General features: G+C 31.5%; 3 protein-coding genes across 4 annotated transcripts; 1 reads left to right on the top strand and 2 right to left on the bottom strand.

Moving 5' to 3' along the window:
* Positions 1 to 1,844: 1,844 nt before the first annotated feature.
* Positions 1,845 to 15,830, top strand: LOC134721392 (orexin receptor type 2-like). Its single transcript, XM_063584364.1, has 2 exons — positions 1,845 to 2,147; positions 10,159 to 15,830. The coding sequence occupies exon 2, from the start codon at positions 10,539 to 10,541 to the stop codon at positions 11,718 to 11,720; it is 1,182 nt and encodes a 393-aa protein (XP_063440434.1). The 5' UTR covers positions 1,845 to 2,147; positions 10,159 to 10,538; the 3' UTR covers positions 11,721 to 15,830.
* Positions 15,831 to 30,341: 14,511 nt separating this feature from the next.
* On the bottom strand, positions 30,342 to 40,379 carry LOC134721393 (zinc finger protein 37-like). 2 transcript variants are annotated; one of them, XM_063584366.1, is made up of 3 exons: positions 40,269 to 40,379; positions 33,714 to 35,386; positions 30,342 to 31,317 (listed from the first exon to the last, which is right to left on the bottom strand). In XM_063584366.1, the coding sequence occupies exons 2-3, from the start codon at positions 35,354 to 35,356 to the stop codon at positions 30,372 to 30,374; spliced, it is 2,589 nt and encodes an 862-aa protein (XP_063440436.1). In that variant the 5' UTR covers positions 35,357 to 35,386; positions 40,269 to 40,379; the 3' UTR covers positions 30,342 to 30,371. The 2 variants fall into 2 exon arrangements, with proteins under 2 accessions (XP_063440436.1, XP_063440435.1); XM_063584365.1 differs by lacking the exon at positions 40,269 to 40,379 and adding an exon at positions 39,827 to 40,153.
* A 2,732-nt stretch (positions 40,380 to 43,111) lies between these two features.
* Positions 43,112 to 55,343, bottom strand: LOC134723436 (uncharacterized). The gene is made up of 7 exons (XM_063587049.1): positions 55,265 to 55,343; positions 54,426 to 54,444; positions 47,766 to 47,877; positions 46,387 to 46,543; positions 45,233 to 45,432; positions 44,736 to 44,884; positions 43,112 to 43,273 (listed from the first exon to the last, which is right to left on the bottom strand). The coding sequence occupies exons 1-7, from the start codon at positions 55,308 to 55,310 to the stop codon at positions 43,129 to 43,131; spliced, it is 828 nt and encodes a 275-aa protein (XP_063443119.1). The 5' UTR covers positions 55,311 to 55,343; the 3' UTR covers positions 43,112 to 43,128.
* Between the last annotated feature and the right edge of the window lie 8,194 nt (positions 55,344 to 63,537).

A 63,537-nucleotide genomic window follows, 5' to 3' on the forward strand; every position in this document is an offset into this window, starting at 1 on the left:
CTCATTGGTTTCATCTTGAGCTATAAGATGATATAATACTGGCTTGGAATATATGTTTCTGTGCAGGTCATCTTTCTTTCAACAAAACAAAAAGGATGGCAATGTTAGTTGTCTTACAGCAACACATTTTTAGTTACCGGTGCGGTTAAATAGAAACAGACAAATAATTTGAAATAAACAGCTGGTAATTGAAAAAAATTGAAAGTACGAAATAATGACTATCATATTAAGTTGGCCTTTTTTCTTATTACAGGAGTGACAGTGCAAATGTCGTCACATGAACAAATGTTGACGTTTGAAAGGAGAACCAAAAGCTAGCCAACTGTGTCAATACAAGTGAATATCTTAATATCAGATTAAAAAAAATGTCCATTTGAGATGTATGACATATATGTTCGTGTTTAGGTTTCTAATTTGTTGAACCATATCGACATACAGAGAAACTATTATAATCGATTTTTTATCAATTCTTTATTGTACTCATACCATAATTTATTTACTGTTTTATATGTATTAAATGTACTAGTAAATCATACAGTACGTTATTTTGTTAGTTTGTAAATTGAAGTACACTTCAACATTTTACACGTAAGTCATGTAAGTAGATTAAGTGCATAGTTTAAAAATATGTATCTATTTTTTAAATCGCCTTTTATTAATCGAAAGTCGTGCTTTCTCATATGTAACAATTCCACGAACTGAATAGGGAAGTTGATGAAGCCTTGTTAAATTAGGTTATCCAAAATAATGTTATACTGAAATGATATTTAAACAAGTTTACAGGCATTTTATTACGTTGTATTCTTACATCGAAGACATTTCAGAACCAATGTAAGTTCGTTAATCGTTGAAATCCAATACCCCCAGTGGAGTTTGATTATTTGATTGTTTTCCTACTGATCTTTTTTCGACTAGACGAGTGTTACGTGATGTCATCGGCGTCGGTTTGCAATGCGATCAGTTTAAATTGGACTACTGTGAGTAATAATTATTGTCTGAGTGATGGGAGTAAATATGCAGCTTTTTTATCACGTGAGCGTGTTCAATGTCAGTTGTCCGGTGTAATATACCATATTGATGACAAAACATTAAACATAAGACCATAATAAAGGCAACAGTATATACCGCTGTTAAAAACTCATAAATTCATGGACAAAAAACAAAATCGGGGTAACAAACTAAAACCGATGAAACGCATTAAATATAAGAGGAGAACAACGACATAACACCGAAACGGACCAAGCATCAGACAAAACACCACATAATCCGTTTTCAAATTTTAAATAAAAAAAAAAACATATATACAAGTTCAGTCTTTTCTTTTATAAATATTTATTCTATGGCAAATTATACTGATAGAATTATATTGTTTAAAGAATGCAACATTTTAACAGTAAACACTAATCTAGTCTAGTCATAATAAAGATCCGCACAAGCTAAAAAAAAGTAAATTGATTTACATTATCACAAAACTATAAGAATGTATTTTGTTGTTTTATTTTCTTTGTGAAGTCATCGCAGGTTTAATTACTTTTGCCTGCAGACAAATATTCAATAAACCTTTACATGAAGATACCATACATCTACATTCAATCTGATTTAAGGTAATAATTTTCAAGTATAATTATAGGCATGTTCTCGCACTGACCAGTTAATGGTTTTGATTTAAATGATTTTAAATCTGAGACGAAATTAGTCTCTGTTATGCCTGTTTAATGAAGTAAAAACAAAAATATTTGTACTACAGTGATGAAATCAAAATTTAATGTTCGCTATATTTGTTTCGTATCATATTTAATTTTTAAATGGCATTAAATGACTAAAGGACCACAATAAGGCGTAAAAACAGTTATTAATAACATAATTGGATCGCTTACTATATGTAATCATTGCCTACATAAATTCATTCAAATGCAGGGATGTAAAAAAAATGTTTGTTAAATTAGATAAAAATCGAACAAATAAATTAACACCGATGGGATACTTGTTACTCAGTCGATGATCATATAAAACACAGGATGTATCCATCAAAATCTTTCCGGATTGATTCATATTTCGTGGATTTACCCATTTAAAAGATCGATAAAGTACTTCATTGTATATCATTATAAAGTAACCTTTGATTGATAAAGGAAAAGTCGGTTGAGGTAAGTGAATATTCTTATCTCATTTCTATATCTTTGATAGTTTTATGTTTTGCTTAATCAGTTCGAGATTTGAACTAAATATCAATCACAGTGGAAATTTTACCAATTTTTTAATACTTAAATTCATTATTTACAAACACTAATTGACGTCGAAGTCACATCAGTGTCCTGTCTAGTCATTGTGACATATTCATTTTTTAACATTTCCATGGTACAATAGGTATACTAAGGAAATCAGTCTTTTTAATTTTCTGTATTAGGTTATGTTTACCGTTGTTTTGTCTTTTGGTCCTTTTGCGTTGTCAGTTTATTTTAGATTGTCAGTTAGATTTATAAGTTTGGATGTCACTTTGTGGTATCTTTTCTTTAAGGAAACAAAAGTAATGGTATATAAATTTATGACATAAAATTGCTATAAGATCTTAAGAAAACTGAAGCAAAAGAACAACACTTTTCCTGCATGTTGTTCTTTATCTCACAGTATATGTGTTTGTCATTGTTTATTTGTGTAGAGGTTTGTGCTGCTTTTGAATCCGGATCATTTATTTCACATTCCAATTTCTGATTTCCTTGTTGGATATATCTGATAATTGTGGTAAGCTGAAAAGGTAGATGTGAGTAATATTATCAAATATGTTCCTATATTTTAAACGTGTATAACACGTATCATTCTATGATGGAAAAAATAGTAAAATAACAACAATACCCAACTCCGAGCAAAATTCATATCGGAAAGTCATTTATCAAATGGCAAAATCTAAATCTAAAACACATCAAACGAAAGAAAAACTACTTTTATATGTCTGACTTTGTACAGACATTTCCCGGAAACGATCCAGGTAAATGTGTCTGTCATTATCGAAATGTTTCTGTACTATCAACTGAAGATTTTAAACTAAAAATTTACAGCACCTTTACTCTACATAAAATTATTTTAAGGTGGTCAACTGTATGGGTCAATGAAATGAAAACAAAATAAAACCAGAACAAGACATTTAAAAGGTCAACAAATTGTTTCCGTCGTATACAGCTGCCTACCCCACAACAAACTGGGTCACAAGATGTGAGTACATTTTACAGACATTATCACGTATTTGCAATGAAAAGAGTAATTCTTTAAGCACTAAAACACTATTATGGAAATTCTTATAACACAATTATGGATACAAAAGCAGTAACTGTAAACGTATCTGGCGTGTTGAGGGCTAATTAGTATTTCCTCCATGTCAATCATTAGAATTAAGTGAGTACATAGAAGAACGAGTAACTAAATAGGTTTACACACGTAACTTAAATCTATTTAATTTGAATTTATATTTCTCCCTTCGTGACGTTTACATTTTCTGACGTCAAACCCTAAAAGCAATGTGATTTTTTAAATTTGATAGATGCTTTTCTGCTTTTGTGTTAAATATTTTTTGTATAAAGATTTTGACACAGTGATGAATGCTGTACCCCTATCATTTTGGCATTTTGACCTATTATGTCTGTTTTGTTCCCGCATTGTTGTAAATAAAATATAATGGAATTTGATGCGATTGTCATACAAGTGAGAGGTCTAGCGCTATAAAACCAGGTTCAATCCACCATTTTCTACAATTGAAAATCCCTGTATATGACATTTGTTGTCTATTCGTTTGATGTGTTTTATCAATGGATTTTGCCATTTGATTAGGGACTTTCCATTTTTGAATTTTCCTCAGAGTTTAGTATTTTTCTGATTTTACTTTTCGCATAAGACACCAAACACCAATATTAAATTATACAAGTAACTGAAAGCAAGCTTAAGTCTGTACCAAACAAATAACATGTTTTACGTTGTTTTTTGCGATAATAGTTTTTCTTGTATTGTTGTGGTATAAATCAGGGCGTAGATTCCTACAAGAAAATGTTCACATGTTGACATCCAAGGATCTTCACAGCTCCCTATACGGTATTGGGTTTGCTCATTATTGACTTTCAAAAAGTAAAATCACAAAAATACTGCACTCCGAGGAAAATTCAAAACGGAAAGTCCCATCAAATGGCAAAATCAAATGATAAAACACATAAACCGAATGGACAACAACTTTCATTGTCATCAAACACATCAAACGAATTTATAAACAATTGTTTATATATTTGTGCTTCTCTCTTTAGTGATAGTTGTCTCATTGACAATTCTATCACATATCATTATTCTCATTTTAAATGACTTTTTCTGCTGTTGTAGATATTATGTAATTTTACAATCCAAAATATCAGTGTATGTAAAGTGCGGATCCTAAAATATCATTTTTACTGTATATGCCAGAAATTTTTGATGTAGAATGATAAATAAACAGACGATTTTTTTGTTTTAATTTTGAAGAAAATGAAGAAAATTAGTTGAAAAGTATATGTTAAGAAACACATAATACTAATAAAACAAAGTAAGAGATGCGAACGGGTTTTTTTGCGCCTAAATCCAAATAGCTGTGAAATATATACCAAAATAGGTGAATATTTAGTACATTTCACGAAGAGATCGTGCAGGTGTTTTATAACTAACAGGTAAGATGTTGTTGCAGAAAAAAATATTCATTTCAACACAATTATTAAAGTTGTATAACGTAGAATAGAATTTGTCATTCAGATTCTTTATATTGAACTGAATTCCACTTTGATGCTTTCTTTATGCGAGTCATGTTTACTGTCGAAAAATGATACTATTCTTTCATTTTCACTGTAGAGCGATTCATTATTATTGTAAATGCGGTGCATTTTCACTGTATTATATATTTATTATTTTATCTATTACAGCGTATTTTTTAAGCATGTAAAGCAAGACTTTAGTTAGCGTGCTTGCTTTTTTTTTTTACAATCATTATGATACCAACCAATTAAATTCAAATATAATAATTATATAAAAACAGGTTAAACTGTGCCGATACATATGGTTTAAAGATTTCAATCTTATTTACAAAGTTTGAATAAACAATTATACAAACTAAGCAAGCAAGTCAACCAAAGTTTTGCTTTACATGCATTAGGAAATTAGCTGTAAAGCCTTAATTTAGCCGACTTGCTAAAAAAAATAGATAAAGTAAGAGACGGATTTGATAAAATTTATCTTACGGAGGAAAGTTTGGTTTTAAAACAATAGAAATAACATTTATCTCAAATGTATTCCATTTAATTTCTTATAAATCGTATAGGGATCTTTATCCTTGTTTTTTTTATCCATTTCCATATCCTTCCTTGTTTTTTTTTTAATCCATTTCCATGACACTTCACCACTAATTACGTACATCTTGATATAGATTGAATCGTTGGTTTTCCAGTTTAAAAGTTTACACCATTATAACTTGCCGTTCTGTGTGAGCCAAGACTCCATGTTTAAGACCGTATTTTGACGTATAAAGGTATACTTTTATAAATTGTGACTCGGATGGAGAGCTGTCTCGTTGTCACATAAGACATCTTATATATCTGTGGCCCAAACCGAAACGAGACGGGATAAAAAGGGATATAAAACACACTTTTTTTAATATATTTATAATGGGATTAATATGAATCAGAAAAGAGTAGAATAGTGGGTCGCGTCGGGGTATAATCGTGACGCGGTGACACGTGAAAGTCAAATGATTGTGTCGTGAAAACGAGAAATAAAGTATAGCGGGGTACGGAAAATTTCAAAAACTGAGAACTGCATAGTATAAGCGGGATACGGGAATCTGACAAAGCAGTAAGTGGGATCAGGGATCAGACCCCCCCAATGAGATCCCAGAATAAGATATTTTTTTTATCTTCATCCTATTGTTACAGTCATGCCTTCAATAACAAATGTATCCCATGCATGCATTTTTATATTTTTGGTCCCTTTTTCAAGTTTGTGGTCTCCAAATGTATAGACAAAAGACCTTATGGATATTTGGGGTTCTTTGACATGCTGAATCTAACCTTGTATCCAGTTTGGGGATTTTTTACCAAGTTACCGAAATAGCCCGACAAAGTGGTCAAAATGGTCTAAGATAATCAAACATGAATTGTAGCATGCATGTCGTGTACAATTACTCAAATGTGCATTGTTTGACCTCTGTGGTAGTATCCATTAAGTCTCGCGGATCTAGAAATTTTGATAAGTAGGGGTCCAATGACTGCCTAAGAGGGGGCCCACTCCAGTGATTCCATATAATAGTAACCAAATGTTTTCCCAAAAAGGGGGCAACCCCCTGTCCCCATAAATCCTTCTCTGGTATCGAGCTGTCCATTACGGATATTTTTTTTTGTATCAAGGGTGCTCTACTTCACGAACCAATGCAAACAAAAAAGATCGCCCACACACCTTACATTTCATGTTTTAATGACTGTGGATAATTTATGTCACATACCGTTTCACCTTATACAGTAAAAAGCATGCAATCAACAATCGAGTCAAGAACATTTATTCTACCAAAACTGTCTTTTTCAGAATATGGAAATTGAAGCAGTTGAGGGTACAACTGGGAAAGTTAATCTTTTATAAGCTTTTCTGTTACCATTGTTTCAACTTTCAAGATATATTTATCTGTTCGCAAGTGTATTTATTGCGTTGAAGATAACGTCTTCAAATGTACTCGTCTCTATTTTACACAGACTGCACTTAAACTCCGCCATATCAATCTTTGACTTCAAAAAATACAGAAATATCTTTTAAATTTTTTTTAAATCAAGGAAAAACTTAATTTGAAGAATACAATATGACATTTTGAGAAGCGTTTTTGTTACTAGTTTGAAAAGCTATATATTTGATAAAGAATGAATGAGGAGTATTTCAATTTGAAAATACATTTATCATAAATTCTAGTCATCAACTAAGTTTTTTCATTTGTTTCAAGTGCATTTATCACATAATTCTACAATAAAAATTCCTCGCATCTTCGAAAATTCCACATCAGAAATGACTGCACTAACAGTGATAATTCATCGCATCTATAGTTAAAATGGATCGCTTTCAATAATCGATATGCTATATTATGCTGCTTTTATAACACTTATTTGAACTTTAATGCTATTTTTGTTCATAATAAAGACATATCACAATGAAAATATGTAAAAACTTTCCTTCAAATCAATTAATTTGGTATTTTCAAAACGTAAACAAATACAGTTTTCCCATGATCCTTTATTCTACAATAGACATACCCGCATATGACAGTAAAAATGAACTAGCTGGATTCGCAGGTCAATGTCCTTTACTATAGATAATTTAGCTGATCTGTAACAATAACATCTTCATGCCTTATATATCATGTACTGTAGTACGCCGCTAGATTAAAACTGACGTGGAAAGGTAACATATGGCCACCGAAAGCTCTTTTTTTTGAGAGCCCAGGTGGTCGTGTGGTCTAGCGGGACGGCTGCAGTGCAGGCGATTTGGTGTCACGATATTACAGTAGCATGGGTTCGAATCCCGGCGAGGGAAGAACCAAAAATTTGCGAAAGCAAATTTACAGATCTAACATTGTTGGGTTGATGTTTAGACGAGTTGTATATATATATATATATAACCACCTGGGCTCTCAAAAAAAGAGCTTCGGTGGGCATGTGTTACCTTTCCACGTCAGTTTTAATCTAGCGGCGTACTACAGTACATGATATATAAGGCATGAAGATGTTATTGTTACAGATCAGCTAAATTATCTATAGTAAAGGATCCTACAAATTAATGTAAGATACAGTCACAGAAAATAATTATATTTATAAGTACGTCTGAGTCAGTGACAACCCTACAACAGATGTATCCATCGGATCGCCATCAATGATGGTGATACATGGCTGTGTATATATATATATATAAGTACGTCTGAGTCAGTGACAACTCTACAACAGATGTATCCATCGGATCGCCATCAATGATGATGATACATGGCTGTGTACATAATGTATATACAACTCGTCTAAACATCAACCCAACAATGTTAGATCTGTAAATTTGCTTTCGCAAATTTTTGGTTCTTCCCTCGCCGGGATTCGAACCCATGCTACTGTGATATCGTGACACCAAATCGCCTGCACTGCAGCCGTCTCGCTAGACCACACGACCACCTGGGCTCTACAATAATAGAGCTTTCGCTGGCCGTGTGTTACCTTTCCTCGTCAGTTTTAATCTAGCGGCGTACTACAGTACATGATATATAAGGCATGAAGATGTTATTGTTACAGATCAGCTAAATTATCTATAGTAAAGGATCCTACAAATTAATGTAATATACAGTCACAGAAAATAATTATATTTATAAGTACGTCTGAGTCAGTGACAACTCTACAACAGATGTATCCATCGGATCGCCATCAATGATGATGATACATGGCTGTGTACATAATGTATATACAACTCGTCTAAACATCAACCCAACAATGTTAGATGTGTAAATTTGCTTTCGCAAATTTTTGGTTTTACCCTCGCCGGGATTCGAACCCATGCTACTGTGATATCGTGACACCAAATCGCCTGCACTGCAGCCGTCCCGCTAGACCACACGACCACCTGGGCTCTACAATAATAGAGCTTTCGCTGGCCGTGTGTAACCTTTCCTCGTCAGTTTTAATCTAGCGGCGTACTACAGTACATGATATATAAGCGGGACGGCTGCAGTGCAGGCGATTTGGTGTCACGATATCACAGTAGCATGGGTTCGAATCCCGGCGAGGAAAGAACCAAAAATTTGCGAAAGCAAATTTACAGATCTAACATTGTTGGGTTGATGTTTAGACGAGTTGTATATATATATATATATATGACAAAACAATAAAAGAAAAACAAATATGATAGACAGCTATCAACGACAACGTCCAGGAGTCGATTTAACAAAAAAACTTACGACTAAGATTGATCGTAAGTATACTGATTTGTTCAGGACTTAAGACCAATCTTATTTTTTTTTGGTAAAACCGACTCCTGACTCGGGACAGATCGATTATACAGATACAAATAATAATGATTGTAAGATTTTTTTTCCATATGGAAAGAGTTCTGATTACGTAACTTTTCAACATTGATACGTATTTTCAGACATCTGTTGTCTAAGTTTTTTTGACGATATAACGATTTCTGTTTTGTTTTACTCGTTTTTCGGATTGGTTCTTGTGATTCAGTTATTGTCGTTGACTACTGTTTATCATAATGCTTTTCCGTTTATTGTTTCTGGGATCAGGCCGTTGGTTTTCTCGCATGAATTGTTCTGCTGACTTCCACGCCATTTTAGAATCTGGTGAATATTTACATCTCATTGGCAATATTACCACACCAGTCCTATTGTTTTTGTATTCTAATTTTCTTTCTTGGTCACATGTTGAGATTAAAGAGGTTTCTTTGATCCCAAACGTAGATTGGAGATAATGATAACTATATAGTTATGTGTTTTTGTGTGGATTTTTTTTTTTCTTTTTTTTTTTTTTTTGCTTTTGTTCTTCGTATCCATCCAATCTTTTTTTCAATTGTTTTTATCTGTTTGTTCTGATGTTGTACCACCCATTCAGTTTCGAGGGTTGAGATTTTGTTAGTATTAATCACCTGTAATGGTATATAAATGTATTGCGTGTTTGATTGCTGTATAATAATGTTTTATTGTTATTATTTTTTTTTTTGTATAAAAAGAATATGTAGATTCATGACATATAGCATAGCCCAAAGAAAGTTCACAAACATGATTTCTCCCGATGTGGCCGTCACAAGTATTAACCCGTTATTATCGTTGGTTTTTGTAAGCATATTTGTTTTTCATTTATTGTTTTAAGAATATCGTTCGTTGGTTCTTTCTTTCCAACTTTTTCATGTTTGTTTATGCCTTTAATAGAATAAGGTACTATACTTTACGAGTTTTGTTCATTGTTGAAGAGGGTCCTACGATGACCTATGTTTGTTTACAATATCGTTGTTTAGTGTAGGGTGGATAGTTTTATCACAGCAAATCTCCTTGCTTTTATATTTCAATTTTATGTTTGAACTCACTGTATTGAAAAATATCTGACGTTGAGTATACTTATAATCCATTTTTTTATTTTCCAGATATTTTTTTTCCTGGTCGGAAAGTGAAAAATGACATGAAGATGGACATAGAAACAACAAATTATACACAAAGAAGGAAGCAAAACAATGAAAAATAAACGCCATGACTAATCAAAAAGTGCCACAGAGGAAATAAACTAATGTAAAATAAACTTTGTCATTGAGAGAAAATGACATCTTACAGATAATGAAGCTAGATGAGTAAAGTAAATTTCTCGATCTAAAGGAAACTCTGACACAAGTTAGTTATTCTGTAAACGACTAGACAGAGCAAATAATATGTATACACAATGGTTATGCATAGCATTATTTACATGTTGATATCTGTGCAAAACGTGGTTAAGGAATAGTCATAATTGATAAAAAGTACTATAAGTCAGATGGAGTTTTCTAGTCTGAATTGTACTGACTGGTTGGAAAAAGAGAATTCGAATCGAAGCTATTCAGTTGCTGATTTTAGTCGTCAGGTCAACAAAAGAAACGTAGCCGCTGTAGTATTTGTTGCCCTAATGATAGCCGTTGGTTTAGTTGGCAATATATTGGTGATCATAGTTTTTACCCTGAAATACAAAAAATCAACTTACCGTGTATACGTTTTATGTTTGGCATTTTTAGATACATTAAACTGTTGTTTTACGCTTCCATTTGTAGTGACGTATATTTTATTTTCTCAAAATTTTCCAAGCGGAGCGTTTTGCAAAATTGGGCATTTTGTTGGATTTTACATTGGTCTTGCGTCGCCGTTTACTTTGATTTTAATTGCATTTGATAGATACAGAAATATTTGTCAGCCATTATGCTTGCAAATGACTGAAAAGAAGGCAAAAGTTTACTGCGTTATTGTAAACATTGCATCGTTGGCGATGTCATGGCATGTTCCTGTTATATACGGAAATGCAGAATATCAAATTCCAAATACACATTTAATCGTTACGCGTTGTTACAAAGAGGATAATTACATAGCACAGAAGATAACTTGGTGGCAGTATATAATATTGACAGCTATTTTAGTAATTGTTGCAGTTCTTCTTGCTGTTATTTATTTCATTATAATGATTCGTGTCCAACATAAATCAAAATATTTTACACAATTACAGACCACCAAGGGACGTGCAAAGTCTTCAACCGGAAATGGGCGTGTTTCATCTAATACAAGCGGAAGCAGAAATTCAGATGTCAGCAGAACGTCTTCCAATTTTTCAAATGGAGATGGAACGGGGGCATACGTCAGTAAAATTATTCAAACAAGGAAAACGACTTTAACGTTCTTTATAATCACTACCGTGTATGTGCTTAGTTCCGTTATCCACCATGCATTAGCCATTGTACTGCACGTGGTTCCAAATTTAGAATGTAGAATGACATTTATTCAAGGTGCAGTATTCTGGACTTTCTTTTGGACAATTTTCATTAATAATATTGCAAACCCATTTATTTATGGTTTGTCTGACAATAGATTTCGTCAACATTTGAAAGCCTTTTTTCATAAGAAGAAAACAATCCCATTGGCATGGACAACACAACAACCGTTTCTCAAAACCAGAAATAGAGAAAAGAAATGAAAATCCTTGGAGAGAATATGAAACACTTGTTATATAATTTGAGGATTTTAAAATTATGTGAATTCGGCTTATTCCTAGATAAAATATAGGCCTAGGTTATTTTCAGGCTCCAAGTTCAGACAAGACGTAATCGCACAGCTAATTGGAATGGATAGTGATTTAAGAGACAATAACTTGCCTTTTTGATATGCTCGAAAATAAAACGTGGCCAAGAAGAGGCTGTTTGAATTTCTGCTGGCTGGCATGGGTAACATTGTTGTTTTACAATTTAAATGCTGAGTGTCGTGTAACGACAGACTTATATAAAGATTACAGTGTTGTTTGTGTATATTAAGCAACAATGGAAATGTAAGGTTTAATACATATAGTGTATGTTGTTAAGGAACTAAAAAGTGAACACTTGTCTTCAAATATAGAATAACAGACATTGTAAGATCTTTGCAAGTTTTGCAATAATTAATTCTTTATTTGCGAAACAAACAAAAACCAATTTTTGTCATGGCAAAAACATGGTCAAAACAAACATAATGAAAACTCGATAATAATAGAATACGTGTTAAAGTCATATGAAACGAGTGACTGGTGAACAATAATGTTTCTCCAATTCTTGAACCAATGCATGTATATATCATGAACGTAGTCTTCTGTGCACGATTTTATCATTTTTTACGCAAATATATCGTATAATCGTGATTTTTTTTTCTCTCTGTCTATTATGATTTAACAAATATGGCAGCTCATTAAATGCCGTGTTTTGACTCTGAAGTTTACTGATTGTCACCTTATAGTAAACAATCAACAAAAACATGGATACTGAGCACGTGTTTAACATGTAAAATCAGATAATAGTCTATTTCAGTGACAAGACAAGACAAGACAAAATATTTTATTTCCTCAGACACAAACGTGTACAAGAGGTCAAAACATAATAAAGTATACATTTAAATCGACAGCAGAGTAGTGTACGATAATAGCACGTGATTTTCGTGACAGATCCATGCGTATTGCGATCATCGGATTTTTACGAGAGGGTTCACGCTAAGGTCACATTGCATACGGAAAATATGTCAGCGAATTGCTTTCTGGAAGAAAGCAATTAAAAAAAAGTAAACTTCTTCTAAATGTGTACAAATTAAAGAATTTACTTCAGAAAAAAGAATATGTACATAAGTTTAATTTTTTTCAATTCAATTCAAAGTTTTATTGCCATATAAACTCTACAGTTTGTGACATGATAACAACAACAAAATCAGATAAAGACAACTAAGTAACTCAATATATATATACAAATTCAGGTAAATATTAAAGGGTCCCCTGTCCTCAGTTCAATTGACTTTTTTATAAGGATCCTAGTTTATTCACTTGTGTTGGTGTTGATGGGTTAATTATATATATAACTTTGTCATTGTCAGTGAGATTAGCAAATGAATTATTTTCTCTGTTAATGCAATTAAAATATGTTAATCTAATATTTGAATTGTGAGAACAATTTATTAAGAAATGTTTCTCATCATCTAGTACTTTGCATTTTTTGCAAAGTCTCTCTTCGCGAGGAATTTTAAAATGCTTTAATGATGAAAACTATCCATTTTGTAATTAAAAAAAAAACATATGCATCATTTTTTTTAATTTGAGGTTTCATATGACTTTAAAAACAGTTATTGGTCTCCATCAGTTCTAATGACTCTTTGATAAAAGAAACAACTGTTTTATATCATTTGGTGTTGATGGATTTAGTATGATCACGAGTTTATCAGTTATTGAAGTGTATCAAATTTGATATATTTTTGTATATAATATTTTAGAAAGATTTCTCTATTAATTTATCAATTCTACAGTTATTATATATCATTCTTGTTTTATTTGAATTTCTTTACATATTTATTGATATCCTTGTTTCTTGTCACGACCCTAGATAAAGACTAGTGTTTAATTGTAATACGATATTGTATATAATTCCGTTTTTAGATCAAATAATTTCGTGGATGTGGCATTCACACAAACAGACATTGTTGTAAATTAAAATGCGTACTTCGTAACATTGCGTATGTCTAGTTTTGTCGAAGGAAAAGTAAAATCCTGATTGATCAATAGAAAGTACTTGTAACACATTGTTTGGAATGTGTTTTATAAACGCATTAATGAATAATATAAATGCATTAAGAAATTATAATAAAAAAAAAATATTATTAAGAAAATATGTTTACACTTTTATCAATGAAAATTGACTCTGCAGTACGTTTAAATATAGACGCAAAACAGCAATGATCCAACGGTCAGGTTTAAATTAAACCCTATCAAGGACACTCTTCTTTGGGGTTTTAATATGCACAAAGCATACATCTCCAGATGAAATAGTCAATGTTTTAAACAGTGATATGCGTGGCTGCAGATCCTCATATAACTTATAAACTTAGTCCATATAACTTATAAACTTAGTCCATATAAGAATAAACAGTATGGTTTAGTTTCATCCAATAACTAGATGTTTTTTTAGTTTAAAACCAGAGCTAAACTAAAATACTTTTTTCTTATAATTGATAACATGTAAATTTTGTATAAAAATGTTGTGAAAGATAAGTTAATCTAGAGTTTACATGGTTACAGAATTGCAATTAATAACCTGGATTTCTCCCATTTAGCAGTAAATCCCATATATACTAAAGAGAGGGCGTACATTTGGCTGTGCGGGATTTATAAGTACTCAACAATTTCTTGTCTGCTCGAACATCATATTTTTCTCCTTTATTAAAATTGTCCCTAATTCATACAACCCATGAAATATTGTCTGTGGACGTTAAGCAAAGAATAATATGTCGAATTATGGATTATGATCGATTGCAATGAAAGTTATGTAATAAGGAAATATTCACAGAATACAACATTGTTCATTTCATATTCTTTGACGTCAAAATACTGAATTTTGTTTCTGTTGTTGTATAAACCTCTTTTAATTATAACATGTAGATAATGTTAGTGTCTTGTCATTAGCACCAAAACTGACGAAATGAAGGGTAGAACTTAATTTACTACACTTAGTCTTTAAGAACTGTTTAACATTGTGTTATATGTGGATATGAACTAATACTTTGTGCACTATTTGCAATGATAAAAACTATGTGTGGTGATTATGTACTGTTTCGATACGTGACTGAACTATGCTTTGTGTGGTGTACTGCCGTATCAAATTGAACTTTGCGTGAATTACTTCTGTATTGAGGGGTACTTTGCGTGAAGCACTGTGCTTTGTTGTAAATAACTGCTGTATTGAACGGTATTTTTGTGTGTGTGATCTCCTGCCGTATTGAACGGTGCCGTGAGTGAAATGTGAGTGGTGCTCAGTGTTTTGCTGTTTTGAATAGTTCTTTGCGTAAATTACTGTTGTATTGAGCGGTGCTTTATGTGATGTACTGCCTATTAACCGTTCCTATCAGAGGAGTATTGATGTCTTGAGTGTGCTTTACTTGAAGAACTGTTGTATTGAATGGTGTTTTATGGCTTTTATGTGATGTGCTGCTGTATTGAATGGGGATGCGAGTGATTTACTAATGTGTTGAATGTTTTTTGTGCGAACAGTTTTTTCCCGTAAAGTACTGCTGTATTGAACTGTGCTATGTGTAAATTACTGCTGTATTGAACGGGCTTGGTTTTTTAGTGATCTACTGTCGTATTGAATGGTGCCGTTAGTGAAGTTCTGCTATATTGAGCAGTTCATAAACTTCGGTGAAGTAATGCTGTATTGAATTTTGTTTGATATAATGATGTTCTGAAAGGTCCATTAGTGATGTTTTGTTAACTTGGACTGTGGTGTGTGTTAAGTGCAGTTTATTTTATTTGTATAAACTGAGTTTTTAAGATGTATTATGCTTAATGTGATTGAGGGCTTAAGCACGAATGAGTTTGTCTAATTTACACCAAGATATCATTGTCAATGCAGAATGATGGTTTTCAATAATCTAGGGGGGGGCGGCTTTCAGCGATTTGATCATATGTTTTTTACAAGCATGACAAATGCATTGTATCCAATTTTGTTTAACGACATATTGGTGTAAGTGCGGATGTAACCGTTCGTTGTTTTCTTACTTTAGCTTGTAGCTTAATTGATGTAATGTAATAAAATAAAATATGAAAATGTTTTTGTTTATCTAATCATTCACTTACTAGTTTATCTGCTAATTTATTTATCATGTCTTGAACATCTTTGGCCAGATCCATATGTAAGGAATTGTCTTTAAAGCATATAAATATAAAAGGGAATAGATGGAGGTTCCTTCTATTCAGTATTCTTAAATTTTTGAAGCCACTTTTCTCTATTCGTTAAAAATGTTGCTGTTGTTCTCTTTACTTTATATATTTTAGCACCCCATTATTCTCTTTTCTTTATCTATTTCACTTAAAAAAATCTCTATTTTTATTTGTTTAGCCCTGTGTTCTGCACATTTTACCCTTTTTTCTCTATTCTGTAAACTCAATCCAGACCCTCGTGAAATTGACAATCCAAACTTTGGACAGACTAAGTAGTTTTGGCATTTTGAGAATATTAATTGTTGAGGACAAATCGTTGATATAAAAAAAAAAAGATGTGGTATGATTGCCAATGAGACAACTCTCCACAAGAGACCAGAATGACACAGAAATTAGTCATTATTTAATCTATTTAAACTTTTGCAGATTCAGAACGATTTTCAAGTTGAGACAATGTATTGGTATCTGTCTACTAATTTTATTTCCGCCGATTGTATTCAACCGCATGATTTAAGTTGCATATTTGTAAGTTGTTTAGAAGATATGTGAGCGTACAATGTTACCTCATTGAGTAAACGGAGACTTGTGAAAATGCGAGATATATCGGTATCATTTTATTTCCTGTTATTGCGGTAATAAAATGTCATTGTGATCATTTTAAAATTTCATCATTAAAATTATTGGTTAATATTATGCTCTTTGTTTGTAATGATTCTTGATTATTTATTTAAGGTTTTGATTCACTCTTGTTATGTAACGAGAATATTGATTGATGATAAATTTGATTAAACTGATATTGATATGGAAAGATTTAGTAATTATGTCATATATTAGAAATTCTATATTTCAATGAAAGAGTTAAATTTTTAATATTCATTTCCTGGAATCTCTTTTATAAGGAATTTCATTATTGATATCAGCTAAATAGTTCTGTTAGGTAACGGTAATTCGAAGCGTCATTTAGTTTTTGGTACAGATAATTTATCCTTGCATAACATAAAAAAAAATCTGTATCCTGTTGAAATATGGTATCGTATGTGGCAATATTGATCATTTAATACAGAACACATTGACTGTAAAAGTGAGGCGAGACATTCAAACTTATAAGTCGAAAATAAACTGACGACACCATGGCAATAAAAGAAAAAGACAAACAGCAGATCACAAACCACAAAATAATTTAAAGACTGAGTGAGCAACGCGAACCACATCAAAACTGGGGTGTGCTCAGTTCTACGAAAGAGTAAGCAGATTTTGCTCCACGTCTGACACCCGTCGTGATCCGGTTTTAATAATTCGGTTAGTCACATTCGGGGTTAGGGGACGGAATTATTGTAACGATAATTGGAACAAAGCCGTCGGCATCTGGTCATCTGTGAAACAGATATTCCATATATCCAAGGGATGAATTCAACTTTACTCTTAGTTTAAAAACTTTCGTGTGAGTAGCATCTTCTGATAGAAATACTGTACAAGCCTAGAATATCGCATCATCTAGGAGGTATATACTCCGTATGCAGACGATGCTGGAATGTTGTAACTGTAGCTCGATCACATGATATAAACAATGACAATGTCTTACTTACTGTGGCGATAAGATCATAAAAGAAAAAAAACTATTCATAAAATATATTCCGCGCTTTTCTGAAGTATTTTAATTGATGGACATAGTCGGAGTTTTTGTACAATAAAATGTACTACATTGCAGAAAACTTTCTAGCAAATAATGAAATAAAGAACACTATTTAAAGTATTCCTACAAATGCTGAGACAATATTCCTCTCTCCCCGCACTGCAAACAACCCACATAACAACCATAATAGTTATTCAAATGTACCAAGCTTATAATTTGATACGCAAGACGCGCGTTCGTCTACATAAGACTCATTAGTGACGCCCAGATCACAATAGTTATAAAACCCAAACAAGTACAAAGTTGAAGAGCATTGACGACCAAAAACTCCAAAAAGTTGTGCCAAATATACGGCTATGGTAATCTATGCCTTGGAAAAGAAAATATTTAGTACTTCGAATAAGTCATACTTTTGCAACGATTGTCATATAAATAACCTTTAGTAAGACGAAATCTTTTGAGAGCTTCATGCATTAATCGATATAAAATTTTATTTGTTTACTTTTTGTAAACATATCTATACTTACCATCCCCATCCCATTTGTATTTCATGCAAAATGCGCACATTTCTATTTACATGATTCACTTTTCCGTCCCATATAAAATTCCAAAGTATATCGGAAATTTGATGAAAATATAATGATATCTTTTTTGTATGTAAATGTTCAAGTTTAAATGGTTTTAGATATGAACCAATCACCACAACTTTATCAGAAAATTATAAATACCTGGGCAAGTTTTATATAAATTACTGATACACCATTATTTTTTTTAAAGCGATATCACAACTATCAAGAACATTTGGAATTCAGAAACCACAGATTTTTTTTTAGCTGTAATGAACTTTATAGGAAGCTTATTGATTGTAGAAATTGTATTTCCGAATTTTCTAAAAATTAAACAGGCAATCCCTATAAAGATTTCGTGCATATTTTGAAATCTTGCGGAAACCAGAAGCCAGTGCATAATGAAATGAAATTAAAGATATCAAATTACCTTGAGATAATGAACCTTAACAACCAAACAATAAAACCATCAAAGTTGAAACACAAATATATTCGTACGTTATTAAATAAGGATGCATCTCCAAAATTTCAAGTTAAGTGGGAGAAATATTTGGAAACAATTTACTTTAGGAAAATATGTGGTCGGGATTAAAACAGTTAAAAAAAATGAAATAAAGTAAAAGATTTTCAAATTAATTCCGAAAATTAGGGACTCAATAAAATATAACAAAAAGCATAAACACCTCAAGAAAATTATAATATCTGTAGGAAACATCACTTAAAAAATAATCTTAAATGTGTTCTTCAATTGAAAGGCATTGACATCATCGAATAGACAAAATTGAAGTCGGTGATAATAAAAATTTAGACAACAAATATAGTATTAACTGGAGACAAAGTAAAATGAATATGGATTATTGTACAAGACTAGATTTTATGAATATATACATACATATAGAAACGATAAAATAAAAGTGTTCGCCTATCGTGTGTGTTATCGTAGTAAATGCACATTTTTGGTAGGATATCTTATTAATTACTAACTATGTTGAAATTAAGTTAAAGAACTGTTGGTTGCAGCCTATACTTCTAACATTATATTGATAAATTTATGAACTAATTGTAAATCCAAGGTAAAAAGTGAACTACATTTCTTTCCTTCGATTACCCCTGGCTACATGGTTCATTTTGTAAACAGGAACCCCATGCCTGTTATCTGGAAGACTAAGTTAGTTGTTTATAAAGAACTTTTAGGGAATAAAACTTTTTAATATGTATTAAAAAAGGTGTTTATATGGTTTGGGTTTGTGTAGTGTCGAAGACCGTTTACTAAATTTTATCATTGGTGTAAGGGCATCATTCGTAAATATAAATCAGCATAAAGACAACTTATTTTTATAAAGAATATAACCATAAAAGACACATTGCTGGCCTTCGGCTGTTTTTTACTCTTTGGTCGGGTTTTTGTCTCTTTGACACTTTCCCCATTTCCTTTCTCTATTTAATTGCTTATTTTGGACTCTTCTTGATAGTTCTCTCATTGGCTTCATATTCCTTTTTCTATCTTTCACTTGTGTCACAAATTACATAAGTGAAAATAAGTTCCTAGAGATATGCAAGAAGATGTGGTAGAGAGTGCCAATGTGACAACATTCTATCCAAGTCACAATTAAAGTAAATCATTATACTTTAGGTCAAAGTACGGCCTTCAACACGAAGCCTTGGTTCACACCGAATGACTAGCTACATATAAATGCGTTAAACTTATAAAATGATTTTCTGTTTAATTTAAAATTGATAGAATATATAAAAAAAGAAAAAGAAAAAAATAATGTGTCCCTAGTACACGGATGCCACATCCATACTATCTTTTTCATAGGGAACATGTGTAGTTAAGGGGGCTCGCGGGTATAAATCATTTTTTTTCTAATATAGGATTTCGCTATATTTTTCTATAAATGAACTTTATCATATACTTAATAGAAAAATGAAATAAAAAATGGGGTCACCGTTCAATTAAGCTCACAATCTGCCTTCGAAAGAAGCATACATTTTTGTTAATGTCCTTTTTTTTCTGTTGAACTATATGAGAAATAGAGGTAATATCGAAATAAAAAAAGAACTAAATTACAGAAATCGCTTAAATTTTACAATAATTTAGTTTATGTACAGCTTATTTGAAAACAGTAATAAAAAATATAGGTCACTGATGAGTTAAAAAAGATATTTCAATTTAATGCCAAAAAATGGCATTTTTGCACCAAAGGGAGATAATTTTGAGCTTTTTCAATGATATAAATATTTTAAAAATCATCTGAGGCCAAACCGAATAGATTTCTTTGGTTGATTTGTACCAAATCATAAAGTAATAACTAATAGTGTAATAAATAAAATTTGCAATGAAAAAACATGTTTATTTTTTTGCTAAAATTTTTGAACCCGCGAGCCTCCTTAAGTTTGAAGTTGATTGGACTTCAGCTTCACCAAAAACTACCTCGACCAAAAACTTTAACCTGAAGCGGGACAGATGGACGAACGAACGGATAGACGAACGGACGCACAGACCAGAAAACATAATGCCCATAAATGGGGCATAGAATTAAAGTGATGAACTGGCATTTATTTATATAGCTTGTGTGTTCTTAACTCTTTGCTTGCATTACTGTTATAAAGAAAAAGAAGATGAAAAAGAACTACTTGTTACACCTCGTAAAATCTGTGCTATCTCAGTAATGTGTTACTTATAGATTATCGTTAATCATTTCAACGAGATTGATTTTCTCGCTTGAGCCAGTACGGCAATCGAGTTGTGAGTGACCAATGATAATCTGCTTATCGCTATTTTACCTTTTACAGAAAACGTGTTGTTTACATCGAAATATGAATCCTTTTTTCTGTATTAATTGAAAACTCTGTCGATAATGAAATTATGTCGCCATATCTTATTTATTTACTTGTAAACAATTTTGAAACTATTTTGATATGACTCTAGACAGATTTATGTTCAGATTCGATTAAAAATTTTGTCTGAATTAAATTGTACAGAACTCGTCCGGTGATTAATTGTCAAAAATATAATTATATATATGTGGCTTCTATAGCTAGTTGCAAATCATGTTTTGAAAAATTGCTATTTTACATGATATAGATTTTATAAATACTTAATTTATCAATATTTATATATATACAAAGGTACGCTGCTATTGTAACTAGAAACTCAATTAAAGTGGGATGTTTAGTACTATAACCTTGAATGATAAACCTGGAATAAACAAGTATGCAGACATACTCCATAGAAAATGTTTGGAGTGTTGAACAATAGCGTCTGGATAACCATACAAGTACTTTGAAAATGCAATTTAACACTTTAATAATACATATACGTGTTATTAATCCTCACAATGAGACAAAAAAATCAAACGCGAAGAGTTAACAAATATTGTAGACCGAAGAATATGTCTCTTGTGTGGTTACATTTGTCATTTCATAATTGGTCTACTATTTACTCGAGTTTACCTGGGTTTATATCAAATAAATTCAAAAGCTGTGCGCAAACGTAATGATTTTTGCGCGCTAATGTAATGGTTACGCGCGCAAACATAATGCAGATTCAATAGTTTATTAAAGTCTCACCACTTGAATAACATTATACATTCCAATATACATATACACATTGCGTATAACATGAAATATTGGATAACATATATAAAACATATTGTATATTAAAACTAACAGTAAAATATTATTGGTTTCTAAATACTAAAACATATACAAGTGCCATTCTATTAAGAATTATGAGAGAATAATATTAAAGGATTAATTATATACAACATTTTACACAATTTTAAAACTATATATATCTAAAATTTAAAATACATCATCAACTCTATACAAATAAAAAATTTGTTCTTCTACATAAAATATTAAAGCAGGTTTTAGCAACTACCTGACATAGTTCTTCATTACTGAATAAAAATATAATTTTTTTGTCAAAAGACAAGTTATAAAATTGATCGTTATGTTTCACTGCTTCATTATACAATATATTTCGAAGGTCTGCATATAAAGGACATAACGTAATTACATGTTTCTCATCTTCAATTTCGTTATTACACATAAAACAACATCTTTCATTTATTGGCTTTTTCTCATATCGGCCTGTTTCTATTTTAAGTGGCGCAACGCCACATCTAAATTTTGCATAAGCACTTCTAAATTTAATAGACATTTTTTGTTTTAAATATAACTCTGTGCAATATTGTGACTTGTATAGCTTATAAGTACGAAGCTTGTTAGCGGTACTCTGTGACAAAATTTTCGTTTGCCATTCTACAATATATTTATTAAATAAAACATTTTCAATTTGTAGAACAATATTCTTATGCAGCACATTATCAATTGTAGTATACAAATCAAAGTTACAATCTTTAAATTTTTTCATGACTCTATTACACCAGTTTTTCTTATTATTTACAGCATTTTTATGTGACCATTTGAAAACTTTATAATTCATTCTGTCATTAGTCATAGAACTACATCTTGCCCAATGCCTGAAGACACATGTCCATTGTTTTACACTAGGAGGTCTCCAGCCCATGTCCCCGTTAATTGCATCATTTGGCGTATACTTGCCAACACCCATAAAAAACCTGATAGCTCTGTTCTGGACAGCGTTGACACAAGAAAAAGAACGAGTGCCCCAAATGGATGCACCGTAGCTTATTACTGGCCAGACCAGAGTATCAAATAATGTTGTAAAGGTACTGTGCTGGAAACCCACCATGTGCTTTATATTTAACAATCAATAAACTTAGAGCTCGACTTGCAGACCTTGACACAGCTTTAGCCATCTCGTTATAATCGAGATATTCTGTTAACAGTAGACCCAAATATTGGTAACAAGATACTATTTGTACTATATTATTATTTAACAAAAAACATTTAGATGTTTGTTGAACCGAAGGGTTCCTAAAATGAACAACATTAGTTTTATCTAAGTTCACATTCATGCAATTGGTAACACACCAATTACTTAATACATCTAATAGAGTTTGTAAATTATTTTCATTTTCAGCAATAAATACAATGTCATCAGCATATAAAAGTATACCAACTTTTTCACCATCAATGTCTACACCAATGTCTAGTGCTTTTATTACATCAATTAAACTATTAATAAAAATGTTGAACATAATAGGTGATAATACACATCCTTGTTTTAAACCTGAATTAACGCTAAACCAGTCTGTCATATTGCCATTAAGTTTAATACAACATTCTACATGTGAATATATAGCTTTCAATGTACATAAAAAATGTGTACTTATTCCTAAATCATCTAATTTTGTAAACAATAATTTTCTACTAACAGTATCATATGCTTTTTTAAAATCTATGAAAGCTGTAAATGTTGATAATTTTTTCAATTTTCTAGTTTCAATAATTGAAGTTAATGTATTAAGATGGTCAATGGTACTTCTACCTTTACGGAAGCCATTTTGCTCGTCATGAATAATATCTCTATCATCTAACCAATACACTAATCTATCATTCAGTATACTGCAATATAATTTATATGCACAAGGAGCTAAAGTTATCCCCCTATATGACAAAGGATCTCGTGGATCTGAAGTTGAAGACTTAGGAATTGGGGTTATAATACTTTTACCCCATACAGAAGGAATTTTTCCATACTTGAAACATATATTAAATAACTTATGCAAAATTAACATCAATGCATTATTTTTAAATAATTCTACTGACAATTGATCAATACCTGGCGACTTGCCATTTTTACTTTTAGCAATTGCATTTACTACTTCTTCAAACAATATTTCCCTATCTAAAAAATCATCAGAAATATTAATATTGCCATTAGTTTCAATAGTCTGATTATTACAATTTAATAATTTATCAAAACAGTTAATGCACCGATTAGAACTGAGGAAAGGAGTTGTTTTAACATATATATTATAATTGATGTGCTTTTCTTATGTTTGTTCTTTCTTTCTATTGCTATAACTAAAATTGTTATTTGTTTGTTTTGCAATTAAGAAGTATTATCATAACCAAAATACAAGGACTGCATTAAATTACGGCTTCTTACTTGGAATCTGATGATCAACCAAATATTTTGAGTAAGGACATTTTTACTTTTTCTCAGTATTCTAAATAAAAAAAACAAAATGAATATGCAGATAGATCCTCACATCGTGTAAGAAATGTTATTCACAACTTTTTGAACGACCATTACTCTTTGAAGGAGGTTATGGAATGCATCTATTTATTTATATTTTGAGGCACAACGCACAAATATTAAATTAAACTCTCTATTAGAAATATTTCTTTTGTTTTATCAAATGTTATTGCCATGGTATGGCTTACCAATATGAAGCTTAGCACAGAATATAACGACAAAATGTGATTGATATTTCTAATACATGTGCCAATGTAAAGTAAACACATTTATGTGGTTAATATGAGGGAAATAAGCGACAGATCTGTACATGTGTCACACGCTATATATATAGTACCTATATGAAGCTTGACACAAGATATCACAACAAAATGTGATGTTATTTCTGATACATGTGTTAATGTAAAGTACTTACATTTATGTGGTATAAAATATGAATGAGTAAAGTTACAGACCTGAACATGTGTAACACGGTATAAAGTACCGACTAGTATATGAAGTTTGGTATAGAATATCATAACAAAATGTGATTGTTATTTCTTACAAATTCTGTCAATGTAAAGTATACACATTTATGTGGTAAATATGAAAGAGATAAGTGACAGCTCTGAACATGTGTCATATGATATAGCTTACCAATATAAACCGTTATACAGAAAATCACAAAAATGTGATTGATATTTCCAATACATGTGCATTGTTTACCAATATTGGGCTAATCTAAAGAAGTTGTGACTGAAAGTTGTAATGGACAGAGATAGATATATACCAGCATTAAATTTTGAATGCTAGACACACAATTTGTCTACAAAAGATTGCCACTCACCAGTGTTGCTTGAATAAAATATAAAAAAGAAAGATGTGATATGATTGCGAATGAAACAACTCTCCTCATTATACCAAATGGCACAGAAACATTAACTGTTATCACAGAGATATTTTTTTGCTTTTTGGTAATTTTGATAATGCAAATGTTGAAATCAAAATAGCAACATTTTAACATGTATGTTTTTCAAATATTCAAAGTCAATGAACCATGACTGAAGGTCCATGGCTAAACAATCTCCATGGATATGAGATATGCCAATGATAATACAACTGCATACCAAATACCATCGACTTATCGTATGAAGTTCCCTTTAAACAAACCTAAACACAAACTAATCTCATATGTAAAGTGAGCAAAATTTCAAAGTCAATAAACCAAAACTGAGGGGACAGCGCCAAATAATCTTCATGGAAATGAGATCTGCCAATGCTTATACATCTGCATAGTAGTAGGTCCCCATAAACCGACCTAATCACAAACTAATACATGAAATCTAAGCAAAAGTATCGAAGTAAATAGACCATGACTGCGGGGCAGGGCCAAATAATCTCTTTGGAAATGAGACTTGCCAATGCTTATACAACTGATTAGTAGTAGGTCCCCATAAACCGACCTAATCACAAACTAATACATGAAAACTAAGCAAAAGTATCAAAGTAAATAGACCATGACTGCGGGGCAGGGCCAAATAATCTCTTTGGAAATGAGACTTGCCAATGCTTATACAACTGCATAGTAGTAGGTCCCCATAAACCGACCTAATCACAAACTAATACATGAAAACTAAGCAAAAGATTTAAAGTAAATAGACCATGACTGCAGGGCAGGGCCAAATAATCTCCTTGGAAATGAGATCTGCCAATTCTTATACAACTGCATACCAATTATTATTAACTTACCACTAGATATTCCTCATTAACTGACCATATCAAAAACTAATACATGAAAACTAAGTAAAAATTTCAAAGTCAATAGACCATAACTCAACAGCATACCTATGTCTCGCTTTTTGACTCCGTCAAGCGAGACAAAAACCAGTTTTCAAAACCAATGCCAAGTTCTGGGCCAAATTTTTTATAACATTTGACAACTGTAAACAGAAAAGGGAACTTAAGTGGTGGGCATTAGTGTTATTTTTCATGTCTTGTACTAGGTTAAAACTACTGATAATGTACTGATAGTTTCATAAAGTATCATTTTTAATCAGTTCAGTGAGGAGTCAGTGACTATGACTTAAAAATATCTTTCTTAAATTCACCTTCGATTATTTAGAAATTATTAAGAAACTAAGGTTACACCTGACTAAGGCAAAGCTGATCCTGGATAGATTTGGCACCATCTTATTTATACCAATTGTTCATATAAAAGAGGGGGCAAGGGGGGTCCCAATAACAGCAAAACAGCAAATTGATTTGGCTCATAACAGATAACAAGGAATTAAAATGGACAAAAACAAATAACAGTAAATGAAATATTAAAATAATTCGGTCTTTGACAAATCAGTATTTCTTATTACGGATATAATCCTTTGTAATGCATTCCATTTTCTATGATTATGTTTTTAGTATTAATTTATGTATCTAAAATGTGTTTAAATTACTACTCAATATATTATAATATTTTTTATACGCTCGTTTACGGAACGTATTATGGTATACTGTTGTCCGTCTGTTGTCAACATGTCGGACATTAACTCAAAAACTCTTTAACCAATTTGCATTAAACTTTGGGAAATTGTTTATATCTATTTTTGTTTTTTTTTTATAAATTTTAGATTTTAAGTTTCTGGGTAATGGGTTTTTATTCAATAAAATTGGTGTTTTTTTCAGTTTTCTGATTATATCTCAAAAATGCTTTCACAAAGCAAGGAATTTTTGGTGAATTGTTTATATCTATTATCATGAGGTCACTTTCAATTTTTATAAATTTTAGATTTTACGTTTCCGAGTTAACGGGTTTTATTAATTAAAAAGGGGGGATTTTCCAGTTTTCAGATATTTTAACACAAAAATGTTTTCAGCAGTTCTCATGAAACTTCGCTGAAATGTTTTTATCTATTGTTGTAAACTCCCTTTCGATTTTTATTAATTTTAGATTTTATGTTATTGAGTTAAGGAATTTTATTCATTAGAAAAAGGTGGTATTTTCTAGTTTTCAAAAATAACTCAAAAATGCTTTCAGCAGTTCTCATGAAACGTTGGTGTATTGTTTATATATATTGACTGAAGCTCCCTTTGTTGCTAATAAAAAAAATGACCTAAAAGAGTTTGAATATTCTGACTTTTTCTAAATGACCATTTAATGAGGTATGTGAATTTTTCTTAATAAGACTATGAGGCAAAGTGGTATATAGGGTAGAAAAATCAAAAGCACCAATTATAAGCATGCAATTTATCAAGTACTTCGAACGAATTTTGACATTCCAAAAGCAATGTATTCAAATATTTTCAAAGGCCTTATTTGAACAATTTTTTTATCAGGTTTTTGATTGTACCATGGAAGTAATATTTAAATATTACTTCCATGATTGTACCAAGTGTACTAGTAAGTAGAATACATAGTTTAGTAGGGAAACAATGGCTTGAAACGAAATAAATCTTTGTTTGTAATGAGTTATGTGCAGCTTCGGACCCAAGTACATGGTTGGAACTTTCATTGTACAATGCATTTGGTTCTGCTTTGAAAAGAATCACAGAGCTGAGTCTATGTACCATATAATATAAAAGGTTAAGTGGTTGTTATGACCTAGTCCTTAATTGAGATTCTTTTCAGATATTCCTGGCCATATGTTTTCCTTTTTGTCATATTAAGTATTGTTTTGATTTAATATGTTCGTAGGGGAAACAAGGAACATTATTCTCATACAAAAAATTAAGATAATTCTAAATACACATTTATAAAAAAAATGGAATTTATTACAAAGGATAATCATAAGATATACTTGAATTGTCCTGGACCCGCAGTCACTTCTGTGATGGGTATATGTGAATTGAATCCTTCTTTGAATACGGACAAACATATTAGTAGTGATAGACCCCAATGGTCAATGATCTTCAATTTATACCGAATATTGACTGTCAAAAAAAAATGCTAACATTCCAATTTTCAATAACAGTTAACAGCAAATACATTATCACAATAACAGATAACAAAAAAACTAAAAGCCCAATAACAGCTAACAAAGAATAAGACAATAACAGCTAACAGCAAATATATTTTAAAAATAACAGATAACAAAGAATTAAATTGCCCCATAACAGCAAAACAGTTAAATCCCTTGCCCCTTCATACAAGTAGCTTATCGCATATTTAAGTACTTATACATCCTTTGCTTTAAAATTTTCCTGTTTCAGCTTTTCTGAAGGTCAATCAGACTGAATCCAGAAAAAAACCTACAGACGCACCAAATTAATAAAATGTTATGTTCATTGTTTCGACACTTGGTTACTATATATAGGCAATGGTTTGGGGAGGGTTAAGCTCTCACAAACATGTTAAACACTGCACGTCATTCTTTTTGTGCCTGTTCCAAGTCAGGAGCATGTAGTTCACTGGTTGTCATTGTTTTATTCAATCATAAAATTGAGAATGTAAATGGGGAATGTATCAAAGAGTCAAACCGACTTTTAATAGAGCAATGGGTCTTCAATGTAGCGAGAAACGCCCGCACCCGGAGGTGTCCTTCAGCTGGTCCCTAAAAATATGTATACTAGTTCAGTGGTAATGGACGTCATACTAAACTCCGAATTATACACAAGAAACTAAAATTAAAAATCATACAAAACTAACAAAGGCCAGAGGCTCCTGACTTGGGACAGGCGCAAAATTGCGGCGGGGTTAAACATAATTTTTGAGATCTCAACCCTCCCCTATACATCTAGCAAATGGAGAAAAAAACAAACACGCAACAATACGCACAGTAAAACTCAGTTTAAGAGAAGTCCGAGTCCGATGTCAGAATATGAAACAAATGAAAAATAAACAAAATGACCCTGCAATAATACATAAATAACAACAGACTACTAGCAGTTACTGGCATGCCAGCTGCAACCCTCAATTAAACTGATTGAAAGAGTATGTCTTCCATCATATGAATATCTGGCACAATCCCTCCTGTTCGAGGTTTAGTATTATACTATCATGAAATATATGAGAAGAACATAACCCGTGTCATTCCAACAACTGGTTTTAGAATAAATGTGTTTAATTCCAATGGAAAGACCCTATATTAAGTGAATCAATATTAAAGCCAAAAATACAATCTTTGACGACTTGACAACAGCATCGTAACTATATCCCTTCTCAATAAGTCAGTTTAAAGGTTTTGTTAGCATACTTGTTTTTCATAAACTGTTTTGTTTTAAATAAGGCTTTTAGTTTTCTTAATTAAATCATTTTTCTCATTGTTGAAGACTATAATTGCTAACATCCACTTTATTTGAACTTTGGTGGATAGTTGTCTCATTGGAAATCATACCACATCTCCTTATTTTCATAGCAGTAGTTTACAAATGTTTAAATTTCATAAATCTATTAAACAAGTTTGGTAAAGACTTACTCCATAGAAATAGGTGAATTACTCTTAAATGATATTTCAGATAAGGGTTTAATGATACAACAAATAGGGAATATGTCCATGGGACACAGATGATGCCCTTGCTTGCATATCGTATAAAGTTATAGAGAGATATAACTGAAGAACAATACAAGTGAAGCTATCCAAATTTGTACTTGATCTGATTTTTGTGGTCATGACAATTGTGTATCAGTTTCATAACATGTGGTTAAGGCAAATTAAAGTTAGAGAACAGTAACATTTGTAAAGGGGCATAATTCTAGAATAGTTTAAGCGACACCACCAAAATTAAATTCAGATTTATTCTGTATTTTGTTGTTATTAGCATTTTGTATCAGTTTCATAACATTTGGTTGAGGCAAACTAAAGTAAGGGAACGAACGGAAACAAAATATTCAGCAATTTTTCCTTTGTAAAGGTGCATAACTCTAGAACAATAAAAATGACACCCAATAAATTCAAACTTGATCTGCATTTTGTGGTAATAAGCATTGTGTTTAAATTTCTTAGCATTTGGTTGTGGCAAACTTAAGTTAGAAAACGGAAACCAATTTGGGATGAACTTACAGATGGATGTACAAGGGTAAAACTACATGCCCTCTCAGCTTATAGCTGGGGCATAAAAAAAAATTGATAGACTTTCTTCATATTTATTTTCAATCTGGGTTAGGAAGCTGCTTCAGACAAAGAACCATTAGTTTCAAACACTATACCGTCTTTCACAATACAACTGATTTGAGCCAGGTCTTCAATAGTCGCAGTAGAAACTAAGTTGACAATTTCACCTTGTGACGTCATAATAACCTGTTGTTCATTGGCTTGAGTATTACCTTCCTCGTCTACAGATTCAGTCACATCATCAAATGACAAAGCCTGAACTGGTATCTCTGATATTTGATCAACTTGTTCCAAAACCACTTCACTGCCACTGCTGTGAAAATGATTTTGAACAGGAACATGGAATGATATTGAATGATTTGTAACCCCATCTTTAGGAGGTGCTGTTGTGACAGAGATTTGAATGCCATTTATTATCTGAATAGAAGAGCACTCAGTATCAGACGTGGTATTTTGTGCTATTGCATTCAGAGCATATGTGATTAGCTGACTGGATGAAATATTAGAAGAACCTAAGTCTTCATAACTTGAAATTTTAGCAAAATCCTCTGCACTGATTTGAGTTTCACCAGATTCCAAAGTTTGCACCTGCATTTGAAGATTTAGAGGTGTCCTATCTTGATCTAATTCGTTAGATTTTTGTTGTATTTCTATTATGTCCTGAAGTTGAATTCCATTTTCATTCATAATCTGCATGGTGCTCTGGTCATGAATAGTATTAGAGATATGTTCTTTTTCCTGAATTAACCCGTTTTCATGGTCTTTGATATGATTTAAAAAGAATTGTTCATTTACTGTTCTGTACGTGCATTCGTTACAACAGAAAACTCCTGCAGCATTTGGATGTTTGTTTTTCATGTGCATTTTGATTGAGATTGCTTGTATACACGTGTATGGGCAGTAATTACACCTGTAAGGTCTTTGTCCTGTGTGTCTCATAGAGTGTCGTCTGAGAGAATTATGGTCACCAGTGGCAAAAGAGCAGACTTCACACCTGAAAAAATACAATACAGTGAGTATATGAATATCAGTAAATATTTCAATATCAATAAAATATTAAAAATAACATGAATAATATCAGTACTTTCAAACAGTACAGTTGTCTATCGCTAGCATAATTTTTATTTGCAAAATATGCCCTTGCCCCAAAATATATTTTCTTGCCTGGTTTGGGCAAAATATTTCAATTTTTCTACAGAACTCCTCTATGTACAGAATTTGTTAAGGCCTTCATATATGGGCCCTGGAGGTGTACAGGTAAAGCCTTATCTAAAATGGTATTAAATAACTTAATTTTTAGGATGAAAAAATATAAAAAAATTCATCCTCAAATACATGTTTATATATAAATTTATATGAAACTAAAATATGTGATACATGTATGTGACATGTATAGTTTGAAGCGTAACAGCTGTTCTAATCTTTATTGTCATATTTTTTTTGTATACTAATGATATGCTGTAACAGACAGAACATGATTTATTTTTCAAGTATTTAGGTCAATAACTGCCCTAGTCCTATATAATTTTAAGATAAGCCACTACCCAAGATAAGTTGGTTCTCTCATCACTGAAATGGAAGAAAAACCTCAAAATTATAGTTTTAATTATAATCTAAGTACAAAAAATGTAGAGTTAAACTGTATACATGCATGTATCTACATTTACTACATGTATGTGCAAAAATGACCTTGTAAAATCATTTTGCCAGGTAATGTATTCCTGCAAGTACAGTGTGCTACCAATTTTTGATGATACTGCCCATGCAGCCTAGGAAAACCCAGACCAGAGTTCCTCCCAAGGAAATACCTACTTTTTTAACCTTGTATTCCTTAAGGCAGTACAGTGAACGTTGTCTCTTTCGAAATCATACCACATCGTTTTATTTTTTATAGTATTTTGAAAATAACAGACATATTAAGTGTCAATTTAAATTAATGTCCATGAAGTTTAGTTTTATGTAAAAAATACTAATTGAGACAAGCTTCAGTGAACTGCATGTACATGTATGAGTATTAAAGACAGATTTTATACATGTATCTGTATATATACATGTATAATAGCAATGTTCTTTTATATTCAAAAGGTAATAAATAAAAATATATGACTTATATATATACAATTTATATACATAACATTAAATAGATATTGGAAGATGTGGTATGAGTCCCAATGAGACAACTCTCCATCCAAGTAACAATTTATAAAAGTAAACCATATTATAGGTCAAGGTACTGCCTTCAACACCGAGCCTTGGCTCACACCACACGCTATAAAGGGCCAAAAAAAAAGTGTAAAACCAAGTATATTATATATATTTTTAAACTATACAAGTGTGGACACAGATGAGTGTGGATAGTATGTATGGATGTTTGACAGTGTCTTATGACAAAATGAGTTCTATGTTTTTTCTATATGGTGTTATTAACTATGTTGCACGATGACAACCAATCTGAGCATTATGAGTGTTATTTATTAAATTTTGTATGCCCCCACCTACAATAGTAGATGGGCATTATGTTTTCTGGTCTGTGGGTACGTTCGTTCGTTTGTCCCGCTTTAGGTTAAAGTTTTTGGTCAAGGTAGTTTTTGATGAAGCTGAAGTCCTATCAACTCGAAACTTAGTACACATGTTCATTATGATATGATCTTTATAATTTTAAAGCCAAATTAGACTTTTGACCCCAATTTCATGGTCCATTGAACATAGAAAATGAAAGTGGGAGTTTCAGGTTAAAGTTTTTGGTCAAAGTATTTTTTGATGAAGCTGAAGTCCAATCAACTTGAAACTTAGTACACTTGTTGCATATGATATGATCTTTCTAATTTCAAAACTCATAACTGCTCCAAAAGTAATCTGAGAGAATTTCAAGCATTTTAAGCCAATATTATCAACATCTACTAATGAGTCTTAATATGTCTACATATCTAAAAAGTCATAGTATTCAAAAGGTAATGCAAAATTATTCCTTTTCATTATTTTTGTTATATGGATACACATTTGAGTGATACATGTACCAATAAAATATTTGTTGTGGTATGAAAGTGCAGTAATTAGCATTTACTGTAACTATGTTAATTCACACAAATTGAAAAATAAACAAATGAATGGACCAGATGCTCCGCAGAGCCCAGCTTTATTAAACTATACTAAGAGAGATAACTCAACCACACAAATTAGTAACCTGTACAAATAATAGTAACAGAGAGAGAACATCTTGAAAGAAATAAAATATTGACCCTTGCATTTTGTATGACCAGTGAAGAAAAAAAATGTCAATTCTAATTATAAACTGCTGATAGACTATATGAACTATACAATCAGGGTTTCAGACAAAATATCACCATTGAATGCTTCAAGCATTCTCATAATTCTGTTGATGTTACTTACTTAAAAGGTTTTTCTTTGGTGTGTGTTCTTTCATGTAATAGTAACATAGCTTTCCTCGATGATGCATATCCACAATACATGCATTTGTATGGTTTAATTTGGCTGTGGACACCCTCAATATGTTTTAACAAACATTTCTGGTTGGCAAAGACCCTCTTACATGTATCACATTGCCTTTTGCCTTTAGACTTTTCATTATTTTGGTCATCTGTTGAGTGAATAAGTTGGTGGTTTTTCATCTGACTATACTGACGGAAACCTTTACCACATACATCACAAGTGTAGGGTTTTTCTTCGCTATGGATTTCTTGGTGGATCATCAATTTACTAAAGGCATCAGTTCTAAAGTCATGACAAATATCACACTCTAAAAGGTCTGTGTCAACTTTATGTGCTTTCCATAAATGAAAGCGAATCAATCTCCAATTTTGAAATTGATGTGAGCAGTGTGGACAAAGGAAGGAAGTTCCACTGTCAGCATGGCATTTTTGATGAATATCTAAACTTTCTTTTGTTTTAAACTTAGCGTAACACCCAACCACAGAACATTTTTCATCATACTTGTCTGTAACAGGCTGCATTTTCATTGTTTTTGGCAAGTGTGTATAACTTCTTTTTTCCTTATCAATGTCTATGTGTTTACGTTTTGGCAGGTAATAATCATCTTTTAATGCTTTTGGCCTTCTTATCTTCCTACGTGAACGACTACCTATATAATAATCGTCTTTATCTTCTTCCCAATCAGAATCAGATAGTGGTTGGATTGTTATTGTTTCATTTTCAGCGACAGGCACAGTTTCAGATTTTTTCTTCCTGCCTGGTTTTTTACCAGTATTTTCCACCTGAGTTCCTACACTTATTTTGATGTTACCAACAGTTGGATCTTCAATCTGAATATTATGGTCCTCCACCATATGAGATTTACAGTCTTCAATACTATTATAACCAATGCTGCATTGACCACATAGGAACAACTCTTTGGTTATAGGTGGAGTTGATTTTGGCGAGTTTGCGGATTCATATGATTGTACTTCTAAGGTGAAATCGGTCTGATTGTTATCATTTGTTTGTGTACTTCCATCACAATTGACGTCACCATTTGTTTCAGACAAGTTTTCCACCAAGCATGTGTCAACTTTTTCCTCATTTTCAATTGTCTGGTTTCCAATGGAAATTATGTTGAAAGTAGAATTATCTGTTTTATCATCACCAGTAAAATTTGCCACTTGTTCATCTAATTGATCTACTGTTACTAGTGTCACACTGTCATGTGACTGAAGTGAAGCAGAGGCTGATGTTTGATCAACAATAGTATCTAGCACACCAAAGCTTGTAGCAGCAGACTGTTCAGATATGACCTTGACCTTACTATCTGATTGTGGATTTTGCTGAATTTGTACACATCCTGTTTCCATGTCAACCGTAAGAGTAGAATTGATAGGTATTTTTCTGTTGTTGATTTGTATAGTTTCTGTTTTTGGTTTAACAGGCTGTTGAATATGAATCTGTTTGACGTGTTCACTTATTCCTTCAGGCGCTGAGCTTGTAAAACTGCAAAACCTACATTTGTAAGTAGTAACAACATCCATGTAATCCTCTATATCCAAATTGTTGGTGTCTTGCATAATGTTGACGGCCTCCATTTTCTTTTTGGTTGTTAATCAGATAAAATCCTATAATAGAAATATAATAATATGAATTATGGTAGATAAAGGAAGATGTGGTGTGAATGCCAATGAGACAACTCTCCATCCAAATAACAATTTTTAAAGATAACCATTGTAGGTCAATGTATTAATTTTATTATTCAAATCTAAAATGGATTGTCTAGCTGTAATTAATCACTGTTAAATTACCAAGTTACATTCGTAAAGAAGATCTTCAAGTCCTATACAAGTCTTTAGTTGAAAAGACTTTTATCACATTGAATACATATATATAGAGAGAGAGTGCAACTAGGTCATATACATGAAGGTAGAGGCAATTGTGAGAAGTGTTTAATTACTGTTTCTGTAATTTATGAAACCATCAACATTGCATTTCTTGCTGGTTTGACCATACCCCCTTCACAACAGAAATGAATGGACATTATATAGATTATACATTGTGCATGTATATACATGTGGTATTTTCTATATTGGCCTTGGTACATGTTTTAAGGGATGAAACATGTTTGTCAATATGTAAAATGTCAAGAAACAATGTTTTTTATCATATATATTTATCGTATATTCTTATCCCATTAATGACTTTGAAAATGGAAACCAAAAAAATATAACACAATAAATGAAGGATGATAAAGGCTTAAAGCCAATTTGTTAATCTATTCGTGTGCTTTGGTTTTTAGCTCACTTGGCCCAAAGGGTCCAAGTGAGCTTTTCTCATCACTTTGCGTCCATCGTCGATCGTCTACGTTAACTTTTACAAAAATCTTCTCCTCTGAAATTACTGGTCCAAATTACCCCAAACTTAGCCACAATCATCATTTGGGTATCTAGTTTAAAAAAATGTGTCGGGTAACCAGGTCAACCAAGCCAAGATGGTTGCCATTGCTAAAAATAGAACATAGGGGTAAAATGTAGATTTTGGCTATTATCCCTGAAACCAAAGCATTTAGAGCAATCTGACATGGGGTATAATTGTTGATTAGGTCAAGATCTATCTGCTCTGAAATTTTCAGATGAATCGGAGAACCCTTTGTTGGGTTGCTGCCCCTAAATTGGTAATTTTTAGGAAATTTTGATGTTTTTGGTTATTATCTTGAATATTATTATAGATAGAGGTAAACTGTGAAAGACAATTATGTTCAGCAAAGTAAGATCTACAACTAAGTCAACATGATCAAAATGGTCAAAAAGGAGTTATTGCCCTTTATAGTCAATTTTTAACAATTTTTCGTAAATTTCTTCTCCTCTAAAACTAATTAGGCAAATTTAACCAAACTTGTCCACAATCATTTTTGGGTTGTGTAGTTTAAAAAATGTGTCCATTGACCCAGCCAGCCAATCAAGATGGCAGCCATGGCTAAAAATAGAGCACAGGGGTAAAATATAGATTTTGGCTAATAACTTTGGAACCAAAGCATTTAGAGCAAATCTTACTCCTGTTAAAATTGTTTTTCAAGTCAACATCTATCTGCCCTGAAATATTTAGATGAATCGGACAACAAGTTGTTGGGTTGCTACCCCTTAATTGGTAATTTTAAGGAAATTTTGCCGTTTTTGGTTATTATCTTGAATATTATTATAGATAGAGATAAACTGTAAAATGGTCAAAAAGGAGTTATTGCCCTTTATGGTCAGTTGTCCCTTTCAGGAGTGATTGTCCTTTAACGTCAGTTTTAACCACTTTTTCTTTATTTTTTGTAATCTTTTACAAAAATCTCTCCTCTGAAACTACTAAGACAAACTTGTCCACAATCATCATAAGAGTATCTAGTTTAAAAAATGTGTCCGATGACCTGGCATGCGAAACCAAGATGGCAGACATGGCTAAAAATAGTACATAGGATAAATGCATTTTTGGTTTATATCTCTGAAACTGAAGCATTTAGAGCAAATCTGACTGGTGGCAAAAATGTTCATCAGATTTAGATATATATATCTGCTCTGAAATTTTCAGACAAATCAGACAACCAGTTGTTGGGTTGCTGCCCCTGAGTTAGTAATTTTATGGAAATTTTGCAGTTTTTTGCTATTATCTTAGATATTATTATAGTATCTAATGATATGCTATACTTTAAATTATGATTTAAACCTTATTTACCATGATTTCCAAAGCATCAGTAAATACAGGTGAGCGACACAGGCTCTTTAGAGCTTCTAGTTTTTAGTTATGTCATTCAGATTTTTCCTTTTTTGTTGTTGTTACACATTTTAACTATGGATTAAAGTCAGAATTTGTATATTTTTGTTGTACTGATACAGAGGAATACTGTAACTTCTGAATTTAATGCAAATATTGTGACTCATTGAGTGTCGCAATAATAGAAATATGATACAAATATATCATGAACATGTAAGAAGCTTTTCCTTTGATCTCAATAATTAAACTTACATTTTTGTTAATTCTTCAAAAAACACAATATTGAATGATGCAATAATTTCTGAATTTACAGTATATTCTTTTAAAGCATGTACATCTTATAATTATTGTTAACATGTTGAGTATTCTTCCAGTAAAGGCTATTCAAAAGACATATTGTTTCTAGAAATGAGGTCAATGGCATGGCATTTTGATTGTCCAAAAAGAACAATAAATCTAAGTTTGTTTGATACTGTAGCTCTAGTGGACAATGAAATCAGTTTTATATTTTTATGTAAAAATTGCTTCATCCTTACCACAGGCACTTGTCTCAACAAAAAAATTCCTATATATACGTTATATTAAGGTATATAGGAATTTTTTTTTTGAGACAAGTGCCTGTGATCCTTACATGTTAAAAAAAGTAACACTAGTTATTACTGGTCAATCAATGAATCAAATCATGAGACGGCTAACAAAAGATGACTTAAAAACAGGCTTGACTTAATATTTTTAAAAGTTAAGAAAATGTTGAGCTGTATGGCTAAAAAAAGAAGTCCTTACCATAATTAATAAAGGCAGAAACAAATGTTTTTTATTTACTTGTAAATGATTTTGCAGATTATTTTTAGTGTTTATAGTCTCTATCATTTAGGCATATGTACAATGTAGTTTTCTGAGTGCTTGACAAAAATGCATAAAAGGGTAAAAAAAATATCAACATTTAAGGGCAGTAACTCCAATAAAAACAGGAGTCATTTCATGACTTGAGGGAAAATTGGCTTGAAGTATTAATCTGCATACATTTGTATATTGAAATTGAACAATTTTGCCACATCAGATTTTCTCTTTCTAAAATTGTTCCAAATTTCATGTTCCCCTCCAAAATGTTGTGACTACTTTAACGTTATGCACATTTAACTGTACATAATGTTAAATAGTCATAATTGTGTTCAAAACTATTTTAGGGGTAAAAAAAATAGGGAAAAATTTAACTTGTCATAGAATAAATGATTAATTTCGGTTGATATTGCTTGACATTTAATTCATACGATGTTAGTGCACCAATATAATATTTATAGATTATCGTTGATTATCTCAACGAGATTGATTTTCTCGCTTGAGCTGGTACAGCGAAAGTAAGAAAAGCAATCGAGTTGAGATGACTAATGATAATCTGTTTATCGCTATTTTACCTATGACGACGTTGTCAATTTCAATGTCAATTTCGTTAGCAACGCCACGTGGCCTACTTAGTTTCTAGCGATAATTTTTCCATCTCAAGTGAAAAGCATGATATGAAAATTATCACAAAAAAGGATCAAAGGAAAAATGCACAAAATAACGATAATAATTCCTATTCTTGTTCAGGTATTTCAAGATATAGTTTGGTTTATAACTACACTAGAAATTAACAAAAAACTAAACGGAAAGATACCACTGTTATTTGCTATCATTTCAACAAGAAGTTATCTATTACATTGAAAGTTATCTAACTGTAAATTTGCTATCATTTTAACCAAAACTAATCTTGAAATTTATCGGTAGACAGGTACTTGAATAAAAATGTAAACTTTTAAGTATATTTGTTTTTTAAATATGATAAAAGATTTCAGCTAAGTATTAAATTCAATAAAAAAAAATCTAAACATGCTAAAATTGTAGGCTACTTCCCTATAAAATAATTCTAGAGAAGTGAATTTATAAGTGTCAAACATGCATGTCTATTAGAGCAGTTAAGAACCTGGGGAATTTAACACCATAAATTTGATTTTTAAATCACAATGTCTGGTCCAATAAAAATTTACAATGAATGTTAATTGGCAGGCTTTTTTTTTTTATTTTTTGTAAAATTTTTATTACCAATTTTTTTCACTTTGGATACTTTTTCATTCACATTTAACATATGCATAACATGTTCTAAGAGGGTCTGGTGGGAACAAAAGGGGTGGGGGTCTTTAATGCTGTATATTTTTTAATTTTCCCTATTTTTTTTTTATTTTGTTCTTTATGCTCTAGTCTTTATATTTTAGCACTATAATCCTAAATTATTTTCGGCCTATGTTTTCTTTAATTCATCAATTCTTTACCTTTTATTCTGCATAATTTTGTTTTATTATTCTCTTTTGTGTACTTTTAATAAGAGTGTGTTACTGTAAGGTAGTTTTGTAAAACCTGCGGCAGCGGAACCACAGCTCTTAGGTCCTTTTGAATTTTAATTTTGCGGACCTCCATCTAGACTTTCACAACAATAAAATATCGTGTCGGCCCTCAAGCTCAGTGGCAACCCCTTTTTTCTTTCTCCTTTCCACTGAAATTGAATGTTTAAAATGTTCGTCAAAGATGAAAATTATTGATATTTTATAAAGATAGAGAATAATGTAGAGAAACCGAGAAGGAACGCAAACATGAGATAAATTTGACCCGACACCGGTTGTCTATTCTCTACACCATTCAACCCATTTTTTGTTTTAGAGTAAATTTTAAAAATAGTATGTATGCAGTGTATATTCTCAATACACAATAATTTACCTTAGATGTTTTCATATCAATTTAAATTATTAATTCATTCGGTCAAGTCATTATTTCTGAAGGTTTAACTTCATGGCTACATCCATCAAAGACGTATTTGTTACATGTAATTTGATTGGTTCGTACATTGCATTTGTATTTGACTCCTTTATTGGAGCACTACCTGCGCGAGAACCACTTGGTAACACTCCTAGTCATATTTTGACTGGTTTAAAATTGCCATCCCCTTTTTCTTTTCTTATATATTATTACAATACGCACCACAAAAACAGTCTGCAACACAATTGAAATTATAGTATTCCTATCAAAGCAGTTAGTATTTTAGTCTACACTGTACCAATGATTTGTAAAGTGTCACTATGTATACAAATCTTTAACTGTACGCACAACCGGCTTAGATCGATTAATCTGTCTCTTCGTGTTTATTTTGACATTTCATATTTCCTATTTATCATTTGGATTTATTTATTTTTAACACGGAGTAAAAAAAATAAAAAAAAATAATCAAAGGTCAAAATGAGGAAAATAAAATATGGGAAGGGTGAATTTTATATTAATAGGACACAAGAGACAGAAAAGTTCGGTCTAATTAACTAACCTAATTCTTTTTTTATTAATTACAGATGATAATTGGAAATTTATCAATTATAGACCTTTCTTTAATGCCTTTTATACATTCATATTTATATTTTTCTGATTACATTTTTTTTTAAGATTTTGTTTATCCTTGATTTATCATTTGTCTTTCAGACACAATTTACATAATCACATTGTGTAGTGTAGATCAAAGTAATACTGAGGCAATGGATAAATCTATCTTCATATATTAAACACCTAATTTATACATTTGTGTATTCAATTACGAGGTCAAATATTTGTGTATTGACAAAGATGTTTATTAGGGTCTGTATAATTATGTAAGACTGAGGTTGATGATAAGTAATGTGGTCAATTTGATTGGTAGTTTAGGAGGTGGGACATTGTAATTAAATGTACACCTTGTCTCTGATTGTTTGGTGGTAATGACAGTTGTCAATCATACTAGTATTGTATCAATACTCAATTATTTAGTCTAATTAAAAAAGCCTGCACATGAACACACCTTAATGACATACATTCTTAAATGAACTGCTTCAAAAATATACCATTTTTTCACAGTTTATATGTGTATTATATGCACATACATGAGAACTACAGGGAACTATATTTCAGTGCAGTGAATACATTTACATGATTTAGTTGCTAACCTGAGGCCAATGCCTTAAGAAAGATCCAATCCTTCCAAAAATGAGGGGATTCTTTGTCGGCTCCTTCAGGCAGGTAAACATTTGTAAATTGGTATAACAAACCAACAACAAAATTTATAATCAACAATAAGAACATGTCTTTGCTACATATAGGACCATACATATCCAAGCATGTTAATTCTGCATAAGGGTCGTTCGTAAGGTTACCAATGAAAATAAAATCCATGTGGTATGAATTGTCACGACACCAAAGACCAAATGGCATAGAAATAAACAACTGTGGGACACCGTACGACCTTCAACAATTAGCGACAACCTTAACCGCATACATAGGCTATCACAAATCTGCTGTTACAAAAAAAAAATCGTTCATTTTTTTTATATAAATAATCAGGCCGTTAGTTTTCTAGTTTGAATTGTTTTGCATTGTCTTATCGGAACCTTTTATAGCATGAGATTTGCTCATAGTTGAAGGCCGTACAGTGACCTATAGTTGTTGATGTCAGTGTCATTTTGGAATCTTGTGGACAGTTGTCTCATTGGCAATCATACCACATCTTCTTTTTTATATGGACCAACGGAGGAATATCACAGGATCGAGGTATTCGGCATCAGGTAATCATAGGTATGTCTTCTTGTACTATACCGTATAGTACAAGAAGACATACCTATGATTTTATATTGATGGCGCTGAAAGATTAATACATATTAAAACTTATTCAACAGAGTTTCATCGACAAATAAATGGGAGAAAAATCATTGTAATAATTGCAGATATCGATGGCTACGAATGAAATCCCCTAATTTTGACCACACAGTGACACCCAGGTGACTATGGTAAATGTTGGACATGTTTTTCGAGGATTTCAGAAAAGTAGTATAAGATAATTCTTTGGGTTTTCCGGCAAAAAATATAAATACATTCAGAGACCACCTACAACTTTCTCCTACATGAATGTAAACGAATGTGGTCTCTGGGGGAAAGTTATCTCATTGGCAATCATTAGCTAGCTTAATCAAAGATATCATCTAGGCTGGTGCCTTATTATCTTGGATATCATAATATAATTGTAACTTCCTCCTTTATCTTCTTTCAGCAAATGTTTGGGTTTGGTATATGTTGATATTTATATGTATGCTTTTATAATGTAAGTGTTCAATGCGACAAGATTATAGACAGCATGAAATAATGGCAAAGTTAGTATATATATTGCTGCATTAGGCTAGCTATATTGAGTCATAATCCTATATTCTAGCTAGTATCCAGTAATATTTCTTCATTTGCATTATGTTTGATTTTAAACTACTGAGATAGAATAAGAAAAAAGACCCAAATCTGTTTAAACTTTAGATGTATGATAAAATGATAACTTAACACCCCCTTGATCTGAATCCTTTAATTACTATTTTATAGTATATTATAATATTCTAAATAATAATACGACATGTCTAATATAGAGTAACAGCTGCTTGACCCTTAGTTATACGAATAGCTTTTATGCACAGGCACTTGTCTCAGAAAAAAAATTTCCTATATACCTTGTTATAATAAGGTATATAGGAATTTTTTTTTCTGAGACAAGTGCCTGTGCTTTTATGCTAATAATTCATATTTAGCATGTAGTAAGTCTGCTTGGAATGTTAGGTTGATTATTTGTGTAGATCTTTGATAGAAAATCAAATAACAAAGGGTCACGGGACTGTATGTGTTTGCGTCCTTCCGACTCAGTTCTGCATACATACTGGCCAAAGTTGCACCTTAAATTTGAAGAAGAAAAAATAAAAGCATTAAATCCATTTATGCCTCTACACATATAATTATGTTCGTAAAATGTAAAACATTACTACTTCGAATCATGCACATATATTAATATAGATACTAGCTAAGAGTACATTTAAACGGTTTTAAGAAAACAAAGTACATATATATACAAGAAATTGCAAACGCAATAAGTGAATGAAGGGGAGAGAAAAGCCAAGAATAAAGGAAAGAGACAAATCAACAACAAAAATAGCACGCAGAAAACTTATCTCACTTTCAAGTTGCGGCAAACTGTAAAATTTAACGATTTTGATCAAAATGTATTTCATGTTCTACTAGTTTTGGTTGTTCATGTGCGATGAAAGAAGAGCGAGGATGATAACATAATACATGATAATCTAAGCCTTTGAAGATCTTTGAATTTTGTCATCAACATAACGATAGTATATGTTTTTCAGCTGGATTGTTGCTGCATATGATTTGAAAAGCTCCCCGCTAAAACAATTTAAAAAATTTCTCCTTTTTCCTAAAGTTTTTTTTTCAGAAGTAAGTGGTGTTTAATTTTTCATCGGGACCTTTTTACTGTTTGAATTCTTATTTTATACTAGAACACACCCGTGATACTACGGGTCTGTAACGGAATTTAAGTATATAACTGTGCGCAAGCCTTATTTTAGTATTAGAATTGTCATCTGTTAAAGTCATGCCGATTATAAGATACACAGTTTTTTCTCCGCTTTCAAATCTTTCTGTTTGAACCCGTCGAACTGGAACTTATCAATTATTGGTAATATTAATTATTTGGAAATCAAAAGGTCCTGGAATGGAGTATTTTTTAATAAACAGCATTGTCCTATATTAGCTATAAGTGTATATAGCATATTAATCCTGAATACACCGTTTGGTGGTGCGCCTGGCAGATGCGGAACGTACAGATAAGGTAATAGGTAACAGGTGAATATACTATTGGTATCGGTATCGGACTCGACCCGGAACTTCTTAATTATTGGCAATATTAATTACGTGGAAAACAAAAGGGCCTGGAGTGGTGTAATTTTTAATCTACACCTTTGTACTTTATTAGTTATATATAAAGTTGAATTCTGTGATTCGTCGTTTTTACGTGATGACGGCTGACAAATTGGACCTCGTAATTTTAGTATTATAGATTAGACCAATGTAACAGTTGTAGACTGCATAACATACTAGCTTTGTGTTGGTGTTGCTTTTGATTATTATGACAGCAATGGTTGTATTTTTTCTTTCTCTCTTGTTTTTTTTTTTGGAGGGGAAAAGGGGGGGGGGGTGAATGCGACGGTTTTTTGTTCGAGACCATACGATGATCATACTTTAATTACATGGATAACACATTCAGGTGACGAACAGAAAACATAATTAATCACTTTTTTTCCTAAAGAATGTCACTATAAATTGTCACAAATAAAGCAAAAGACGTACATGTTTAGACCGCCCGTGACATCTGTTCTATTAGTCACGTGAAAAAATGCTTGAGTTGCTTCTGCCCAATATTCTGTGGGATTAGACATAGCATAGCTGTCAGTAGACCATATCCAATGCTGCTTTGCATGCTTATAAATCTCTTTTATCTGCAAAGTCAAACAATATAACAACGTTTGTATTTCTTTGCCATCATAGAAAGCAGTTTTAGTTGAAACGGTTTTGTTTCGAAAGAGCAAATATGTTTGCATAAATAATCTGCATGATACCAAACTATTATAATACTTTGCTGCTGTGATTTTAGCTTCTCTTCATACACAAAAAAGTCAAATAGTATATATATTAATTTACATGATTTTTATGATATCCAATGAGAAAATTCCAACAATACAAGCAATCTTTATCATCTAGTTTATAATCCTTTAAACAAAAACTAAGTTTATAGAAGAAAGAATTCTTAATTATTCTTGTTAATGATAAACATTATGTTTAGTTACGCTTTCGTGATCTTTATCTGGCATATAATTGTAGACTTGGTGAGCAAATTCATGAACCAAGACGTTTTCAGCATCGGGACCATTAGAGCACATTATTTTATCTTCCCTGACAGCTGATAAAGTATTGGTCACTCCATCAAGGTCTTCAAGTTTTCTCCCATCAGTAGTACATGTTGACACACATGACCCCGAGCATGAACCTACATATAATGACAGTGAACATTAATTTAAGTACAGTTGAAAGGGGCAAAGTGGATACCAATTTCACTATAGTTTCAGTTTTCCATTTCCATGATTTCCATGACAGAGCTTTCCTAGTTACAAGGAATCTATCAGTAAATCAAGGATAACTAATGGTGATGTTGAAGTCATCTCGTGGAATACTACATAATGTAAGAAATATATCACCAACAAAAAAAAACTAAAACCCTGTGGCAGCCATCCTCTTTTAGTGAATTGTACACAACCAAATGCGACTTCTCACAGAATGTCTACTTGCCATGACACATGATAGATGCCAAATAATGGATCAGGAACTATGACCGCCTCTGTGACACCCGGGTTCACTAGGTATTTTAAAGAGCTTTAAGTTGAATTTCTTTGGTTTTCAGTCTTAAAATTGTTTTTTGTGCAATTTCATATTTCAATGTATGTGATGTTTCTATCACAGTGGTTTCTATAAACAGTCTTGTTTATCCTTTTCTGAAACTCGAATCTTACCATTCCGATCCTCCACTTTTGGTATATTTTTAGGGAGATTTTAATTGTGCCACTGTTTTATGTATTTGGTCGTTTCTCATGGTCAGACATGTGACATTCAGCAATCCTCTCATTAAATGATGCGTTATCTCATGAAATGACCGACCCTTCTGGAGAGCACGAGTTCAATCTCTTGATTTTGACACCGGGGGTTCGTGAAGCCCAATTTTTAGTTTTCTGTGTAACATGTTATAGACTCTTATTGTAACTTTGTCGTTTTTCTTTTAGTCAGAGCATCATCTGTACAAAAAAGAAAATTTGGTATAATTGCCAATGAGACAACTATCCACAAAAGACCAAATTGAGTGTGTTCGTTACATACTGTCTTTAATCCCTCTATCATTTTTCTCATTATTTTTTTTTAAAGTCTCTTAGATATTTGAATGAAAACTTACGCCCACAGTTTGCCCTATTTTTCAACAGGTAATTTTCGGGGAAAACTGTTATTTTTTCGTTTCTTGAAAATATACCAACACCGCTACCATTATCGGCTACAGCTCGGAAGATGTAGGCTGGCATTTGTTTCACCATTCTTTCTATGTGTTTTACTGCCTGTAATGACAAGATAAAAGTGTGATATAAATACAGCAACTAGTTTTTAAATTGAGCGTCGAAAACAAAAATCATTTTCTGCAGTAAAAAACTAATACGTAATAGTAGTAAGTATTAGTTTTACAAACTTATTATAAGGGGGTATACATTTAAGAATCTGATGACTGATTGGTACAAATATTCATAAAATAATTAATGAAACTGTTAATTCATTGTTGGAAAATTTACAATAACATTACTGAGTCTTTGTGAAGCAATTTCATTGCTGCATTTAATGTGACCTACCGAATTAGACTATTTATCGGCTTTATAATAACACGAGCAACACCACGGGTGCCACATGTGGAGCAGAACCTGAAATCATCCCAAGCTATTGGTTGGGTTCGTGTTGTTGTTGTGCTCCCTATCGGTGACATTTTGTTCACGCATCGTTGTCAATATAATGGAATTTGATGCAACTGTCGTACAAGTGAGAGGTTTAGCGCTATAAAACCAGGTTTTATCCACCTTTTTCAACAATTGAAAAGGCCTGTACCAAATCAGTAATATGGCAGTTCAGTATTGCATTGTCCATTCGTTTGATGTGTTTTATCATTGATTTCGCCATTTGATTAGGGACTTTCCGTATTGCATTTTTCTCGGAGGAAAAAATAGGAGTTTAGTATTTTTGTGATTTTATTTTTTTCATGCTATTCAAAAGGTTTTTTTTCCCGAAAAGGTCAGGTGTTCGCAATTTTCGTACAAATCTGGAAATTTGGCCTCAATAATAAAAATGTATTTTGGAGTAAAAACTCGACGGAATTGTGAAAGATATATTCACTGTAAAGTAAATTGTAGCCACTACCAAAGTACTACACATTTTTACTTTTCTTGTTTGTTCGTAGGAGGAACATACTTCAAAACACATTATATATCTGATAGTGCAATAGCTTATGTGGCAAACTTTGACTTTATTATCCATGGTCTTTACTCTATAATATATCACGTGATTAAACACACATATATCCTATTTTTTTCTCACAGCGTACATTTGTTTAACCCCTTTATCCTATCTTCTTATACATTTGGGTTGTTTACAGTGTATGATGATTGTATATTAAACCTATTTGCAGTCAGTAAGCGAAGTTCCATTTCATTATCGAAGAGAAATTTAAATGCAGCAAGAAATTATTTTTAGGAACGAACGATTGTGTTCTTCCTATTTTTCATCTTACACCTTTACCTTGTCATGTACATCCTGGCCCACACTTGGAGTAGCTGTTACTTTGGTGGTTGACGGAAATCTCTTATTGTAGATTTTCCCTTTATATCCTACATATTTTGTTTTCACAGCACTGCAACATATGAGATATATGTCATTAAGGTTTTTTTTTAAGATTCAAGATTCAAGATTCAATATTTTATTAAAGTCTCACTACTTGCAATACATAAATATACAGTACATACAGAGTATATACACAATATAAAACAGACAATACACAAATATAAATTACAAGTACCATTCTATTAAGAATTATGAGAGACTATAAAACCGTTTCTATATAAAACTAGTTAAAATACATACGATTATTAAAATCATTTCATTTTAAGAATATAAAAAGGTATTTCTTCTACTTAAAATATCAAAGCAGGTTTTGGCAACCATATCATAACAATTAATGTTTTTAAATAAATAAACAAATTTATCATCATCAGACAAATCATTAAAATCTGCATTATATTTCATAGCTTCGCTATATAAACAAAAGCGCAAATCTGCATATAAAGGACATGATAGTATTACATGTTTTTCGTCTTCTATGTTATCATTACACATAAAACACACTCTTTCGTCTACATTTTTATTTTCATACCGCCCTGTTTCAATTCTCAACGGAGCTACTCCGCATCTAAATTTAGCAAAAGCACTTCTATATCTATAAGATAATGTTTTAGATAAATATAATTCACTACCATAACTGTCTTTAAACAATTTATAAGTCCGCAATTTTTTACCAACATCTTGTGTTAATATTCTATTTTGCCAATTTTCTATATACTTATCAAGTAAAAATTCTTCTATCTGCATAATATTTTGTTTCCACAGTACATTATTTAAATCAGTATACAAATCTAAATTACATTCTTTAAACTTAGACATAATCCTAAAACACCAATTTCTTCTCTTATTAAGAGCATTTCTATAACACCATTTAAAAATTCTATAATTTAATCTATCTGTGCACATTATGTTACATCTAGCCCAGTGTCGAAAGACACAAGTCCACTGCTTAACACTTGGAGGTCTCCAGCCCATATCCCCTTGAATTGCATCGTTTGGGGTATATTTACCCACACCCATAAAAGACCTGATAGCTCTGTTCTGGACAGCATTTATACATGAAAAATCTCTGGTGCCCCAAATGGCTGCACCATAACTTATTACTGGCCAGACCAGGCTATCAAATAATTTAGTAAATGTACTGTACTGGAAACCTCCATGGGCCTTACTCTTTACAATGATCAAACTTAATGCCCTGTTCGCTGATTTGGCTACAGCTTTAGCCATTAAGATGTGCTCCGCAATCAAACCCACAATAGACAATAGACAATATTTTATTCGCACAAACACATTTACATTAAATGGTTATGGCATACAAAATTAAGACAATAAACTTACAATAGTTAAATTGATTACAATTATATTAGAGTGACAGTGGTATTCACAGCAAAGAAGAAAAAAGGCTATAAATATCAACAGATAACACATTATTAATGTTCATGAACAATTGAAAAAAGAACACAAACAAAAATTAGGTTGGCATTGCATATTAAAAGAAATACAAGTTATACAGATGTTCTTAATAAAAGACAATCATTAATATACTTTATGGTGATTTTTATAATGACTGGTAGACTGCTATTTAAAAGTACAGTCAAATGCTTAAGTGTTATAGTGGACTGCAATTTAATAAACTTGAAATTAAGATTTTTATTAATATTTTGTATATAGGTATCCCTTAATGATGTATAGCATGGACAGATTGAGAAGAAATGGTATTCATCCTCAATTTCTTGTCTGTTACAGGATAAGCAAATGCGTTTACTTCTTTCAATGTTGGTATAACGCCCTCTTTCAATTGCTAGGGAATGTGCACTTAGTTTAAATTTACTGAAAACTGATCGGTCAGTTTTGAATTTACATATATCAATATATGGGGGCCTTTTTCTAATTCTTTTAGTATGATGACAAAAGAAATTTAATTTTTCACATTTATTGATAGAACAATTTATAATTTGATAAGCCTGGTCATAGATTCTTTGTTGGATACTATTTATGTGATATTTTAAATTAAAAGTATCAAAAGTGAGATAACCAAAACCTAATTTATTTAACCAGTCTTTTACAATGTTAACCCATTTACTTGTTTTCTCTACATTATTATATATTTTATGGACTAAAGTGTTAGGCGAGTTTACAATATGGTTTAGAAATTTTATAGCTGAAAGCTGAATTTTAAAGTACAAATTAAGGGATTCTGTTTGTCTCAGTTAAACAGGCTACATTTGTTGTTTTGCACTGTACACCTAAAATTTCTTTAATAAATTTAATATGTAAATGTTCAAATGGATCTGAATCTTTGAACACTTGGCTTACACCCCAAACTTCACTCCCATAAAGAGTTATTGGAACAACTAAAGTATCAAATAATTTTTCAAGCATACTGCAGGAATTGTCTAAAGAGACTGTTTTTTTAATTTTAAACCAAGCCTTTCTCCCTTTTTCCATAAGATTTTTTTTTGAATGACTTAAACTTCCTGAACAATTTATAGTTATTACAAGGTAACAAATAGATTTAACAGTCTCAAGATGTTCTTTTTCTACTTTAAAATAATTACAGTGAGATTTTCCATTAGAATTGAATATTATAATTTTTGATTTTTGTTTGTTAACATCAAGTTTCCATAGGGAACAAAATTTAGTTAACTCATTTAGTGCATTTTGTAGCCCTTCTTGGGTTTCAGATAATAAAATAATGTCATCTGCATATAATAATGATGTTAATTTAACATCTCCAATAATAATTGGTTGAGTGTTTGCATGATCAAGGTCATTTACAAGGCCATTTATATAAATATTAAACAAAGTGGGGCTAAGTACATCCCCTTGTTTTACTTCATAATTTTATATAAATTCATGGCTCATACCATTTTGAAATTTAATTCTGCATTTGTTGTCATTATACATTGATTGGATGACATTAAAAAGCTTGCCTGGAAGTCTGTTTTGGAGTAGAATGTAGAATAAACCCTCCCTCCAGACAGTATCAAAGGCTTTTCGCAGATCTATAAATGCTGCAAAAATTTTCTTTTTTTTAGTTTTATATTTGTCTACAATAGACTTTAATGAGAAGATATGATCTGCTGTTCTAGCTTTTTCTTTGAAGCCAATCTGATTTTCACTTATCAAATTATTAGTGTTAATAAACTTCATTAGTCTAGTGTGTATAATTTTATTGAATAATTTTCCCAAATTAGAAGTCAATGAGATACCTCTATAATTAGAGGGGTCAGATTTGTTCCCCTTTTTATGAATTAAAGTAATCAAACTTTTGTTCCATAATTTTGGGAAGCTGCCTTTCATAAATACTAGGTTGAAAAGTTTTAATAGGGGTTCTAATAATACTGGCATACCGCATTTAATCATTTCATTAGAAATTAAGTCTTCAGCTGATGATTTACCATTTTTAAGTGTTTTAACTGCATTTAAAATTTCAGCTGGCTGGATTTGTTTATTAAATTCGTTGTCAGAGTTGCATGTATTTAGTGTCTTTTTTAAGGCTGTTAATTTTTCAATAATTATGTCATGGAATTTATTGTTTTGGATGTTAGAAGTACTGTTCATTTTTTTAAAGTAGTTTATAAATAATTCTTGATCAAAATGGTTTTCCTCTTTTATTTCTGAAAGAGAACTTAATTTGTTAAGTAAATTCCAAAATGTCTTTGGGTCTTTTTTCATATTTAGTGAAATTTGGTCACAGATTTGACTCTTGTAATTTCTTTCTTCTTGTTTACACCTTCTTCGAAATTTAGATTTGAATGAGTAAAATGATTTTCTATAGGATCCGTTGTCTGGAAACTTATTTACAAGTAAACAGTACTTTTTAACTGTAGTATGGAGGTCATGACAAGAGTCTGAGAACCATGGTTTTTTACTTTTCTTAATAGGCCTATTCATGATTTTCTTTTGAACAAATTTAGTTGATAAAAGTGCCGTATCACACAAAATAGCGTTGAATTTTTCAACAGCTGAATTAGAATCAATCTGTTTATTATTTACAAATTCATCTAGTCTTTGTTTTACATGTGAGTTTTGAATGTTTGTAGTATAACAATCCATTGCTTTGTTATCCCAAAAAAATTTACCAGGGAGAGGATCTAATTTTGTCTCTATAGTTTTACATTTTTGAAAGCAAGTAAGTAAAGAGCAACTGATAGGACAGTGATCTGATATTGGAGTAAAATCACTAACTTTAAAGTTTCCAATGCATTGTAATATATTAGAAGACACAAGTGTATAGTCTACAAGACTGGAACCATTATATGTTATACATGTACATTTGCCCAAAGGGTCTCCAATAGTTCTTCCGTTCAGTATTCTGAGTCCGGATTCTTTACATAAATCAATTAATAACTTTCCACTCTTATTTGCAGATTTTGAATCAAGATTATTTCTTAAATTATGTGAGTCAATTGAATAATCATTGTCTTTTGATTTTGGGAATTTTGCTTCATCAATCAGGAATAGTATTACTAGTAGTATATGCATTAAAATCACCTTGAATTACAATATCTCCAAGTTGACTATAGTGCTCAATATTTCTTAGCAACTTTGAATAAACTTCATTTATGTCTTCTGTACAACCAGAAGAATATTCTGGTGAAAAATATACTGTAGCCATAAAAATATCATTCTTAAGATTAAAAAAATGTTTATCTAGTTTAACCCATACAGCATTATTATGAGTACAAGTTAGTTTGGATATACCTTTATATATAGAACTTCTGACATACAGAGAAATACCACCAGAACCACGTCTGGCTCTTTTATGTTTTTTCCTGGTACTATTACATATAAAATCAAATCCAGGTATATTATCTACAGGTTTACCACTGTCACTCCAAGTTTCAACAAGACTAATAATATGCATTTTTGATACAAAATTTACAAATGCATGATCAGTAATTTTTTCTGAATTTAAACCTTGAATATTCCACATGCCAATGTTAAGGTTATATTCAGTAGAACTAAGTTTTGGCATTATTTTAGTAAAATGATTTAAAGTATAAGTTAAAAGGACAAAATTGGAGTTGATTTTGGATGATCCTTTGTCAAGGAATTGATAATTTTAAAATTACAATGGACTAAATGATCCATTTTTTGTATTTTTACTATAAATGGTTAATAGGAGTTTCATTATTTTTATGATTTATCATATATAACATAAAGATAGGATGAAAAATGTTTTCCTTTTATAAACAGTATAGAATGAAAAAAATGGTGTTTTCATTTCTCTTTCTCATTACTATGAATATTCATACTTTATATATATATATATATTTGAAAAGAACAAATAAAACAACAACGAAAAAAAAATTAAAAAAAAAACCCACATAAATGTAATTTTGAAAACGTACGCGTGTGGCGAGAGGTGCTTTCAATGTAGGTGGATGTCAGCCATAGCGTGCATTCTCATTTTTTGTAACCAACCGTTCAAATATAATTCCTTTTCGGATTCAATTATGACTCAGGGGAGGTTTACTAATTTACTCTGAAGCGGCAAAATCAGAAAAGCGCTCCGGACCCAGAACCCCAAAACTAATTACTTCAGGTGTTCCAATCATTTCGATGACCGAAATTGGGGTTATAGAATTGGATGTGTCTGAAATGTTTTTTGGAGTATTTGTATGTTTAACTAATGTAAATAATACATCACAAACTGAAAGGCTTTGATCTTTCGCTAGAACAGGCTATACAACTTCATACTTTGGCGTCCTAATTACAATGCGATAATATCAGATTATTACATGTAATTTTTCATATCGCATGTATTATCAGCCTTAGGTTCAATATCAGCCCAAGAGCCGCATGACTCGAGAGCTGATATTGACCGAGGGCTGATAATACATGCGATATGAAAAATGACATGTTATGATCTTTTTATCATATGCTTCAACAATGGAGAAAAATCACAGATTCATATATTGATCATTTTACGTGGTTCCCAAATAGAAGTTCAAAGAGTGAAAAGTTCACGGACGTCGGACTCCAAATTTAGTACATTCGATATGAAATCTTTCTACCAGATGCCTCAACAGAAAAAGAACCATTTTAATATGGACGAAACGACAAAAAAAATTATTCAAAAATATACATTATGAACACTGTTTGAAACTTTTAAAAAAACGCATTTATTTAATAATTGGATTTTTTTTTTTTTTTTTTTTTTATTTTACAAAATATACTTTCCAGTATCCAAATAATTGTTTCGTTAATAAAATTGAGATTGTACACTACTTTTAAGTTTTTTAGTGAAAATGTAGCATTGAGGTATATTTTCCGGAATTTGCCGAGCATCACCGGAATGCCATGCGATAACGTTACGGAAAGGCATGTGATAACACTCGAAGCATGTGATTAACTTTTCATATCAGCCCGCTAAGCACCAATTCGAAAAATATGGAATTTACGTTGATTTAATGATATTATCATAGAGTAAAAAACCATATGTTATTTAGTCTAAGTATATGATAAAATGTCCTTCGCTATAGCAGAATATAAAAGAATGAATATGATGAAAAACACTTTCGGAAGATTCTTCTGTTTGATATGCATACTAACCTTAATTCTGTAGAAAAACCTACAAAATATAAAGTAAAATATGAAGAAATAACTATATTGAAATAACATACGTAAAAATACGTTATTTTTCGCTATTATACCTTTTACACTTTTTTAAAATTTCCTGTACAAGAGTTCACGATAGAGGAATTTCTTTATAGTTACAGAAAAAAACAACAATGAAAAATAGAACTCTTCATTGAGGTGTTATACAGTAAATGATTGCATGGTGTTTGTTTACGTTCAGTAGCAATATGTTCTTGCATGGCGAGGAAGAGTACAAATTTACAATCAATACAATAGATTTTTGTCATTGACAAGAAAAACAAGAAAAATATCTACAAGTTTACAATTTTTTACATGAAATGTTTAGCATTAAGACAAAAAGAGTACCGTCGTCGTAATGTTATCGCCAGTGTATGTTTCTTCTCTGTTGGTTCGTTTTGTTTGTTAAAGAAAATGTATTGGATTTGATTTTATAGGTAACTTAACTTATCCGGAGCTTATCATCAAAAAGTTTCGCCTTTAAAAGCATCAAAATTACATTTAATTTGCTCGTTGAATTTGACCCCAAAAAGCATTCACAATTTGTCTAAAACTGTTATCAATAGAATTTCCTCATATATTCCTGTACAGAATTATGAATTACTCTCCGTTTTTTTCAACGAGGTTTTCACTGATTATGTCTCTTATCATTTGTATCAAAAATAAAATTGAGAATGGAAATTGGGAACGTATCAAAGAGACAACAACCCGACCAAAGAGCAGACAACAGCCGAAGGCCACCAATGGTTCTTCAATGCAGCGAGAAACTCCCGCATCGGGAGGCGTGTACTTACTTTGACAGAAGGCGTCTAGTAACAATAGAAGAACCATATTCTTCATGTTTTGGAAAAGCAGAGCAAGTTACCACAACTGTAAAATGATAATAATTACAATATGACTGGTATTTAAAGTGTTGAAAAATGCCATTAATAGTAAATTTACAAAGGAACCAAATCAAAATTACTTCCTTAAACGTTTCGTGTTTTTCTTGAATATATCACAGGCTGTTCAAATCAATCAGACACTTTCATCTATTACTTGGAAATTTAGTTTTTCTTGATAATGAAACAATGATTAAATACAATATTGATTTATAATATAAACAAGTATTATTTTATAAACTCAATACTTACTTGCAGTAATAGTTTTAGTATCCATCGAAAATATAGGCCTTTGGAATCTACTTTATATTGAAAAATTAAGAATAAAAACAGGGATTGTTCAATGAATGTTTTAGCATTTAGATATTTAAATATATGTAACAGTGATGCATCTTTTTGTAGATTTAAAAGAAATTAAGATCATTTAATAAATAAAGTTCAATCAAATTTACACATCATTTAATACTTTTGTACTATTTCGACAATTTATTCAAATGGTATTTTATTATTCCGGAAGAAAAGAGAGAATAATGGGCACTTAGTCTGTTTTAAAAGGCAGACTTCGAGTTATTTAAGGTCGCTCTTTTGTTTGAAAAGATTAAATATATTGGTATTTTTTTTAAGATAAGTATAAGTGCTTTCCAATTTTTGATTTGTATCAAATTATAGCTCTTCTATTATAAACCTTATAAAACGCAACATTTAGAATTTTGGAGAAAAAAAACCTCTTTATTATAAACGACCGTAATGATATAAAAGTTTCGAATTTCACATGCACAGTTTCGTTTATCATGGGGTCTTAAAAAAACGACCTTACTTAAATTTTATTTGTAGAAAGAGTTTGAAATATATTTATCAGTGTTTTTAAAATTATAAATGTTACGTTGTATAGGGTTTGTAATACAAGAGATGTTATTTGAGATTCACTTATAAGCTCGTTTGAGTAATTTCACATGATCTTCAAACGAATCTGAATTCACGAGAAATCCAACTTGACTGGCAAAGATATTTAAGTGAAACAAACTAAAAGGACAGGTTTAGAGTTGCTAGGACTTGTACAAATTGTACCATATTCATTGAACACGTTCTGTAGTTTGAAGATTACATAAATGTACCAAAAGAACAAGTTAATTTTGTACCTACAAATGCACCAGTTGTATATAATTGTACATTTGAGGTGGAATAGTTATAGACAGTTCAGTATAGAACGCAAAGATCACATATACGCGCTCACTGATAGATACAGTTTACTTTGGATTTACATTTCGGATCCAGTATCAAACTGGTAACGAACATTGTACATAATAGAACTAAACTGCTTACCAATTGAGAATGGAGACGTAGAATTTGGTGTGCCAAAGAGACAAAAATCCGACCAAAGGACAGAATACAGCACAAGTGTACACTTTCCACCAGAAAGTCGATACGATATGCTGTCCTATATAGCATACATGAGGCATCAGAATAAATGTCAACTCTTTTATATCAAAGTAGTTGTTATATAATCCTTGTTTTTTCTCTATTTGCTGTTAATACATAACTTACAGTATAATGCTCATAGATTATTATGGAGTAAACGTTATTGCTCTTCAACTTCTTACATGATTGACCATTAAAAAGCAACGAGCGTCAATGATTTGTCTTTTGTGAACAAAATGTACGTCTTGGCATACAAAATCATAAGCCTGGAATCTTTAATGAGTTTATTATACATATAAATTTAATCAGGTGTGATATGTTATTTAATTGTAATGTAATATATTTGAATAATATGTCTAATATAAAATTAACCAGAGAATAGTCTAAATGCAGTCAAAGGAGAAATCTAGCCAGAAGAACATGTGCACGCCTTGTTCATATTTTATTAATCATCACATTAACTACTTGCTATCCGTTCAACATATTGACTAACAATTCTTATGCTGTGTTGTTACACCACTTTCCGTGTCTATGGGGAGGGTTGAGAGCGCACAACCATGTTTTACATGCTCTGCCCTGGCTCATTCTTTGAGTGTCGGTTTCAAGCTATCGGAAGCTGCAGTTTAGTTGTTGCTGTTGGTCCATGTCTGTTATATTTGTTATTCGTAAATTGTATTGTTATAAATTATACTCAGTCGTGTTGTGTTCCTCGATTTAACTGTTTTACATTTTGAATGAAAGGGCCTATTATAACTGACTATACAGTATTGGCTTTTCCCATTGGTTAATGCCGTACGGTGACCTATAATGGTTATATCTTCGTCATTTTAAATCTCAGATTGGTAGATAGTTGTCTCAATGGTAGTCATACCACGTCTCCTTATTTGAATTTTTATATCAAATTACAACTTCAGTATATGTTTTCAAAATGAATAAACGACAAACTATCTGCTTGATTGATTTTGTTCAGTGAATAATTTTTCATGGTATGGAATCCATAAGGGCTAAAACTAAAATAACCCGGCGTTTTTCTCTTGACCCGTTTTTACTAAAGGACGTAAACTATGCCTTCTCAACCTGACACATAGTTTTTGGTTCAAACAATGCCAGCTTAATGTATTCATTGTTTTTGTATACACGTCGAATGGACAAAAAAAAATAAACAAGGATTTTCAGTGTTTAATACGACAATAATTTGACAAAAATTTCATATAAAAACATGAATACATTTGTAACAAAGTCACAGAAATGTATATGAACAACGATATGCTCAACATGATTTTGACACACGATTATTTCTATAGATTTCAGAAATATTTCTGATGACAAAGGACATTTGGAAATGTTGAATTTTATACTGTTTAAACTTTTATAAATAATATATTTGCAACTTGTCCGTTTCTTTGCATGTGTTTATAAATTTAATAATATGTAAGGCATGATATGTTCACGATTTTCATTCGATAAAGCAATTATTATTTTGATTGACTTGTAGAACATTTTAACAGCTTAAAGTGACAAAAATCTACATAAAATGCAGACATGCCAAATGATGATTCTAGCAAACAATGAGAACACCAAAATAGGACTAAGCGCAAATGGTTCATAAAAACTAAAATATCTGCAACTTTAAAAAAAAAAAAAAGCATATTTAAAAAATAAGAGACATAATGGAAAAACTGTGGATTCATTATTTTCGTAGGATAGCAATTTTCGTGGATTTTGTGTGTAAAGATAACTGACCACGAAATTAAATGTTCAACGAATGACAAACTTTCCTATGGTAATGTTTCCATGTCGTTTGTTTCTCCTTTTGCGACAGGTGTTGTGTTTTCGTTGTTTAATTGTCCGCCAACTTCACTAATTATATATATAAGTCTCCTTTGATGTTTTAATTGTATCTTCATCGTGTGTTGGTTGTTTTACACAACGAATCACCGCCTCGTTGTGAATTGACCCTTCAACATCAATAACTGCAATTTCGATGTGGATTGGTCTCTTGGCATGATTTACTGTATCTTCGCCGTTTGTTATTGATTTTGTTCTGCTTCCATCATCACTTAGTATACAAGACTGTGTTTTGAAGTTTCCTAATCTCTCTTTTTTTCTACACATTACACATCGAATATTCTTTATGCTGGTGAAAAATAAATCCCAAATAGCCATTCGAAGTTTCCTACTCATTATAATGTAGATCACAAAGTTTGACATACAACCTATCAAAGTGAATAACTTCATACTTTCTACCAATAAAAATGAAAATGTTATCTTATCTCCAATTTGGAAAGAGATCGCTACGTATACTTTGTACAATACTAGTAGCGCAAATTCAAAACGAGTCGTTTCTATTTGAGCGTACATCCGAGGGTAAATTGCTATAAATAGGGCTATTTTGGGAATTTCTGTTAAAAGAAATACAGCCAGTACTATGCTAATCATGATAGAAGACCTTCGTTCTTGTCGTCTCTGTTCGGTTTGTAGATTGTGGAATCGATTTGTGGACAGTTTGTACACAATGTACAATGTCGAAACCAGCATGAGAATTGAAGAAGTGATAGTAATTGCAATATGTAAAAAGGTGTAGACAACAGATGTGTAATGCAGTAAGTCAGTTTGGTTGTTCCAGATTACTAAATCTCCAGAAAAAGTTAAGGTTAAATGTCTGGGTATGTCCAAAGCTATCGTAAAAACCAAACACAAAAAGCAATAAACGACACATTTGAATTTGTTTACATATCTTTTCGTCCAAAACGGGAACATTATAGCAAGTACTTTTTGTATTCCAAGACTGGTTGTTAACATTACTGACAACAAATGGAAGCTCTTTTCGCATAGAGACATATGCACGTTTATTGCAGAGTATGGAAACTCCATGGGTACGAAAAAAACATCGACGTTGCGTTCTATGATAGGTTGAAAGATTGGCTGAAGTCCATAGGAACAGAACGCTGTTAGTCCATCTGCTATGGCTAATCCTTGCATTAAAACAGACGAAGGCGATTTCAATCCTTTACGAAACAATAAAATCACCACCAGGACATTAAAAATTATTGTGATATACGACAAAACACAACCAGCAATAAAGACATCTAACGAAATAAGACCAGGATCAACGTATATTAAATATTTCATGATAAATATTTTACTCATTCTCATAAAGTTCCTTTTACAAGGATTCCGAAATTTTGCCTTTATATCGATAGCTATTATTGTCTAACGTCGACCACAATATACTCCAAGTGAATCCACTAAAACATAACTCCTTTATATGTGACTGTGAGCATTTCACATTTTAATGAGAAGAGTTGTAATATATATCCCAATCTATTAGGTTTAATAATCTGTCCTATTCTGAAACTCAGAAGACCTCTTAGCATACAAACAAGATGCTAAATGAGGCCCTAATTAAGAAGTATGGATTTTAAGGTTTCATAATATTTGATAATTAGTTTTTATGTACCGTTTTTGGTTTAAAAGTCAATTTAAGTGTTCTTATGAGTGTCATGAAATATTATTATTTTTGCTAATAGCAATAAATTAAAGAAAATTTGACTCTTTTTCATTAAATTCGTGTAGAAAGAAATGTACTTTAACAAAAGGTGTTGATGGCATTATGCAACAAAGGAAAACCGGTACCATACCAAACAAAGGGGGACTGAACACCAATAGAGGAAAATAGATTGACACTGAACACCATCCCCAAAATTTTAAGGTAGATCATAAGTATATACTTTTTGAGATAGAATTTTCTTATGCTTAGCAAAAAGAAAGATTTTACTATATGGCTTTTGTTCTCTCAAAAATATAATAAAAAGCATGGGTCACCATGCCATTTTCCCAGCTATGAGTCGTTTAAAATTGCCTAAATTTTGTAAGATTGTTCATAAAAAACACTTTTAAGTGCATAAACAAACATTTATGAGATAATAATTTGGGATAAATAGCAACGATAGGTTTTATGATATGTTTTAAGAAAATAAAAAGACAAAAAGGTGTCACCGAACTTGTTTTCTTATTAGAAGTAAAAATTTAAAAAAAATCCCTATCAGTCCAGTATATATTTTTTTACTAAAAGAGTTGAACGGATATAGGAAGATGTGGTATGAGTGCCAATGAGACAACTCTCCATCCAACTAACAATTTATAAAAGTAAACCATTATAGGTCAAGGTGCGGCCTTCAACACAGAGCCTTGGCTCACACCAAACAGCCTCAAAAATTAGTAATTTGTGAAATCATTCAAACGGGAAAACCAACAGTCTAATCTATATAAAAAATTTGAAAGGGTTCCGCGGAACCCAGTGTCTCGCCTACTTTTGCTGTAAATCTCAGGTTCAACAAAAAATGAGGAAAAAAATCAATAAAAAAATTCCTCTTGATACTATCTTTTGATTGTAAGAAGCTTCTGTCCAAGTTTGGTAAAAATCTAGGATAGTTAATGAATCTAATTAATGTTTGGAAAACTTAAACTGCCGACTGTATGTAATGTTAACTGGAAGAAAATCTAAGTCCATTTAAAAGTAAAATACAGAAAAAATTGAGTTATCTTTTTACAATATTTACTTCTGGATACTATCTTATGGTCATAAATAAGCTTCTGTCCAAGTTTGGTACAAACCCAGGATAGTTTAAGAAAGTTATTAAAATTTAAAAAACTTTAACCACAGAGTGAATGTAATGTTTCCCCGCAGAAAAACTAAGTCCATTTAAAAGTAAAATACGAAAAAAATGGATTTATTTTTTTACAAAATTTACTTCTGGATACTATCTTAAGATCATAAACAAGCTTCTGTCAAAATTTGGTTCAAACCAAGGATAGTTTAAGAAAGTTATTATAATTCTAAAAACTTTAACCACAGAGTGAATGTAATGTTTCCCCGCAGAAAAAACTAAGTCCATTTATAAGTAAAATACGGAAAAAATGGAATTTTATTTTTACAAAATTTACTTCTGGATACTATCTTATGATCATAAACAAGCTTCTGTCAAAGTTTGGTAGAAATCCAGTATAGTTTAAGAAAGTTATTTAAATTTCAAAAACTTTAACCACAGAGTGAATATTTGTGGACGCCGCCGACGCCGACGGAAAGTAGGATCGCTTAGTCTCGCTCGACAAAAACGAAACGAGAAACACGTATAAATTACATAAACAAACGACAACTACTGTACATCAGATTCCTGACTTAGGACAGGTGCAAACATTTGCAGAGGGATTAAACGTTTTAATGGTACCAAACCTTCTCCCTTTTCTGAAACACCCTTGTTTGATTGAAAATGGAAAGCACTTTTAGCAGAAAAGCTCTTTCAAAAATTATATGAAAGACAGTGAAAAAACTTGTTGATAGAGGCTATAACTCCTTAAGGCCATAGAGGCTATAACTCCTTAGGCATCATCCATTTGTTTCATTGTATTAGCATTTTTGTAAGAGGTCATCTAATAATTTTGGTGCAAACATGAAGTGGGTAGATCTTATCACTATCAACATGTTTACAGAACTTTCAAAAATTTATGACAATTTAAAAAAAAACCTGAAAACTGAAAAATGCATTTTACTCTTCTAATCAATTTTCAGCCATTGCACAGATTGGCTAAAAATACAGACATCTTCAATTTACCCTTAAGAAATCAAACTCATCGAAAAATATCATACAAGGTACTGCTATCCACTGCCCTAGCATCACTTCTATCAAAAGGCTTCCTACTTTTAGGAAATTTCAATCACTTGTTCAAGTTTGATTACAATCAATCAAGTTTACCTCGGATCATCACTCAGAAACAATTATTTATTTTATGAATTTTTAGTCTATTTGTTAGCAGTTGTGACATTGCTCATTGACATTTAATATGGTCAGAAAAGCAATCAGTTTCTTCCATCTATACAAGTTTCATTAAACCAAAGACAGAAACTAGAATTCTGAAACGAATTTAAAATATTTTTTTTAGTCAAGACTTTGATCCTTAGACAAATACACCCCAATAGTAACAGGTTTCTTATCCTTACATATATTGTCCAAAGGTATAAGTTATAATACTATCAAGCAGAAGGTACTCAAGTTAGAAACAATCTGGACAAACAGACAGACTGGCAGACAAATAGATAACTATGTACTCCTAAACTTTTTTCTCATTAATTAATAAAAACTGAAAACTGTTATAAAATGTGATATATTAGTTATATCACAGAGATATGTCTCTCCCTTTTGTAATTTTGATTGTTTCATAAGTTATGCAAATATTCAAAGTCAATGAACCATGACTGATGTACATGGCTTAACAATCTCCATGTAAATGAGATGTGCCAAAGCTAATACAACTGCATACCAAATACCATCGACTTATTATAAGTCGTCTCCTTTAAGGAAACCTAAACACATATTAACTTGTAAACTATGTTAAAGTTTTTAAGTCAATGAACCATGAAGAGGGGATGGGGCTAAATAATCTATGGAAATGGTACTTGCAAATGCCAATAAATTTGCATACCGAATATCAGACTTACTACATTGTATTAACTATTCATCTTAAACTGATCTAATCACAAACTAAAACATGTAGCTAAGCAAAATTTTCCAGATCGATAGACCATGACTGATTGCCTACCCTAAATGCTTCCCATTGAACTGCCCTAATCACAAACTAATAAAATTTTAACTTAGCAAAGTTTTCAGTTAATAGACCATGACTAAGGGGGCGGAACCAAATAATCTCCATGGTATAAGAGATATGTCAGTGCTCATACAACTTTTTTTGTTTTGGTAAATGTCAGC

This window comes from Mytilus trossulus, chromosome 6 (genome assembly GCF_036588685.1).
Source record: "Mytilus trossulus isolate FHL-02 chromosome 6, PNRI_Mtr1.1.1.hap1, whole genome shotgun sequence".
Taxonomy (NCBI): Eukaryota; Metazoa; Mollusca; class Bivalvia; order Mytilida; family Mytilidae; genus Mytilus; species Mytilus trossulus.

Excerpts from the sequence above, each read along its gene's own strand:
- LOC134721392 (XM_063584364.1), top strand. The coding sequence starts at position 10,539 with ATGGAGTTTTCTAGTCTGAATTGTACTGACTGGTTGGAAAAAGAGAAT.
- LOC134721393 (XM_063584366.1), bottom strand. The coding sequence starts at position 35,356 with ATGGAGGCCGTCAACATTATGCAAGACACCAACAATTTGGATATAGAG. Across the intron at positions 31,318-33,713 it reads ACCAAAGAAAAACCTTTTAA|GTGTGAAGTCTGCTCTTTTG; the intron begins GTAAGTAACATC and ends GTATTTTTTCAG.
- LOC134723436 (XM_063587049.1), bottom strand. The coding sequence starts at position 55,310 with ATGAAGAATATGGTTCTTCTATTGTTACTAGACGCCTTCTGTCAAA. Across the intron at positions 45,433-46,386 it reads AAATAGGGCAAACTGTGGGC|GTTCATGCTCGGGGTCATGT; the intron begins GTAAGTTTTCAT and ends CATTATATGTAG. Across the intron at positions 44,885-45,232 it reads CAGATAAAGATCACGAAAGC|ATAAAAGAGATTTATAAGCA; the intron begins GTAACTAAACAT and ends TTGACTTTGCAG.